Source organism: Rhipicephalus microplus, chromosome 5 (assembly GCF_043290135.1).
Source record: "Rhipicephalus microplus isolate Deutch F79 chromosome 5, USDA_Rmic, whole genome shotgun sequence".
In the NCBI taxonomy this organism is placed as follows: Eukaryota; Metazoa; Arthropoda; class Arachnida; order Ixodida; family Ixodidae; genus Rhipicephalus; species Rhipicephalus microplus.
The window spans coordinates 13,937,525-13,998,472 of NC_134704.1; the positions used below are offsets into that span (position 1 = coordinate 13,937,525).

General features: G+C 45.3%; 6 protein-coding genes across 6 annotated transcripts; 1 reads left to right on the forward strand and 5 right to left on the reverse strand.

Moving 5' to 3' along the window:
* The first annotated feature begins 2,901 nt into the window (after positions 1 to 2,901).
* On the forward strand, positions 2,902 to 6,993 carry LOC119174006 (tetraspanin-33). Its single transcript, XM_037424786.2, has 3 exons — positions 2,902 to 3,702; positions 4,426 to 4,582; positions 6,093 to 6,993. The coding sequence occupies exons 1-3, from the start codon at positions 3,363 to 3,365 to the stop codon at positions 6,430 to 6,432; spliced, it is 837 nt and encodes a 278-aa protein (XP_037280683.2). The 5' UTR covers positions 2,902 to 3,362; the 3' UTR covers positions 6,433 to 6,993.
* A 1,507-nt stretch (positions 6,994 to 8,500) lies between these two features.
* On the reverse strand, positions 8,501 to 8,974 carry LOC142817205 (protein Z-dependent protease inhibitor-like). Its single transcript, XM_075894259.1, has one exon. It carries the CDS (start codon positions 8,972 to 8,974, stop codon positions 8,501 to 8,503), a length of 474 nt encoding a protein of 157 aa, XP_075750374.1.
* Positions 8,975 to 9,908: 934 nt separating this feature from the next.
* On the reverse strand, positions 9,909 to 13,937 carry LOC142817206 (uncharacterized). The gene is made up of 2 exons (XM_075894260.1): positions 13,769 to 13,937; positions 9,909 to 11,066 (listed from the first exon to the last, which is right to left on the reverse strand). Exons 1-2 carry the CDS (start codon positions 13,796 to 13,798, stop codon positions 9,909 to 9,911), a joined length of 1,188 nt encoding a protein of 395 aa, XP_075750375.1. The 5' UTR covers positions 13,799 to 13,937.
* Positions 13,938 to 17,238: 3,301 nt separating this feature from the next.
* LOC142817670 (uncharacterized) lies at positions 17,239 to 26,091 on the reverse strand. Its single transcript, XM_075894877.1, has 6 exons — positions 25,835 to 26,091; positions 24,499 to 24,578; positions 23,062 to 23,145; positions 21,073 to 21,105; positions 19,246 to 19,287; positions 17,239 to 17,386 (listed from the first exon to the last, which is right to left on the reverse strand). The coding sequence occupies exons 1-6, from the start codon at positions 25,971 to 25,973 to the stop codon at positions 17,360 to 17,362; spliced, it is 405 nt and encodes a 134-aa protein (XP_075750992.1). The 5' UTR covers positions 25,974 to 26,091; the 3' UTR covers positions 17,239 to 17,359.
* A 3,176-nt stretch (positions 26,092 to 29,267) lies between these two features.
* On the reverse strand, positions 29,268 to 41,618 carry LOC142817671 (uncharacterized). The gene is made up of 6 exons (XM_075894878.1): positions 41,314 to 41,618; positions 39,444 to 39,523; positions 35,638 to 35,721; positions 33,485 to 33,517; positions 31,978 to 32,022; positions 29,268 to 29,357 (listed from the first exon to the last, which is right to left on the reverse strand). Exons 1-6 carry the CDS (start codon positions 41,456 to 41,458, stop codon positions 29,328 to 29,330), a joined length of 417 nt encoding a protein of 138 aa, XP_075750993.1. The 5' UTR covers positions 41,459 to 41,618; the 3' UTR covers positions 29,268 to 29,327.
* A 955-nt stretch (positions 41,619 to 42,573) lies between these two features.
* LOC142817224 (uncharacterized) lies at positions 42,574 to 44,569 on the reverse strand. The gene is made up of 2 exons (XM_075894285.1): positions 44,265 to 44,569; positions 42,574 to 43,072 (listed from the first exon to the last, which is right to left on the reverse strand). The coding sequence occupies exons 1-2, from the start codon at positions 44,516 to 44,518 to the stop codon at positions 42,814 to 42,816; spliced, it is 513 nt and encodes a 170-aa protein (XP_075750400.1). The 5' UTR covers positions 44,519 to 44,569; the 3' UTR covers positions 42,574 to 42,813.
* Between the last annotated feature and the right edge of the window lie 16,379 nt (positions 44,570 to 60,948).

Below are 60,948 nucleotides of genomic sequence, written 5' to 3' on the forward strand. Positions count from 1 at the left end.
TTCTGCTCCGTAGATAAGTACTGGCAAGAGGCAGTGGTTATATACCTTCCTCTTGAGGGTTAGTGGCAGATTATCATTCATTGTTTGAGAATCTTTGCCGAATATGATCCACCCCATCCTTATTCTCCTCGTTATTTCACTCTCACGGTTCGGCTCTGCGGTTACTATACCTGTCCTAAGTACACATATTCCTTCACAACTTCCAGCGTCTCTCCACCTATCGCAAAGGGCCGTTTTCTACCGAGATTGTTGGACATCACTTTAATTTTGTGCATATTAATTTTCAGACCTACGTTTCTGCTTTCCATCGCACAGGCGACTACCATTACAAAAATATGAACAGTAATGTCGCAAACAGCAGCGACGACAACCGCCGAGCAGTCGCCAAGTATCTTATTGGTACACATAGCTCCTGTTTTTTTTTCTACGTTTCTAATTTCTTTATTCTGTTTGTTTGCGTTGTATTTCTTCAATATATTATGATTATAAAATGCCTGTCCGTAATGTAGGCTACCTTCTATGTTGTTTGCTATGCATATCAAAGAAAAATCTTGTTCCTTTCATCTCATTATTTATGATCGTTGCTTCTCACGCTTTCCAATGATGTTCGTTCGCGTTCTTGTATAAAAATATTAAGGCGGCTTCGCGGTAGTGGTGCCAAGCATAAGAAGTGCAGAGCTGGGCAGCCTTTTTTGCTTCTTTTCGGTTTTCTCTTCCTTCCCTCCTCTCTTTCCTTCTTTTTCTATTCGCCATCTTATTTATGTATGTTTTCCTGCCTTTATTTACATTAATTTATACTTTTTTTCTTTCTATGTTTTTTATTTGCTTCCTCTTTTTCTTTCTATTTCGACACGTCGTTATGCCTGCCTTACGCCACGCCACGACAGAATACGACAACACGGATCCCTGCAGTGATCCGCACTTGATATCATCATCAAAGTGCTCTAAGACCAAGAGGAATAAGCCTACTCCTGGGTGGGAGCGAGATTGTGCTAGTTATGCCTCGAGCAGCTTATGTTACGGCAGCAAGATTAAAAAAAAACTATCCCTTCTTGAGGATTCGTTAAAGAGTGTTACACCGAGCAGAGAATTATCGCACTTGCACTTTGCATGGAATAATAAACGGTGTCCCACGCGTGAACTGGAAGTCTCCATAAGAAGGTTACGATTCCGTATATCACCGCTTAATTTCTACTTAAACAGGTATACGTTCTGGTCCCATGTCCTCTGTGCTCTATCTGTAACGAACCTGAAAATATCGACCATTTTCTACTTACATGTTGCCGTTTTAAAAATGAATAGTAAAAGTGCTTTAAAATTTTATTCAAGAAAATTGGGAATTCCACTTGGCATTCCGAATATCCTCTCCTTCAGCGCTGCTTCACTGGAATTCAGCGACAGTAACGTCTGCGGGGCACTCTGCGAATTCCTCTGTGACAAAAGGAGACTGCCTTGCCGAGTTGTTGATCACCTTTTTCAAACCAAGCCTCAATTGAGCTTTCATTAATTTGTGCTCTTTCTTTTTTTTCTCTTTGCGTCAAAGTTATAGTATTCTCTTGAGAACAAACTTTTACCCTGCATGGTCCTTAATTGGTCACTTACATTAACCGCCGGCTTCTTGGCCCACCCCCCTTGGTGGGTGAGAGCCAATACAAAGCAAGCAAGCAAGCGACCGCTCATTATGCTACCAATGGTTAAACGACACGTTTTTGCCTGCGTTACGCCAAGCGAAGACAGCACATGATGATGGCGTACAACAGCCCAGACCCCTAAAATGCTGCGCATTTAAGACTTAACAACGTGAACGCTTGGTGTATTGTCATTATCTTCAAGAGAAGAGTAACTTCATGTGGCTGAATATCGTAACGATCACCACAATCATCGATCATCATCGTTATCAACCGGCTGCTGATAGCTGAAGAAGAAAAGGAAGAGCGGCATGGCAGGACGTACTGCGACATGGGAGCGGGACGTGGAACTCGATGTCGACCCCATGGTGCGTGTCTTCAGCTGTCTCGAGCACCTGATTAAGCACGTTTACCTCGTAGATCGATGCTCAAGCAAACGGCGCTGCTGTGCACATTTGTGGACATCTTAGTTTAAGTCAAGAAGATGGACGCGTCGTAGACTTAACCATCGTTTCGGGTCAACTGCTAAAAGAGCGTCACAACTGCGGACGAGATTCAGCTACTTTAGTTAACGAGTTAACTTTTGCGTTCTTATTTGGTCTTCATACGCTGCCTTTGACTAGGACATATTAGTGGCACCGTATATTTTTGAAGTTCAGCGGGTATCTCGAAAATTCGGTCCGTTTAGATGTGTTGTAGTTATAAGGAAGAGTTAACTCTGGGGCAGCATCTAAGTTGCACAGAAACGTAGAAATCATTTTTTAGGCAGTCACTGCGCCATAATTGGCGGGGTTGTTCATTAAATTCAAAAGAATAAACTAGAATCTCGTCAACGCAGGCTTTTTTATACGCCGCAGATTTTTCTGTGAAAAAAAAATGTTAAGCACAGCTAAATATAAAGGGGTGGGAATACTTGCAAGTTTCAGACAGTGATGCAAAAATAAAAACTGATAACACGATTCAGCAAAAGTTGGTAATATGTGTCAAGCTTGTAAACTTGTGACGCATCACTGAGTAAATTCCTCAAAATTACCTAGAGACCATCGTAACATAATAAAACATTCACGTAAACTATCAAGACTCGTCAAATTTGAGTGCGAATGCAGTTCACATCACTGCGATAAATGCTCTTGGTGTTGCTCAACTATAGCTTGCGCACTTTGGGTCAAAATTATACCCTCAGCTATATTTCAACTTTATGAAATGCAATGAATTAATTCAAATTGATTGAATTGTTGTCTCAAAGTCATTTTCGTGTTTTACGTGAATTTATTTGAGTACACGTATATGGCATCGAACTGGGCCACAGCTAAACCGTTAAATGAAGCGGGATTTGATATGAAGCAATCTCTCTCGCATATCATATATGCTAATGATATTTACATTTAAAACACTAGTATTTGTAGCGCTGTGAAGTCCATCGTTGCTGTTCTTTTACAACTAGCAAGCCCTTTGAGGCGAACCATTTACCCACTGCCCGCTACGACATCATTGAATTATGATAATTTATGAAGTTTAGCGTCCCGAAACGGTCATGAAACTATACGATCATGAGAAACGTTGTATTGGAGGGCTGGTCACCTGTGGTTCTTGAACGCACACCGAAATCTAAGCGTGCCTTCTTCACTTCCATCGAAAATGCCACGGCCGGGACTCGATCTCGCGATCTCCGTGTCAGCAGTGGCGCACCACAACCACCATCGTGTCGACGTCATTGAATGAACGAATCGATCCATGAATGAACTGCAGGTGCGCTATCCCCTGTTGCTGTTCAACCTGGCGCTGTGGTCGGTGGGCGTTCTGCTCATGTCGGTGGCCACCGTGCTGCTGGTGAACTCGGAGCTGAACGCGGCCGACGCAGCGTCGCTCGCCAAGCTGGACCTGTCGCCGCTGGTCGTGTCGCGCGTCGAGATGGCCCTGTTCGTCGTCGGCCTGGCGCTCTTCATCGTCACCATCTTCGGCTGCGTCGGGGCGCTGCGCGAGAACACCGCCCTGCTCAGGATGTACTCGTTCGTGCTGGTCGTCTTCGTGGTCGCCAGCGTGTTCGGCGGCATCGTCGTCTTCTTCGTGCCCGGTCAGTCGCTGTGTGCGTGTGGCCGTGCCCTCCCTTTGCAACGCGACATTCGCCCCGGGGGAATTGAAGGCAAAAGACATCCTCATTAGATGTATTTATACCCACTCCGAAGACGTTTCTGCACAACTAGGTTTTTGCAGGGACTCCGTTATCAACCAACTTTTTTGTTTACCTATCGACGGTGTTGTCATGATATCATAATCACGCAACAACCTTCTTTCTGTGACGCGATGATGACGTCATATGGTAACGCCATCACGTGATGATTTTTGCACCATGCACTCGTGTTGACGCGCCGACGAAACCGACGGTCGTTTTTTTTTTTTTTTGCGTTTGGTGAAGCACCTAAGGCGTACACACATTTGTATGCCTTCTAAATAAGTAACTGATACCTGTGCGCGAGCGTGCCTTGATCGGGAAGACCAGCGGTTTACGTAGCTCCCTAATAAGGGTCCATTCAATCACAAGGCAAACAGTATAACACCAGCACACGCGTGGACAAGTGGGGCTTGCTGTATTGAAGAAAGAAAGGATTGTGACGGCTTAGTCGTGAGATGTATGTCCTCATCATTTGTTACCTACCATCGTGTCGGTGTACACTGGCTGCGTCCAGCTTAATTGACAGAGTGCACGGGGTCGACAGCGTGTGACAAGCTTGGAACCAAATGTAATTTGTTGAGAAACCATCCCTAGGCTATAGCATTCCAGTTGTTCTTATTGCAGGAGACGTGCGCAGGATGATCTCGAAGACGATGTCGCTGTCCCTGGTGATCGCGTACCGCGACAGCGCCGACTCCGAGCAGATCGTGGACGCGCTGCAGAGGCAGCTTCACTGCTGCGGAATGACCGACCTCAAGTTTAGGGACTGGAATACTAACATGTGCGTATTCGCTTGCGACAACATCGATGTATGTTGCGGAGACGTTAACCACACTCATCCGAAGAAAAACTTCGGACTTATCAGGGATTAAAGTCGCCGTTCCAGCAGGCGTGTACATCAAATGAGACCCGAACCTCGGAAGGCATTCCTGATGGCATATTGGCGCCGTCCAGTTGTCGCCATGACGCGCATCGCATGCTTGTCAGAGATGCCTGGAGAGCGCGAATGCTTGGCGCTGCGCGGGTTGAATTCGGTGGAGATAGTACGTATTGGTTCATCAATGCCTGTTAAACGTGTGACGTTCCCAAAGCTGCACAGATGGCGCTACAATTACCGTGCACAGAAGGTGCTTCCTTCTCGTGCTGAAGGTGTCAACAACAGCTCAGAGTAGACGAAGCAGCAAGACATGAGTATTCCGAGATGGCAGTGGTATGCGGTGTAAACAAGATGGTTCGTTAGCCACGTTGTGCGATACAGCCCTTCATTTCGAAGCAGTTGTTAAAGTAAGGGCACTCGAGTGCAGTAAAAGATTCTCTAGAATTTCTAAAAGGTTCTCTAGATCGCGGCTGCCTATAGATTTGTCTCCGACTGCTGTTTTGCTAGTCGTGTAGTAGATCGCACGAACGCTATGCCATGTACAACAGGGTGAATTGAGAAGTACTTTCACTGGTGGTCATAGCTGGCCGAGTACATCGTGCGTAGTTGGGTGGCATGCTGGAACGACGACTTGACCTGTAATCGCCCGCACAGGGCTGCTTCTTTCATGCTGAGTTTCACGTAATATCACGTTCCGCTCATTGCGTGACATAAGTTGCCAAATGGAGTGCCACCACCGGTGTCCCGAACTACCGACGCCACCCGCCAATGAAGACAAACAAGTCGTCAGCTCTGTCAGCAAAATATGTTCAAGCTGTTCTCTAATAATGATAATAGTTGTTCGAATTTTCAATCCCAGAACCGTGATACGACTTAGGGTCGCCGTAAAGAATTGCTCCGGAAATTTTGACCATCAGGCGTCCTTTAACGTTAACCACTCGAGCGCGCGTTAGAGTGTGCTAGAGTGGTTAATGTGCGTTAGAGTGCGCGTTAAACTGGGGCCTGTAGCGTTTCGCCTCCATCGAAATGCGTCTGCCGCGTCCGGAATTGAATACCTTCATGCCAGGAGTCGAGCACTATGCATGACCACCGTGGCAGGTCGCGGGTTCGAATCCCGGCGTCGGCGGCTGCATATCCGATGGAGGCGGAAATGTTGGCCCGTGTGCTCAGACTTGGGTGCACGTTAAAGAACCCCAGGTGGTCTAAATCTCCGGAGCCCTCCACTACGGCGCCTCTCATAATCGTATGGTGGTTTTGGGACGTTAAACCCCACAAATCATCATCATCATAATTACCGTGGGCGGGCGTTCTCCTCTCTGTGATTGGCTGTCGCCACTGGCACTGCGTCGTGCGAATGGTAATTCGACATATATGTGCCCATGGTTCCACGCTGCCGATCACCGCACGCCTGCAGGTACTTCAACTGCAGCGCGGGCAACCCGAGTCACGAGCGCTGCTCCGTGCCGCACTCGTGCTGCAGGCGCAACGCGAGCGGCATGCAGAGCCGCCACTGCGGCCGGGGCGTGCTGAACGAGACGGACCACCAGGCCTGGCACCGGGTCTACTTCGAGAGCTGCCCCGAGGCCGCCAAGCGGTACATCAGGGAGAACGTGGCGCTGATCGGCGGCTGCTGCCTCATCGCCGCAATCGTGTTCTCCTTCGTCGACATGATGACCGAATCGGTGATTGCCGAGATCGAGGCCATCCGGAGAATCTACGGCCGCGTGCGCGGCGCCACGTTGCAGCAAGCCTAAACGGCTGTGCGCGACAATATGTGCGGTATTGCACTGTGAACAACAAGGCCCTCAGCCGATGGTCGCCTTGATTTGAAAGTAATAACAATAAGTTTATACTTAGCTTTATACTTATCTACAGTAGTCTCCTATCACTGCCAAAGGGTCAAAAAGCCATTTTTTTTATTATACTGATGACTGTAAAGCTCTGCATACAAATTGCCTATACATTTACTTTGTGAGATATGATTGCAAAAGCTCTGCGTACATATTGCCCACACATTTACGATGTGAGATATGATTGCGAAATCGTGAACATATCAGGGAATATTGACATGAGTTGCTTGTTGTCGTGGTTGCACCATGGAAATAATCTCGATCTCGCAATAAAGACGTACACGTAGCTCGCTAGGATTCTGCAGGGCTGCCTCCGCTGACGGAGGGAACCACTACTCGAAACTGGCGACTTGATTCCGCTGATCTTAACGTGAGAGCGTGGAAAAGCTGGTTTTTGTGAAATTTCGGCGTCGACGTCATTGGTTGTAAGCAAATAAAGAACTAAAAAAACATTTCGGAACTGAACCCAAAAGCGTACTTACTGCGTATAGCAGCCAGGTGCTCTACCTCAAAGCTACGTCCGTGCTCAAAATTTCTTTTGTTACGAACACTAGTTGTCATTAGCACATATCCTAGAGCTACAAAGTGGAGTCGCACGAAGCGTCAAATCATGTCCATTGCGCTAGCTAAAGGCCGCCCAACTGCACAAAGGCGTACTTAAAGTACTCTTGTTTGCTATTATTACCAAGAACAGTATTGACAGCGTGCGTGGCGGCGCAGGTGCGCATAATTGTCTTAAAGACGTGTAGGACACCTCGCCCATTCGCAGAAGCAAGATTTATGTCGCAGTGGGCGCTTTGCAACTGTACTTTCTGTATTGGTATTATAGTATAGTTTGAAAGAACCGATTGACAGGTTCGCACACGTTTCTTTGCGGCATGATTTAGGCGTCCACGAAAAAGCGTAGCCAGCAAGCAATTCAGAAGGCGATCCGAACAGGATCAGATTACGCTATCACGTTCTATTCGTTAAGGTAAAGCTCAACCGTCCTCCAAGTTTCTGTTGGCGAGTTGAGTACTTTAATCTGCAGTGAACCGACGCGCCACTTGGACGCTGTAAGCGTAAACACACCCCGACAAGCATACCGCAACATATCACGCGAGTTTCCTCGGTGAGAATAAAAGATTTCTTAATAATTGTCAAAGGGTGTTCCGAGGCCGCCTTAATCTCTGCAGTATTTGAGTATGCTTGATCATCGCTTATGACGAATAATGAGTATTGACGTAGTGGGTCATTCAGAACTGCATTTGCAGTTGCGAAGGTGATCAGATATAAGTCACTTAATTGTAATCGCTATATCCATTTATATAGTCGTTAATAGCCATTACTACATATGCTTTGTTGTGCTGTGCACTCAATGTAAAAAAAAAAACGCTGTTACTGCGTTGGTCGAGTTTTGACTTAACACGCATGACGCACGTTAACTCTCTTTTGGAGAATGTTTTCGCCATCAACTCTTTAAAGAGAGTGCAATGATCACCGAAAGAGTGTTAATGTTTACACTGAAAGAGGGTTACATATGTCCCAAGTCAGGACTGATCAAAAGTAGCAGCTGCAGGGAATGTTTTTTTGTTATTCTTTAACTTCAAGTGTATCATAAAGGGTCAGTGCAAGGTTTTGCGATTCCCTGATTATAAGAGAATATTGAAAAAAAAATTACACAGCGAAGCTACTGCGGACTTTGACAATGATCTGCAACGATTCTCGCCCGTTTTTTTTTTTGTGAGTCTTTTTGTGCGTTGCCACGATATATGTGTCACCTCATACACGACACCATATTCGCAGATTTTTATCGCATTTAATTTTTAAAATTTATCCCGAGAAAAAGTTTCTTCTATATAGGCACCAGAAATTGTAAGTCTGAGACGAGCGAGTCGTCTCTTTTTGTCGAATCAGCGCCCTTTCGGCGGGTCTCGAGCGCAAGAAGCACAGCCGTCCAGCTGTGATGATCGACGAACCTAAAGTAGCACGCTTACTGTGAGATCACCTTGCCAGCGTACAGAACAAGGTCGGACGTTTTGTCCGTGATGACAAAGTAGAAGGGCTTGTTAACGACTACGGTCACGGGGGCGCCCGCGTACGAAGTGCGTTCAGAGCTCACAGCGGGCCAGTGCCCTTCGTCGACGGAGAAACGCCCCTCCTGCCGCAAACGAAGAAAATGAAGCCGCTCACTGTCGCAGTTGGCGCTCGCTAAGCTATTGATGACGTCAGTCATGTCAAATGACGTGGACAGCTGGAACTTGGGAAAGTGGAGGGTGACCAGTGTTTCAACGGTGCCATGAACGAAGCCTCTCACGGCGTCCGGAGTGAGCTTGAGGGAACCGGAGGACAACGACCGCTGCGCGATTAGCACCATGGACAGGGCGCCGTCGGCGTAAGGCAGACAAACGACGTCGGCGTCGAGGTCGTGGTAGTAAGAGTACGGCAGTACGCCGGTCCTACGCATCACTTGCACCGTGACCTGAAATTATAGAAATGACGGCAACGTTTTATTAGTGTAACACCTTATTATCGCCCTACGTGTCGAACTAGGTTAGAGATTTCTCGTTCACGCTTTCGTCACTTCGAGCTACGGAGCTGAAGTTCTGTTCCAAACAAGAAGACATCGAGCGCGTTGCGTACGGAGAGAAGCCCTTGAACATCGGTGATCATGGCGCACCGGGGTATTTCTACGCCAACTATAGTTTTCGTAATATTGCTTCGAGGCGGCGGTCTCGAAGCCGTATTACGAACCTGTAGTACATGTTATGCATATATTGTACACTGCTGCACACGGTGGTGGAGGGCGTCCTAACGTCCCCTGTCGTAGAGATTTCTGTAAGTGTACTTTGAGAATGTTAGGCATACCCGCTACGGTGGGCCTTGTGGAACTCGACTGCTCACCCGAACGTCGCGGGATCGAATCCCGGCCGCATTCTCGATTTAGGTGAAAATGTGTGAGGCCCGTGTGCTTAGATTTAGGTGCACGTTAAACAACTCCAGAAGGTCAAAATTTCCGCCGCCATCCACTACAGTGTCTCCTATATGCATATGGTGGTTTTGATATGTTAAACCCCAACAATTGTTATTATTAGCTTATAACCTTAAGGTGGATTTGAAATGCCAACTTATAACCATAATGTCGATTTGAAATGCCAAACACCAAAAATTTTTATATAGATAATGTTAGACACCGAACTGCAGTGCCGCATCCGACTCACACTGACTTTAAGTTCTGTACTACTTAAGTATTCGGTAATCGTTGTCCGTCAACTACATATATCTGTAACTAGCGAAAAGTAGAGCACCTCGACACCCCATCTTCTTGTTACTCGAATATCTAATTAACATAAACATTTAATTAAGAGAACCATTACTGTACTACTAGTTTCTTCTTTAGCTTAATCGGCACTTACCTGGTCCGTCCACTTATTGAAGAAACTGCCGGTATAAGTGGACCTCCTGCTGAAGGGGCACTTCCACAGGTTCTCAAAGGAGGCTGTGTTGAAGAGTACGTCATTCCAGGCTGTTTCGCTGACCGGATCATCGGCAATCAACTCTGCAGTCATGACGTGGCTCATGCCGTTGCGCATTGAATCTGTCCCACACTCGTGATAGTAAGGGTGGAGGTAGGTTTCGGTGTTCACTCTAACTTCCCCACTGGCCGCCTCCCTTCGCCTGAGTGTCGTGAGCACCTCCTTGCAGGAGCAGGCCAAGCGGCCGCCGTCCTTGGCCACTAGAGCGCCGAACTTCAACGTTTCTCTGAAGCTCGCCTTCGAGTCCGTCACATGGGCGTCGATGAGAGGAACAAGAAAGGAAAATGCGTAGATGGAGAGGCACACGTTGCGGTCTTCGGGCAGAGCGTTGAAGACGCTTAAGCCGAGGTAGTTGCTCTCGTCCGTGAGTCTCCTGCACAAGCCGTAAGAACGGCATTTCACGTTATTCTTGACGGCAATGCGTGCAATGGCAGTGCCATCGGTAACTCTTTGCATTCTGGGCGTGGCTTCGCAGTGACACTTCCCCACCTCGTCCACGCACATTCTTTCTTTCGGGGATCTGCTGCCGGAATGTGCTGGTTGGTAGACATCGTCACACGCGGGATCGCTTGCTTCGGAAAGCTCTTCGCGGCCAGATGGTCCGGAACTGCTCGCACTTCTTCTGCTGCAGTCACAGGTCGTGCAAGTTATTCGCTGCGATGCTGCAGGGTGGCCATTGCTTTTTATTTGTGGCGAATCTGGCCTCCTTTCGGGGAAACCCGTCGAGTGGGTCGATTCCGTAAAGTGAACGTTCCGTCCTGCTGGCGCCACGTCGCGCTCCTGCTCAGCGGAAGACGTCGCCGTCGACGAACAAATATCCCGAAATCTCGACCATATGGACGGCGGCTTCTGGACTATGATTGCGATGTTTGGTGGCTTCTTGACTTGCACGCTGGCCAGCTTTGGTGTTGCCTGTGCCACATTCTTTGGTGGTATGTCCACATCCACGAGCAGGTGTCTCACTTTCCGTGGAGGTGGCTGCGTGTCATCGCCGCTGCTGTCCTCGTCCTCAGAGGTATAGGCCTGCGAGATATAAAGTTTTCACTCTATAGCGGCTTCCTGGTGAGGTTCCGAAGGACCGGTAGCGACGATTTCAAAGGAACCATGATACTTGTCTGTAAACTGTTAATGGTTGAAGGACTGCAAAGAGAATGTTTATCCACATTTTTTTCCAAGAGCGACTATACTAAAAAAGAACCCTCCGCGCCATTGCTCGTCAGCCGGGCCTATACTGAAGAAGGGCACATACAGCCGGGCCTATACTGAAGTACGCGCAGCCACCGCGCCGAGTTTGTCCGCCGGGCGAGCCGAGTTCGAACGACAAGAAGCCCGCACCTCTACCGGGGTTGCAATAGCCAGCTTTGCACGTTAGTTCTGGTGCTGGAGTTTCGACATTCTTGCATAGTCCGTGACAGGCTGTGGCTCGACTCTACTTTGTCTTCGCCAAGGGAAGCGCTATAGCATCAGCCAAGAGGGATACATCCTAAAAATCAAACAGCTTGGTGTAAACGGTTTTTTGTAGTTGTTGTTGGTGTTGCTTTTCTATGCAGCTGCGGATTCAATATGGCATTATGAAACTTTAGTTCCACTTCTTTAGAAACGATTTTATCACTGCACTAATCGCAACGCGCTGGAAGCGTGGCTCTCTATACGTCATCGGGGAAACTCGCATGACGACCGAATAGTGAGCACTTGTTGAGGGAGGCTTGATGTAACCATGACTACACCGGATCACGTCGACTGTGTTTTTTTTTTTCAATTCGCTCGAATGATTTAGATAATCTTAGTGGAGTGTTGTGTCACAGAATTGAACCCCATGCCGCACAGTACTATTCGAATGTCATCTTTTACCGCGTTAATGAGAACTGAGAGACAAAATTGTTAAGCAAAGTATACGGGATATTATTCGTAGTATACACCTTTTCACAGGAAGGAAAAAAAAAAACACCGCCATGATGGGCTGTGCACGGGAGTGCAAAGGCCAATTGTCAGTGCGTTTTCGAGGGGACGCGCCAATTCGCACAGCCCAAGGAGGGCTATGGCGGCCCCCAGGGAGGCGTTTATGAAAAGGTGAATATTTACGATACAAATGTGTAGAAAGTAATGTGCAGGCTTGTTTGCTAGCGCTGAATATGTTTTCAAATTTCGTTTAGCAACACACCGAAAAAATCACAATGAAAAGAGAGCTTGCCACCGGCAAAAACCTTCCGGCGGAAATTTATATTTTGGTCCGTCTACTTTCGCCACTTGTATATCACAATGACTACAAATAAAATCCCCTATACTTTTCTTGAAATGATTGCTAGTTATATTTCTCATTAAAATTGTGTTCAACAAGGAAAAAAGCGAGCTTGTCGTTGTCTTTTTCCCGTCCGTGTTTTCTATACCGCGTATGTACTCTTAGATCATGTATGACCAACTGGCCCAATCGTCCACCTTGATTAGCCATAAAATACGCTGTCTTTCGATTTTTTACCGCATGACGTGTGTGAGGCCCACAAGCATTGACTGCTTGTTGGTTATTACCCTAAACAGTGACGAACGTGCGTGAAAAGTGTCCTCAAACAGGACGCCAGCGGAGAGAACTTAGCAGTATAGATATACATGACTATCGCAGCTATATGGGCCGCGGCCGAGCAGTGTGCACGACGCGCGACTACGACGACTGGAAAGTTACCGTCAGTGAAGACGCCAAGTACTCCAGCGTGAATGGACGCCGCCGCATGCTTTTCTGCTCAGATTCTCCTGAACGGCACTATACGCTGCGCACGACAGAGAGTATTCTAGAACTGTCGCTTGTGTTAATTGGCGCGGTTCTCATTAGGAAACTGCTGCACCGTTCGCATGATCGATGCGTGACTCATATCAGTGGCTCATATTTGGATCGTCACCAATCTGCCTTGCGCGTCAACTAACCTAATTTACCAACACTTATGCAGGGCGCACACCTTCAGTAAGATACGTGTGGTCCCAAATATAACCAAGCAGGATTCAAAAAAAAAAAAAGAGGGACTTTGTTACGCGAAGCACACCTAGTGCACATTGTTCCCACTATACTGTTTTAGTTACTGCGAATTTGTCTGAATGAGGTTACTCCAATTACTTCAAATTATGCATCTACATCGATTAGTTCTCACCTACTCATTAAAATGTCAATGAGGCATCTGTGGGGACGTTCAAGTGATATCTTGCGCTATTTTCAGCAACGTACTAATTACGTGTTCGTCTTATCCGGCTGACTGCTAAAGCACGTGAAATGTGAAAAATAATGGGACGATGCTCCCACCAAAGTGAGTGGCGTATAGTCTTGATTTGCTACATAACAGTGATGCTGTTTGGTGGCGCTGCTCCCTGATGCGCGCTTATGCGCGCTGCAGTCTAGTCACGTGTCAATTTTAAGATTACGTAACTTTTCTGTCTTTGCCAAAAAGAAAGCGAGCATGCTATTAGTACGTTGCTGAAAATAACGCAGTTGGATGTCATTTGAACATATGCCTCATTGACATTTCAATCGTTAGGCGAGTCTTTCTCGAGCAAGAAGCATGATTAGGACTAATTGATTAAACTTCAGTCATAAATGAAAGCGGCTACTATAGTTTACTGATCACAATGTTCACTAGGTGTGCTTCAAATACCGAGCCCCCCCCCCCCCTTTTTTTTTTGTTTTTATCATAGTGTGCGATATTTGGGACGTTGTACAACCGTAGTTTCCAAGGCAAACTGACCTCGTTTTCGGTGTCCTTGCTGCGTTTCATTGCCGAATGCGCGCACTTCCTGCCTCTTCGTCAGTCTGAACAAAACAAAAAAGAAAACAAAAAACAAAGCGTACTATTAAAAATGCGCGTAGTTGTCATGCGTTTTTTTTTTTTTTAGGACGACGTCCTTGCATGTAAGCTGCTCTCGTCGTCTCCTTAATTACAACCAAAATCACACAACAGGCTGGTGCATGTATGTGGATTTCTGAGCAATGAGTAGTCGTTGAGGTGGCAGTGAAAATGTCTCGAATTACCGCTCGACTTCCCTTCTCTGTTTCACATCAAGATATTTAGGGGCGATTCACTTTATGCTTGTCGGCGTGTCATGTGCATCATTAGCGGGTAGGCGTCACGAAAATTCGGTGTCCCACTACCCGCTGATTTATACTATGTATATTGTTACTGCATATGTGATTTGGGTATGAGCCGGTGGGTAGCGTGGAACAGGCAGATTAGAGAAGAGGACGTTCGGCTAGCGAGATAGGCCTCCGGTGCATGACCCCTTGAAGTCTACCAGTACGCCTCAGCGTAATAAATACATTACTAAACGTAACAATATTATGAGTAGAAAATTCGTTCTTACTGGCTAAAACATTACGGTCGGCTTAGCTGTGGTGTCAGAATCCCTCACGAAATCAGCCAACGCGCTTAAGTTTCTTATATAAAACCAGACACACAAACGTGCATCCGTAGAGTAAGGTCATGTATTTGAAACCACTACTTTAAACATATCTCCAAAGGGGTGGTACGTTAGTGGTCCAGTAAAGCAGTGCAGGGTGTAGATATTTCTAGAAGTGCTTTGCCACAATTTTTCAGCTTGCTCTTCAGAACACGGTGTTTTCTTGTAAAGAGCTGTTTGATTGATTCTGAATCAATTAACGTAATTTTAATGGTCCGTGCGGTCGCCCAACCATCTCGAATCAAATGATGTCAGCTAAGCGATCGCTAAAAACCAGGATCCGTGTTCACGGAAACGCCCGATGATACAATGCTCCCAAGTAAATATTTCAGCCAATCCTGTTGTCTCATATATTTAGCGAACACGTTTCAGCCAATGGCGAAGCGTACTTACGAATTGCAAGAGTTTTGATTTTCGTATATGATCAGTTTACTCTCGCACCCACGTCTACAGATAGCATACATAACTTTGAACCCAGTTATCAGCTGATGATATTCTCGAACGTGGGTTGTCGCTGGAGCTCCAGCGACGCGACACCCCGTCTTCAGTGACAACACATTTTCAATATTATACGTACCTCATTTACTTGAATGTGAGACATCCTTTTTTCCCCCAGATGTTCGCTACCTAAATTCGACCCTCGCGTTACAATAGAATACCAAAATCCGCTGAAATAAACTATGTTTTGTGTTTAGGTACAATAAAAAGACACTCATCGCGTTACAATGCTGGTTGCGTAGCGCTAGAATAAATACGGTGCATGTCGCCAAGCGTCCACATCCTTCTAAACTCCTCTCTTGTATGATTCACATACTGTCGCACAGCGGTTTGCAAAGTACAGTTAGATTCTATGGCTAAGAAGGTAGAACAAGCGAGGAACAAGTACACGACACGAGGCGTGGACTCTGAGAATAAAATTTAGTTCGAAGTTATCACTCGTCTGGTGCACGTGTTCCTCGCTTGTGTCGTTGTTCTTTCAGGCTACCTGCTTTGCCAGGCATTCTTACAAAATAACCTTGCTATCCGGTCTCGTAAGTATAGATAGACTATCTTATCGCAATGTAATGCAAGCAGCTGGGGAACAGGACATGCAGTGTTTCTGTTATAGTATTATGCTCTGTAGCCGCAGTAACACCTACGGAAATATGGACATAAATAATTCTGGTGCAGAAAAAGAAAAGCTATGTAAGGCCTGTGTCTTCAAAACAACCGTGAACTCTACAGTGTTTCCTGTCGCTGAAATACCAATCGATCGAATGGAATCGGAAAGGGCGAGGCCTGAATGTTTCGGTGCCCGGGCAGTACAAGCCAAGTTTGGAATCACCGGGTCAGGCCTGGGCCCGCCGACTCATGAGTCACGAGCCAGGTGCCGGCCAGAGAAAAAAAAAACGGTTCTTGCAGTTCTCTACCTCTAATTCCAGAAGATTACCCTGGAAATGTTTGCCTTACAGTAGCGTGCACTTACAATTTGGGACAACCTCTTCAGAAACTGCTTCCCTTGTCATCGTCTTCTTCTAGCAGCCGTGCTAGACAGGCTCAAACAGACTGGCCGACGTTCCGATGGGTGAACCTATCTTGGTCAGATGCACCCTGTCATCGTTGGCGTGCCTGGTTTGACCGTTTCGCGACTGTTGAGGAGCATATAAAGTCATCATGAGATTTTCTAACAAAATGATCGATGACGACTGTACTCGTCATCAACAAGAATTGGTCCCGCACGAAGATCATGATTTATTGATTTATTTATTTAATTATTTATCACTTACTTATTTATCTATTTATTTTTTTACTTATTGAAAACTGTTTTAAACCATATACAGATTAACCTGGGGAGGGGCACCATAACGAAACCAATGAAGAACATACTCTTTATACTTCTGTTTCTTGAGGCTATATGGCTGGACTTGCCCATATCAGGACATTCGTGTCTCGGATTTCATATGATTGCCATTTTTTTATTCTAGCGTCATGCGGTGAAGCTACCTTCAAAATAACTTTTTCTGCACGATTAGTGAGACAAATGAACTCCAGTCAATTGAGATAAGAGGTGTGGTTTTATTCAGAAACAAATATCTACAAAATTCAACGAGAAAACAATGTTCGGTGATTTTGGAACATTTTTCTTATTTTTTTTTTCGATCACGAGATGACTAATATGGTCAGTTGCCTGTGTCACGTCACGTGACGACCTCACATGTTCATGAAACAAAGTTGCATATTAGTATTGCATGAAGATGTGCGCTATACGTTCCCACTGCTCAGGTCAATTCGCCGCAGCGCTGCTGATGCTATCGCAATCATTGATATCGCGATGCCAAAGTCGTTGCAGATGATATTATTTCAATTTGGGCTCACCTGATATTGCCATTATGTAAATAGAGGAAGATTGGCCCCTCCCCCCTCCTTTCTTCTGAAGAATAGTATGCACACACCTATACTAGCAACATCTTTGAAAGAACCTAGAAACAACCCATAAGCAACCATATTATAGTTTTCGGAATTGTCCAGTTTTGCTGTTTCATGCATTGTGTGACTTAGTGCAAGCTTAATGGTGAAGAAAGGTAAAATGATCTATCGAACTACACATTCTAAGTGCTTTTGTGCGTTTTTTTTCTACGTTCTTGTGTGTTTTGTTTTGTTACGCTTCTTGCAAGCTTGAAAAGTGTAGCACCTTCTTTAGAAGCCTAGCTGTATGCATTTTCAAACAGAGGTCGTAGATTTCGTGATGTTTTTCTTAAAAACACAGAATCACTGAGCCGTCTTTCGTTGATGGTCGTATATCTTTATTTCATGATGATCGGGCAGGGCTGGGACCGCAGCTACAACTTCGTCGCCGGGAAACAACACTCCGCCTGCCGTGCACTCTTCGGCGTACACTAGCTTCACGACACATTATCGAGGAGGCATTTCTGCGTTGAATGATCGTAAAAACAGGTTATCATCCCGGCTGCAATTGGGGTTAATTGCAAATGCGTAAACGTGCACTCCTACCTCATGTCGCGTGGTACTACTTCTTTCTATTAGCCGAATGCTATTCAAAACGCTCACTAATGCGAGCAGGGAAAGCCACCTTAAAGGAAAACTAAAACAAAACGAGGTTTTCCTCGTATTTGTACATTACTCTTTCGTAGTGCCAAAATCGCCACGCTTGCCTCGAGAAGATCCATGGTGAGCGAGAAAACGCTACTAAAGAAAATGCGCCGGGCGCCCACCATCTTCGTATTCCCACGCCAATAACCATGACGTAATTTACTTTGACGGTGTACTCTGAGGCATACGCCATTTATAATAAGTAAAAATAAGGTGCAGTCTTGGTCAAATGTTCCCAGGTCACGCCTCAATAGAAATACGTGGGATAGTGGCCCGGTTACTTTTGACCCGCCTACTCCCTTTACGTACTCATCTGTGGGGTAAGAGATTTGACATACCAAGTTTCGGGAAGTTTCTGCGAGTCAATATGGCCGAAATTTGAAAATGTACACTTCGTAATTCATGTCGTCACGAACAAAAATTTGAAAATGGAAGTTCGACTTTGATTTTGCGCTCTATTAGTGAGCGCGTTATGGTGAAATTAACGCCATTTGAGTTTTTAGAATAGAATTTACCACTCTAAACTGATTAATTATTTCAATTTATTTTTACTTAAGGTACCTGTACACTAGCACCGAGAAGTGCTTCTGAAAGTGTGGCAGAAGATAACGTCACATTTTCCTCCTTAAAAACGGCCACAGCCCCAATGAACAGCCGAACACTTGGCTGAGACATTTCTCCTTTAGGAATGTGTACGCTTGCTTTGTGGCACTGAGAATCTAACTGAGTAACCCCAACATCGGAGAATAACGCTGGCTCATTCCGTAACCACCCTCGCCTTTCCGAATGATAAGTTCTTAAATGGATGTCTGCAGACCCCAGGAGGTCCGTGAAGCTCTTTTTGGGAGTCTTCAAAAACCGTCATCGAGCATATAAAGCGTGGTTTTTGGAGGCACTATAACCCATAACAACAATCCATTCTTATTTTTTTTTGTTTCACTGCAGCACATTAATGCAATGCGGCGAAGCTTACTTAGGTTTAGCTTTCTTTTATAAGGTGGTTGTAGAAGTTTTGTGGCATTTCTATTCTAAGTATACAAGCGAGCACTTTTCCTCGACATTAATACTTGAAGAGCAAATAGCGCTAGAAACAGGTTGAATGCGGCTGCCAATCACGCACCTCATTGACGAGCAATTGAAGTCGAACAAGCGTTGCACTTTAGTTTTACCGCTCTCTGCTAGGGTGAAATAAAACTCGCATATTTCACGCTGCGTTTTATGTTAATTTATGAACCGCAACCCCAGCCCCTCGTTTTGCTTGCTGCAAACTGTCCCAGATCAGTTCCACGGTCCATAAGGGTTTCCCCGAAACATCCATAGCCAAGGACCACTCCTGTAAGCTTTAAGCAGTTAGTGTTCGCCGTGGCGGCAAGGTTAGGCTGCTCGATGCAAAATAAAGGCGCAATTGAACTGTTTCTAAATCGCGCAACAAAGAACCTATCTGAAAAAAAATTGCAAAATCTTTCCTGAAATCCTTTCTTTCAATGCGTGATCAAGTTTTGCGACTAGGTTTGATAAGCTCTCTTAAAGGTTTATAAAATAACTTCTCTGTTATAAACCTTTCAGATGATACTCAGTACAATTTTTTTTCGTTTGTTGACTTGGCGCTCTATTATTTTTAAATATTTGTCAAACAATTGCAAATATGTACGTCACAGAAGCGGGAAATTGTACTTACCACCGCCCTCTGCACTTTTGGTTTAGAGATTCCGAAAAGATTCTGTTATGAGCGTAGAGATGGGGAAGATAAAACGACAGTGAACATGCAGAACACAAACAACGCACAAATTCAATGTCAGTACTTCACTCTACTGTGCAAGAAAAAAAAAGAGAACAACGAGAAACAACCTGTACGACATCTTATCAAGGCTCCCTGCCTCTTCAGGCTGCATTGCCCGTGCCCGGCACTCGCATAGTTCCGCTTTGTCTACCAAGGATCATAGCTCACGTTTGACAATGATTGTATTCAATATTGCGCCAGCTTCGATTTCCACTCAGGTGACTGATGGTCACCCCAGTTAGAAAAATAAACAAAAGGCCAATAGTAACTTTAGAAGCTCGTTTTTGTTTGCTAGACACAACATTAAATAGAACCGACAAGAAAACCACGGGAAGTATGGGGGAATTTATTTGTGGTAATTATCATCTGAAGCAAGTAAAGTGGAAGAAAAGAAAACTTGCCGCTAGCAGGAACCGAACCCGGGACCTTCGAATAACGCGTCCGATGCTCTACCACTGAGGCGTGCTGGCGGTCGTCCCTTCGTCCACTTCAGGGGGTATCTATGCTAATTTAAACGCTCAAGCGTCAGTCAGCCCCACGAGTAGTCATTGCAGCGAGTGGTGTGGAGCGCTTTTTTGTTTCCTGTTGGCGTTACGGGGCACGCGTGATCATATTACGAGCTGGCAGCTGACCAAGTTATATATTCATCCCCTTTTCTTTCTTCCCACTTACATTACAATTGCTTGTGGTAGCATCATCTTTACTCATTGTCTGTTATTTTTTTATTAATGTTATGTTTAACAAAGAAAGGGAGCCTTCAAGTTTGCACGAGTAGCTTGATGCGGAAAGCCTCACGAGGCATTCGCAGATCAAATAACGTCTGCACTGTCAAAATATTACGTGTAGTGAAATAAACAAATGCTCCATGTTCGAAACAGGGCTGACTCGTATGCATTTACGTGATGGCCGAATGACCGCTAAGTCAACCTTGGTTCGTTCCCGTTTGTAACGAAGGAAATCGCCAAATTGGTGGGCTTCACCAAATAAAGCCTTTTACTGGGGACAATCAAATATTGGCGAACAAGTTTTTGGGGCTCACTAGGCAGTCTATCTATCTATCTATCTATCTATCTATCTATCTATCTATCTATCTATCTATCTATCTATCTATCTATCTATCTATCTATCTATCTATCTATCTATCTATCTATCTATCTATCTATCTATCTATCTATCTATCTATCTATCTATCTATCTATCTATCTATTTATCTATCTATCTATCTATCTATCTGTCTGTCTGTCTGTCTGTCTGTCTGTCTGTCTATCTATCTATCTATCTATCTATCTATCTATCTATCTATCTATCTATCTATCTATCTATCTATCTATCTATCTATCTATCTATCTATCTATCTGCCCGCCCGCCCGCCCGCCCGCTTGCCCGCCCGTTTGTCTGTCTGTCTGGCTGTCTGTCTGCCTAACAAACATTACCAATTTTAATTAGACAGCTTATATACATCATACCACTGTATTATTTGTCATACGCTTAGTCAACAAATTTTCAAATATCTTGTTCCGCAGCACATGAATGTTATAATCATGAGTAGATTTTAAAAACATGGACTAATTCTGGAATATAGCTTTTTTCATTGTTCCTAATGTCCTTCCATGTTTTAGATTGGGAAGTCGCATCATATATCACATCGCAGACCAACCCAACGCTTCTGTACGCGCTTCGTACAAAAGACGCAGTGATATAGACAAGAAAAAGAAGCTAACTCACCGTGACATCGTCAGACAGCATGCATTGTACAGACTGAAAGGGAATGCGGCATAATTCAAGCGGGTTCAGGAGTCGAAGAACGAAAGCTTTTTGTGGACATTCTGTTTCTCAGGACGCCACTTTAACAAAAAGAAAGCAAGAAACGATAGCAGGAAATTTATGCACTGAACATCGACTGAATGAACGTAACGTTGCACATTTTTACTATTCGTCAGACATTGACTGCCGCCTCGCACAATTCAACTAGATAAGTAATGTTGCTTCCCAGTAAGCGTATTTAGAGATTTCAATAATATCACGCAAACATTTCGTTTATGCGCACTAAACGTTCCCGCTTTAACTTTCATTCACGTTGCCTGCGTAGAATGTATATCCAAAAAAGGTCTTTATGTATACATAAGACAACCGTCGTGATAGTTGAATTTGGTTATACATTATGGTCTATATACTTATTTAAAAGAGTGAGTAAAAGAGGCTCAGGAAAATATGGCCTTCATAAAGGTATTAGGTTATAAAAATTCTGCGCTGCACAAAAAAAAAAAGTCTGGGGCGAAAAGAAGTTAGACAGCAGGTCAGTTTTTTTATTAAAATTTTAAATAAAACATGGAAAGGTTGGCTACATTAGACCCGGCTACATTTTAGTAATTTGTTAGAAGTACTGAAGAAAGACACCAAGAGAAGAAATAATAGAAATAATAAGAGATAATGAAAAGAGAAAAAAATAATCAAAATAGCTTTTACATATCCTTATATCATTTGCCTATTCCTGATACCCGATGGTTTCGGGCTTTTTTTTTTTATTAATGAGTCTCTTCCAGCTTCCCGTACGGCAAACTTCGAATAGGCTCATTATGTGCACTCTAGGACAAAGCGACGGTTTCGCCGCAAGGGTGAATCAAGGAATGCAATAAAAAAATTGCAATATGCGGAACGAGTTATTCAATCCGCTAGTGTCTCATTACCGTAAATCAATAAAACGCTCGCGTAAAGAAACGCAGCCGCTGTAACGAGCGAAATGACATTCGTGCTTTCGGTTCAACACAAACCGAGCCGGTGAGGGCACTACACGTACAAGGGTATACGATCCGTCCGCTTACCTCTGCAGGACAGGGCGCGTGCGCTTTCGTCCGGCCGATGAAAGTACGCAGCTCCTACTTAACACCCTTGGCCAGCCTCTATTGGGTTTTCGCACGATGAAAAAAGTTTGAGCCTCTCCGCTTAGCCCGTGGTCGCGGGCTTTCCTCACTCATTTCCACTCGCCCACATAGTACGACGCGCAGGCTGGTATTAACGCCCTTGCACTTCTATAAACGGAACCTTAAGACGTCGGTGACGGCGAAAATGCGGGTCCGTACGACTGCCTAAGCAATAAAAATATTACCTGTTAAATTGTTTTAATGTGTCCTGTTTTGTCGCATATAAAATACTTTAAACAAAACTCACAGGGTCTCTTGTGCACTCATCGATGACGACTGGAAGGTGGAAATCATTATTTTATTTTCTGAGTCGATGTGTTATCTTCCCCCATCACTCTTAAAACTATTCGTAACGTAACGTGGCTTTCCACTGCCTTTAAGATTGGAGGCACTTCACCTGGCTTTGCACTGCCCCCATGATCGGCGCACCTTTTGACTAAGCTGCGATGCAGTGGGATCATCATGCGGTTGCGTCACGTGACGTCATGATGAAGCCGAACGATGATGCCACGACTCCATGATTTTTTTCCATCACTTGTATCGGCAACACCGACGTGGGACGGCGATTTTTTTTTTGTGTTTGTTTTCGGGAGCTTCAGGCTTATTAATGCACGTTTACTCACTGTCTAGATCATTGTACTCTCTTCGTAGAGTTGTTGGAGACACGACTCTCCAACAAAGAGTAAACGCTTCCGCGGGGAGTCAGCACTAACCAAAAGAGAGTAACGGGTGAATATTTTTTTTTTTGCGAAGCTTATGGCAGCATCTAGAATGAAACGGCAACGTGACTCACCTTCTCGTATTTACTTGCTTTCTGGCACTCCCAGCTGTAATTGGGGAAACCCTCGTCAAATGCGCCCTTCACGCACGATACACCCTGGAAGAAACCGACGAATTCAGACGTGCAGACGTAGCCAGGTATATATTCTGAGTGATAGAAAACTTTACTACGATGATTAGCCTGCAAAGACTCAATATCTTATGCATTTGCCTACGACGACTTGGAAGTGAAAGCTATATGGTATGGCCATTTTACCGTGGACTTTGTATCGACGTTAGACTTTCATTAATTATCGTTCGCGGTTAAGCATCACTAATTACTCATTGCTAATTTAACCTTAGCCGATTAGCTTTGGCGAGTTATGACCCACTCATTAACTTACTGCCCTCTCAATTTTTTCATTATCATGTATACGCACCGCCATGCTTTCGCTCACTTTATAGCTCTCTGTCTACCAGTTGTGATGTACTCTTTGTTTCACTTACGTAATTAATCCCCACAAATTAACGTCCACTAATCCACTCAGTACTCACTTTAATCACTTGGATTATAATCATATCATTAACTTTCACAAGATAACTGAGTCCTAATCTAATTACTTTATTTGTAATAACATTAATCAAAAGTAAATTCAACCAAGTAGCTTTCCTACCTACTCGCTCAATACTCGATTTACACTCATTGTGTTAAATAAATGCAGAGTCGTGGTTTCACTCGCTTTTGCGTGGCTTTTGCTCCACTCTCTTAGTCAGGCCCTGCCTAAAACAATGCAGATAACCAGTTATCCCGGTTATATGCGTTTTTTTTTTAGGGCAGACCTAACCAAGCGTGTAAATGTCACGAGGTTTTTGTATACCGTGAACTACACTGGTGGAGGCTGAGCAGTCTTGCGTGGCTTACTGGGAGCCGTGGGAGTGACGTCATAGCCGCGGAAGACGCATTCTGTTCGTGCCTCTTCTTTGTTCGCGTCGGCCGCAGTGCGACATACGTATAGCGGGGTGTTTGCAAGCGTGGTATACAGCCGTCCGGACGGAACGCCAAATTGCTGCTCAGGGGAGCAGAATAGCGGTGAAGCGTCGGCTCCCGAAGTAGTTCCCTGGCAGTTCGTGGTTGAGTGTAGGAAGAACGTACAGAATAATGCTAGACGTGCTGCAGAGAGCAAAGTGAGGAGCGTGTTGCAAGGCGGCGGTGCCAGGAAGCCTATAGTGACGTGCCAGAATATATCAGCAGCACCAACAAGGCACCGTCGATGACGTCAAGGCTCAAGATGCGTGTGTATTGGCATGGCCGAACTAAGCCACTGTTAATTTTTTTTCTTCCCTTCCCTCGCGTCCAATTTTCGTTCAAAACCACGTTCGCACGAGGTGTATGAGGTTCTATAGCCTTGATGAGTGTTAATATTGCCTTCAAGCATCGCGTCGCGAAATAAGCAACGTGCGCTAAACTTGCCTGAAATTGGTCCCAGCTTTTTTCCAGTTTCAATAGAAGAGGCATAAGAGCAAACAGATTGGGTGCACATACTCGGAACACTAAACAAAAAAAGGAAAGAATATATAAATATGCGAAACAAAGAAAGCAATGTGGAAGAGTCACTGACTTTTGCGGTATTTGTTGACAGCAGATGTTGAGTGGCCTTGTATTTGGTACCGACACCATGTATTCTACCTGTGATAGAAAACATTGGAATACCTATGCCCGGCTATCGGCTGCCCTATATATACGTATTCTAATACCTAGGGTAGGCAATAAAGCATAGGTATTCTACCTACATATTCTACATATGTATTTTCCCCATGGTATACTATATACGTAGAATACTCGTGATGTATGCTACCTATGGTAAAATACATCAGGAGGGTCACGCCTTTTTTTCCCTTTTGTTTTTTTTTTGTTTATTTTTAGCAGTCATTTCATTCACCGTTCTAGTACGGCTGAAAAAAAAAGCTTACTACATCGCTACACTCCTTGATGAGCTGCATTTGTTTTGTCCAGAAATAGATGGCGTTATTGACATGACGAAGCGGCAAGAACAAGATGAACTAACACGAGCGCTAACATGTAACATCTAATTAAAGGCACCGTTGGTTCCTCTTGCTATGTCAAACCGTCGTGAACGTGTGCCTCGAAGTGTTTTCGTGTGCATCGTTTGTTTTATATTGACGCTATAATACATGACTTAGGTATGATGTTAATTGGGCTGCCTTTCAAGTATTATTAATAACGCCGCGGTGGTCCAGTGGTTAAGGTACTCTGCTGCTGACCCACAGATCGCGGCAGCTGCATTTTCGATGGAGGCGAAAATTCTGTAGGCTCGTGTGCTGAGATTTGAGCGCACGGTGAAGAACCCCATGTGGTCGAAATTTTGGTATCCCTCCACTACGGCGTCTCTCATAATCATATGGCTTTTGGGACGTTAAACCCCACGTACCAGTCATTCAAGCAATCAAGCATAGAGTTTCAGCGTGTGTCTTGATTTTTTTTGTTTAGAAAGAAAAATGAACAGTGGTATAATAATTAGGCACTAATCGCGAGCCAATTAAGGTTAATTACATTATCGTTCACAAAACAACATATTACTTCACATTCTTTTGACGAATGTAATACCGAGTGCTTTATCAGCACGTATGAAGTTGGTGCATTTGTATGCATCGCATTATAGTTTGCGCCTCTATGGGATCGGCGTCGACTGGCAAGCGGCAGTTAAACCGTATGCGAGGCTCTGCACTCACGAAAAGTCGGCTCATTTTTCGCTTAAGGTTGTTTCACTTTCGGAGAAAAACCTTACGTGTCTTGCACGATTCCGGTAGACTTTCCTTCTTGACGGCCAGTAGCTTCTGCTTAAACACCTGAAACGTCATTTTTTGCGCCGAGCAGCTTAAAATGAAAAGCGTTGCGAAAGCGAGAAACGCCACCGACGACTTCATGCTGGGTCTCGCTGTCGAAGTTGTTTGGAGAATCGAATCGGCCGAACAGTGTCAGTGCAATAAAGGCGATTTTATAAAGCGCGATGTCTTAGCGTACGCTGGTGCTTTCTGATGTGCGAATGGTCAGATGTGCCAGCAACGAGTATACAATAAAAGCTGTCAATGCGTCATCCTAATGTCCGAGTTCATTCTTATGGGCGAGGAAAAAAAAAAAGAAAGACATACTCCGATCGCCTGAGGCGAATCAGAAAACAAAATCTGGATTGTTTAATGAAAGAACTGCGAAGAAAAAAGTCTGCAAAGCTGAATCAAAAGATTTCTTACGAAGGCAACCTGGATGAACTGTAAAATGAGGTGACTATAAACAAAATTCGCGACTTCGGAAAATGAAGAGTCGGTTTTATGGTAAGAGATCTTGACGTCTAGTGACAGCTGGCTTGGCGTTAACTATTTGTCATCTTATGAGTGTGCTTATACACTTTTTTTACTTGTTTTACTTGTCATTAAAAAACCTTTCATCTTTTTTTTTTCTTTTGTTTGCAAAGGCTGACAAGTGATTCAGGAGAAGACACGAGGGACAGTTTTGACGGTGGTCACGTTGTTTTGCGAGCGTCTTTGAACTCCAAAATAGCCTCATCAAACTTCAGACTGGCAGTTGTCTTCGACACAACGGCCTGGCACCTATTCCTAGACTTACTGAGGCATTGATCCTTCTCTTTGAACAAACCAAGACAATTTTTTAGTACGTCTCACATTCCAAGTCGCATCATGTTCATTTTTTCTTTCGTTTTTCAACTAGTGTTGTTCTCGCAAAAAGGCTGCTGAGCTCAGTATTTCATCACAGCGACACTCCATACTGCCTCATTATTATCGGCACTATAGAAGTCGATCTTAGGAAATATTTTTAATGTATTTTGTGACGTATAAATGACACTACCGATAACTGTCGATTTTCAGAGCATGTCGTATCAATAACAAATCATGACCGCAGCTAGAGCCTGCATATTTGCACATGACCTAGTTTTTTTTATTACTTTCATTGTATTCATGGACTGTGGGAGAAAAAATATTCGGAATGAAATGGCCGGATTTGAAAGTGGAGTTTTATTAACCTAGTTCTTATTATTTGGATTGACATATTGCTGAATAAGCTGAGCTGGTTGGTAATTTCAATGGGATAATGGCATGTTTGTGATAACTTCAATATGATAATCACATGTTAAATCAATTATGTAGATGGTGTAACCAGAGCTGGGGTCACTGCTGTCTAGTTTACGATAAGTTATGTAACAAGCTGTGTTACAAGCCATACGCTGAAGCACTCGCGAGAACACGATACGTGTTATCAGGAGTGCTTCAGCGTAGCTTGTAATGTGGGCTGGTCCGACATGCAGTGCAGTCGAAGATGATAAGCGGCTGGTTGCGATAGCTACTAGCAGTCACCGTAGAATACATGCAATTTTAAGCAATAAGGCAGGGGGTTGGGTGAGCTAGAATCGATGCATACTCAGAAAAATGAATGCGAACATGACGCAGAAACCAGACGAAAAGAACAAAGTACGAGTGCTGTCTGAGAACTGAAATTTAATGAAACAAAAAAAAAGAAAACACTAAACTGGTACCGTGCACGCGCATGAATTTTAAGTAACAGAAAAGAAATTGTTATAAGCGTGCGTACCAGAAGGATATGCAATATACAAACCTTTCATTTCGATTCAAACAACGCTACCGTGAGTTGTTGTTTTGGTTCCTCGAAAACTAAAAGTATAGGGGTAGCTTCTGCGGCAATTGAGAAGAAGGCTAGAGGAACGGCAGTCGTATAGGCTGCTCGTTGACGCACTGCGCTGTTGCTTCCTTCGCAGTTGGGATTGTTTACAGGATTCCCGACTCCTGCGGGGAGGTGTATACAGGCCTGTCCACTAAATGCATTATTGGCAGACTTTTTCAGCAGCGAAATTCAGCAAATTCCACGTACATACCTTGGGAATCGATGTTACGCGAAGCACGCGGATAGAAGGTGACTGTGTTGCAATTTTTCTACTGGGCGAAATGTCACGAAGTGGCGCTAAACATGTGTACAAATGCACGCACAGACATACGTTAAACCACCGGATATGTTTATATAACCTGTTGATTATAGTTGCGTAACGATCAGTAACATGGATATTAGCAACACTGTAAACGGTAAGCTGATGTGAAGCGCTAGTGGTCGCGAGGATGGCAGCCCCTGGAAGCTCCTACATAAATCAACTTCAGCGGATGGCGCCTAACTCCCGCTATAACCCAACGTGACGGCTGTATCATATAAGAGTACATATTTAATGTTTATAAAATTGAATAGCCAGCACTGCAACCGCAATGGACGATTAGGCTCTATTTCAAAAATAGTTCCGAAACCTGCCGTGGCTCTGAGGTGGAATATTTGATTGCCTGGCAGAATGCCGGGGTTCGATTCGTGCTGGGACCCTGACATTTATTCTTCGCATTCGTCGGGACAACGCTGCCGATGTCAGCTTTTCCTCAATGCTGATGCGTTAAAATTACCCATTTCTGTTTTTGCCGCTGCTGTGTAGATACAAAATATTTATCACCCACATGTCTGTTGCACATACCCGCCTGCCGCACGTCTGGCGAAAAGGGTTTAATGACGTACGCCACGGGATTGTGACATCATTCATGTCATGATCATCGAGTCATATTCGTTGATGACATTGTCGCGACGTGAAGACTGATGTACTATTTGAAGAAGCTGAAAAAACAGCAGTGGGTAGGTGGGTGGGTGGGTGGGTAGGTAGGTAGGTAGGTAGGTAGGTAGGTAGGTAGGTAGGTAGGTAGGTAGGTAGGTAGGTAGGTAGGTAGGTAGGTAGGTAGGTAGGTAGGTAGGTAGGTAGGTAGGTAGGTAGGTAGGTAGGTAGGTAGGTAGGTAGGTAGGTAGGTAGGTAGGTAGGTCTTTCATCAAAAAGAAGGGCGATGATTGCAAATATATCTGAGCATTCTGCTTATTAGATTGTGAGGTTTGCAAACTTAAATATTTCTTTCGCTCTACCTAAAATTCCTGTGCACGCACGGCGTTGGCTTTTCGCGTCGTTTTTCTTTTTCGCCTCAATAAACATAATTTGTTAGACAGCAAACTTTAGAAACGCCACAGCTTCCGTGATCCTATATTATAAACACAGTATTGTTGCCGCGCACGTAAATCCCCGGTGACGATGAGGAAATGTTACGTATACTTCTGTTGAAAATTGATTAGAACTCGTGTTGCTTCTCACTGGTCTGCGTGAGAGGTATGCTTAGTATGGTGCATCATCCTTTATTCGTCAAACCTCACTCAAGAGGACGAGCATGGTCTTGGTGTCAGTCCTTCGAATTTTCCCACACGCATTCCTGAAAACAGAAAATAGAAAGACGCCAATTCACATATAATTTGGGTAGAGTATAGTGGAACTTGCGACGCCATTTAAACGTATCTTAAAATGAAAAAGAAGAATACCCGATGCAAAGCAGAAACAGAGTTGTTATGACATAACGTTGTCTCTGGCTTTTTCACACAAATCTCGCCGAATGCCAGGTCTAGATTCCTTAGAAGGAATTGCATTGGGACAACATGTATCTGTTCTGGCTGTAACACTTGCAGTTGTTTATATTTTATCACTATAGTGCTGTAACATTTCAATTTCTATTTTTTTCATAATTGAGTAATTGTGCCTGAACAGTGCCTTTACATTTTAACAGCGAGGTTCGAGCGTCTTTATTAGAAATATCGGTCATTTAATGCATTTGGCGACTTTCAGGCCTTAGTTCTGAACTTTGCCCGAGTCCAAATGGTTGAACGATAGAAATAACTAACTTAAATACGTTGGACATAATTTGGTGGATGTGTAATTATACACCTGGCACTCTCAGCTTCATGAGGGGAATTTTAAGAATTACCCAATATTCTAAGATGTCACCTCTGTCATATCGTGTGAGCGCCCTACTTGAGTATGTTATATTTACAAATACATTACAAAACATCCTCGTCATGGTGCGCTAATTATATGCTAAATAGTTAGAGTTTATGACGCTCGGCTGCTGACCCAAAGGTCCCTGGTTCAATTGCGGCCGCGGCGGTGACATTTCGACGGAGGCGAAGAAGTGGCAGAGGTCTGCAGTGGACCGTGTGACGTCATCGCACGACGCCCTTCACTACTACGTCTCTCATAATCGTGTGGTGGTTTCAGTAACTAAACCCTTATTATTATTATTATTATTATTATTATTATTATTATTATTATTATTATTATTATTATTATTATTATTTAAAGATTAGAATAATAGAATGTACACTTAAACTACCGCTTGAACTCTCAACAACAGAGAAAAGCATGACTTAAAATTTCCTAGGCAATTCGTACCTATAAGATTGTGCTTAGTGTCACTCGTTGTAGGCTTTCTGATTATTTCTTTTATGTTCTATCTATGAAGCGTGGAAACTTGGGCAAGTTGGTAGGACATAACTGAATGTAGGAACGGCGCAACCTAGAAGTAGTTACTGCGTAACTACGGAAGCGAAAAAAAAATAACTAGGACAGAAAAGAGCACCGACTTTCAACAAAGATTTAATGTCGGAGTGGTGTACATATATAGACGAAAAAAAAAGGAGAAAATGGGCATGTGTAGAAGGGTGCAGGAACAACCACTGCAATTCAATGTCAGCAAAACTCTTGTCTCTTGTTGAATGAGCTGAAAACAAATGCAAATGTAGCTTATTAATGATCGAGGTACGCAATATCTTTTTGCAACAACGCAACCGATGCACAACTTACACAGTTATTTTCAAACTTATTTATTTGATAACCTGTGTGATTGGTGTCGTATATCTTATTCCACTATCGTGCGGAATGATGTACATAGGGCAAATCGGAAGATGCCTCAATGAGCGTTTAAGAGAGCACAATAATAATGTGCACAATGTGGTTCAAGGGCACCTCGTAATCCACTGCCGAGAATGCGGCTGCGTGCCTTTCTTTGATGCGAGGTGTTAGGCAAGCACCACTCGCAGGCCACGCGAGAGATCATTGAAGCCTATCAAATAAATACGTTTGACGGAAATTTGTAAGTTGTCCATCGGTTGCGTTGTTGCAAAAAGAGATTGCGCATCTCGATCATTTTTAAGCTACATGTGTGTTTGTTTTCAGCTCATTCAACAAGAGACCAGAGTTTTGCTGACACTGTATCTCAGTATAGTTGTTCCTGCACCATTCTATGCATGTTCATTTTCTTCGTTTTTCGTCTATATATGTACACCACTCCGATATTAAATCTTTGTTGAAAGTCATCGATCTTTTCTGTCCTTGTTTTTTTTTTGCGTCCGTAATTTCGCAGTAACTATTTCTAGGTTTTTCTTTTCCTACATTCAGTTATGTTCTATCATCGTGTTCCTAGCTTTCAATGCATTTGCGGGTATTGTTTATATATGATTAAGCAATAAGTATACATACGCCTTAATTCGCGTAACTTGAATATTCTTCCAAAGTTACTGCATATTTTACGAAGCTAAATTGTTTAATGGGCCCGGAGACATACAAGAGTTTGCTCGTTAGGCATAACTCGTTTACGGCATATCGAGACTTGTGTCGTGTGCCATTGAGTCCCTGTGACTTTCAAGGTGGCTTTCATCATGCTATGGCTTCATTCTAATCACATTGCATGAGTATCGCAGGTGGCTTTTTTCGCGTCGGTGCAACGCTGCAGTATACACGACATTGAGTTAGGTCAATATTTGTTCTACGGAACTAAAAACAATGTTCTTGTTCCAAGGTGGGGTTCGCAACATAAGGAGGGACGGGAAAATAGCAGCCGCGAAAGGAAAATGACATTATCATGTCCATATCTGCACAATGTAAGGTACAGGTATTTTTAAATAAAAAGTAATAACATTACGTGCATCCGAAGGACAAGGTTAGTGTGCTGCGAAAGAAAAAAGTTTCTCGTGCGTGCGGTATCTGTTTGTGAATGTTCTCACGAAAGCGTCGTGGACTTGTGTGCTGTTCTCCTGCCCCATGATGGCCTAGAAGAAATAGAAATAGATATAGTTTCGTAAGAATACACACAAAAAAAGAATGAGACTAACGAATATTTCAAAGAAAGCGCATGCAAATTAACTGCCGTACATTACCGGCGTGTGAATTTCCGTCCTTATCAAAAACGACTGATGGTGATATTTCGCAATGACACCATTAAAGGGCCGATTCCGGGCCATCCAGCAGGCCCGCGGAACGGCCGAAAGGCTTGACCTAGTGGTTTCGACGGGGGAGTCGCACGCTACGCATTGACGTTCGTTTTGCGGGACATTAATAAAGCTTTGCACCAACCCACCTACCATTAAAGGGGTTCTGAACCACTTTTCTAAGTTAACATCTAATGCAGCATCGCATTTCATCGTCTCAAGGACCAATTGCCGCTAAATTTTCTAGAGTCCGTCCAGAATGAGCAGCATTGCAGGAATTTGCCGGCAGTCCCATTGAGAAAACATGGAAGGAGATTGCCCGAAAAAATTGACACTTCGCGCTCCGCGTGTGGACGCTCCTTTCCCCACACTACTGCAAGATTTGGCTCAGCTGTACAGCTGCGTCCCGCATGCAGGATGTGCCTTTTCACCAAGCATGAGGGGTATGGTTTATGACCACTTTAACGTTAGTGGGCGTCGGACAGGAACAATTGCTGCGGAGGCAGTTGCGCCTTTTTGGTTCATTAATGGCTACCATATGTGTCATAGAAAACGCCGTGTTGTACGTTCAACCAACGCTTCGTAGAAACTTTGGTCCAGCTTTATAGACAACAATGCATGTATTTTCTGTATGACCACAAAACACTTCACACATTGAGGAAGCAAGAGTTTTTTTTTTAATTGAGGATATATTCAACAGCGAAAAGTTAGCGCTCTGCAACAAACATGACAGGGCGCTTGAGATACATTTTATAACCAGCAAAATGCCTGTGGGGCTGGATTGCTTCAATATACTTGCATTTTACTCGATGTTCTGCACAATTTACATCTTACATTCACGTACACGTCACATTCAACACGCAGAAGCGGAGACTTTAGATGCTGAGAAAGCCCCCCCCCTCCCCCTCCCGGTATAAGTACATAGCGTGGACCGATGTGCGCCCCTACACAAACTGTGTTCTTTTGAATGTGCATCTTGCCTTGTACGTGCTGTTTAATACTGTTATCACTAAGTAGCTTTTGTATAATTAATGTAGAGAACATATATATGATCTGGTTTAACCCAACTTAGGTACTCGCCTACTTGAACTGTGTTTTATTGATTATGTATCTACCCCCTTTTCTGCAACCACCTCAGTTCTGAGGCTAGCTGTATTTTCAAATAAATAAATAAATAAATAAATGAGTAAATAAACAAAGAAATAAATAAATTGATGTTGCACGCCGTATTTTCAAGGAGGTCTCTTTAGCCGCATTATATCCAGTGACACATTCTAACCGACAAAAACATTTTGCTTCTCACCAAGGTCTCCGGCTTTCTGAAGCATTCCAAATTCTGAAAGAGAGAGAAAACACGCGTGTAATTAGCCTGAGCCATATGCGTTTGTCATATGCACTGTAAGATTTTACGACAGCATTTGAGGAAGAGCATAATGATTTCCATCAGAGTTCCCAGTTCTGCCTATAACAATCGATGATTATTAGCTTATCTCACTGGCATTTGGCGACGCTGATAACCACTCTCTAAAGCTCTAGCACCTTTTATCGTCTGTTAACATCGCATTTAAGGGATGTCAGTGAGAAAAAGTGAACTTTCGAGTTTTGATAAACTACAATTTCACAATCCCCAAAACACCACTTTTGCTGTGAGACAAGGCCTATAGTTAAGCGAGAAAACACGCGAACAGAGAGATGCGAGTGGCGGCGCCACCTTGAGATTCTACATCAAACACCATGACGCAAGAAATGTTGAAGGTGTCTACTGGATCCTTCGTATACTATAGCTTCCACTCTATAAAAAAAATGAAGTACATAATCATTTGTGGGCGTCATACGAAGTTTCAGAAGCTTCACGAGCCAATGTCGTGAAAATACGAAAAGTAAATTTTCAAATTCGCGTTGCCACATGCGGAAATTCAGTGTTAAAATGAAACTTCAACATTGATTTCATCTATTCATGATGAACCTATGATAGCGAAACTTATGGCATTAGAGTTCTCGCAGTGCAGTTTATCAATCTAAACCAAGTCACTGTTGCTCTTCAGTGTCCATTCAAAGAGTGTTTTTGGGGGCCGTCATCATGATACCTCTGATACGACTGTTTACACATCTACTGGACATTTCTCTGAAAACTGCCCCGAAATGTTTAAAGGGACACTAAAGAGAAACAATGAATTGTTTTGTACTAATAAACTGCACTCTGAGAACTTTAATGTGATAGGTTTCACCATCACAAGTTCATTATTAGCGGAGAAAATCGAGGTTGAAGTTTCATTTTTTAATTTTGCGCTGTAATCTTCGCGCGAGGCGTAAGAAATTCCACAATGTATTTTTCGTATTTTCGTGACATTGGCTCAATGAAATTTTTCGAAACTACGTACGCTGAGCCTATGGCACCCATAGATTACAGGTACTTCAATTTTGTCGATTAGAAGCTACGAAGAACTAGTAGACGCCTTCAAAATTGGATGACGTCACAGTGTGTGGAGCGGGAACCTCAAGGTGGCTTGTTCACACACAGTTTTTTTTCGCGCGTTTTCTCGTTCACCAAGGGTCGTCTCGCGGTAAAAGCTGTGTTTTCGGGATTGTGAAGTTGTACTAATACGCGAAAAAGCGCTTTGCTCTTTAGTGTCTCTTTAAGAGCAACTGTGGAATACCGCACAATGATCGTCATTACGCTGAATTAGATGCAGAAGATATTATGAAGATAAAAAAAAATTGGCATGCATAACGTACTATTCACTACTGTACCTATGCATCCTGTGCCACAGTTTACAAATTTACAAAGCTCTGAGTTAAAGTTTCTATGCTTAGGTTTTCTTTTTCTGTGTAGGTTTGGAGGTGCTACGAGAAAATTGGGAGTTGAAGGCTCGTGTTTCATTTCACAACGTTTGTACTACAGACACCCGCAAACATCGCTTCGGCGAGTATTTCTCTGTCTTGGTTGTCACGCTCGTTTTTCGGTTCCACTTAAGGATCGCCATTGTAATAAATTATTAACTAATATAGAGTTACGCTGTACATTAGGCACGCAGATAATGATATTTCTTGTCAGCTATAGGGGCGACGACTTGTTCTTTCATTTTTGTCTCGGTGAAGAAAAACTACTCGCACAGTCAAGTTACTGGCTGACCGAGCTTCTTATCTCCGTGCGGTGACATTCGGCAACGATTTGGCCCGCCTAGGGTCTCGGCTGCTGACCCAAAAGTCGCGGGTTCGATTCCGGCCGTCGCATTTCGGCTGAGGCGACACCGTAGAGGCCCGTACTGTGCGACGCTATAGTGCACGTCTAAAGAACACCAGGTAGTCCGAATTTCCGTAGCCCTCCCATGTATATATGGCGTCTCGTTAAAATATCGTGGTTTCGGGCCGTTAAACTCCGCATATTATTATATCGCAACGACTTACTTCTATTTCCTTCCCTCGCGAGGGCATGTAACAGGTTTTGTGACTTACCTTTCCGAACTTGTTGGATCTGCTGCACTCAACCGAATAATCCGGAAATTTCTCCTGCAGCGCCTCCTTGGCGCAAGGTATTTTCTGCAAGAAACGTGCACGTGACAATTGTGCTCGAGGCCGGTGCGTCGGGGCTAGACCGTTCTGACACACCCCTTTGACCGTTGCAGTTCCATTTGTGGGATAACAGAGAATTCAGCTATTTGTTGGTATAGGTATTAAGTGTAAAACATTAAGGCAGCTTGGCACTATACTAGTGTCAAGCCTTTGAAGGAAGTGCGGAGCGGGGCACTCAGGTTCTTTCCTCCTCTCTTTCTTTCTTTTTCTCATTTTCCAAGGGACAAGAAGACGAGCGTTCGTATTTTTGTCCCCTTGTCGTCGTTCTGAGCTCGCGCTATAACTCTAGTCATGTCCTATCAACTAGCCCGAACCAACACTCTTCCAATTTACATATATTTTTATCTCTCTTTTCATCATCTTTCATCTTTATCTATTTCTTTCTCTGCCTATTTCGCGCCAAGGAGGTTCTATAACCTCCTTGTTTTGCGCTCGCTCTTTTTTTATACGTGGTTCTGCCTGCGTCACGTCAAGCGCACTAGTGTTTTTTTTTGTTTTTTGTTTTGCTGATGATGATAAGTGATCACCATCAAGGCGCTCCAAGAACAAGATGAAGAAGACTTCTGTTTGGCGCAAAGTACGTGAGACTCATGGAGCGTTACACCAAACAGCGTACTACAGCACACGACTGCTTAAGCCCGATCCCCTTAAGGGAGAGAGAGAGAAGTGAAAACACTGCAGATCGCCTGGTCTTCTCTTGCACCCGTGTTTTACACGTCCATGGCAGTCTCTCTATAGCTGGCATTCATTGGTGTTTTAAAAGCCAACTCCGGCGATTTTTCTACAGTCAATGAATCTAAATGAAGTTATCTGGGTATACGTTCCTCTGCACATTTCTGTCATTTATGCCAAATTATATGCTCGAGAGATGCGCTGATGATTATTTGCGAATGAATTTCAAAGATTGCCTCGAAAAAGCTCACATGACTTGCCGGAATTATTGGCAACACTGTCTGTGTGACGTCATGTTTGGCATGTCAACGGAAGTGACGCACCCGATGGCATCGCTAGCTTTGGCCACTACAGCATTTACTGTGCGTTTACTGTGTGTTTGCAAGGCGGCTGTGTTTAGCACGGAAAAGCTTCCTTCCTTCATCTTTGGTGTTTGGCCGGCTCGGCTCGGCGCACTCACCTCTGTCTGCTCCCAGTGCCTGCTCGTCCCGCCTTTCGCACTTTTCATATTCCGCGCCGGCGGGACAAGTCAACCAGTTCTTACCAATTAATACGTAATATGTAGACAGTTCACTTCGGTTAGGTTTTGGTTTCGGTATTGCACCCTTTCGTCTATTAAAATTTATTTTTGAGTTTGCTGAGCATTTCAGCTATCGCACTCGTGACAAAAGTGCCTCGGGAACATAGGAGCACCATTACCTTGACATGGTCGAAAAATCACCGGAGTCGGCCTTTAAATCAAGAAGGCTGGAATGTGAGTTGACGGGGGGGGGGGGGAGGGGGTAAGGGGGCGGTCAAGTGTTTTTTTTTTTTCTGGTATATTAAGTGTAATTTTTATGCACTTGCAGTATAAGCTACACAGTTTGACCGAAACTTCCCCATTCCGCATATTGGTGTGAAACGTGCTTCAGCACTGCAAGTAAATTTTTCTCGTTCATGATTGATCGTGTTGGTCGATCAAGCAAGCACCCCTTTCCTACGAATGCTCCTCTTTGTTTATTCTGTATTATACTACTCCTGTGTAGCATTCATCTTCATTTCAGCGAATGACCTTCAGGCGAAGTAGCGAGCCCCGAATAGGAAAGCACGCACATCTCGAGCTTTTTTTTTATTTTCATCCCGTTAACTCTGTATTTCTCTCTCGCTTCCTATGTCAGAATTTCAAGTTGTAAATTTTACCGCTGGAAGTTTCTATGAGGCTTGCCCGGTACCGGTGGATTGAACAATGATCCGGTGGCTAAAAGCAGAGTGGATAGAAAAAAAAATTGCCCGCAGCTTCCCTCGGGGGAACACTGAGGAGGATGCGGACCATATAATTGGTTAACGGGGTGTTAAAGTGCGACTTACTTGGGTCGATGGCTAAATTGGTTAACGTGGTTGTGAAATGGGGTGTTAAATTGCGACTTACTTGGGTCGATGGCTAAATTGGTTAACGTGGTTGTAGGAGGGGGTGTTAAATGAGTGAACACGTACACACGTATGCGAAAGGGCGGCGCTGGTCGAAGGGACGTCGATCATTGTGTTTGTGGATTCGTTGGAATTCATTTCACCGCGACCTTGGACGTCGACGCGCCGTACAAACCAACCGACGAGCGGCAACTGAGCGAGCGAGCGCCGACCTTGAGTATATATACAGCTCGACGGCGCATGCACTGTCAGCTGTTGAATGTTCTCGAAGCGCGACGCCACATGCGCGTCCACTGGAGAATCAGGAGAATTGTAGATGTCGAACGCGGTGTGTAGAGGAGGAAGGGTGCACAGATGGTGGAGGAGTGAAGCGCGCGCGGTGTGTAGAGGAGGAAGGGATGCACAGATGGTGGAAGAGTGGGCGACGGCGCGACGGCGCATGCGCGCGCGTCAGCTGTCGAATGTTCGAGAAGCGGTGCGGACGGCGCGGACGGCGCACTACAAGGCGCGAGTATAAGATGCTCCGCATCTAAAACTTGAGGCATGGTAATGTACCCTTGCGAAAGTAAACTTGAACGACCTGTGGGCTGCTGAAAAACGCGTTTAGACAATTTACAGACTGTCCATATTTTTGTAAGGGTAGTTCTTCAAATTGCAAGCTTTCATATAACAAATTAAAAACAGATCTTCTTTAACTTATAAGTCGATGGCAGGTTAACTAAGAAGTAATGTTTTCAGGCATGACATAACGAAGAAAAACCCTCAACAGTTTCGCGGGGCAAACACTGCGAAAAAAAAAAGACGATGACAAAAAAGTGCCTGGTATTCAGTGGGCGAGCGCTGTAGCAACACTCGTCCACTGTACCATGTCTTCTTGTTTTTCCACTGCTCCTCCCCGGCCAAACCGTGTACAGACTCGAACAAATCAAAGTATTGCCGAGAAGTTCGCCACGCGACGCTCTCTCGCTCCCCAACGAACGCACTAGGACTTGTACAATTGCATTGTGAAAGTTCATTTTTCTCTTTCTTTTTTTTTTCTCTTTTCGGTGTGACCATCACGTTTTTTTTATCTTGATTGGTATGACCCTCCACGATGGTATAGCGACTAATGTACTCGGCTGCCGACGCACAGGTCGCGGGTTCGAATCCCACGGCACTGGTGGCCATGCACATTTTTGATGCAGGCGAAAATGCTTGAGTTGCTTAAATTTAGGTGCACGTTAAAGAACCTCAGGTGGTCCAAATTTCTAGATCCCTCTTATATATACGGCGTCTCTCATTGTCATATGATGGTTTTGGAACGTTAAACCCCAACAATTATTAAACTTTATCAGTATTGTGCCTCCAATCTCGCTATATATATGCTTCTTTGTCTGGCTATTGTGCATTACTTTTATTCTGCACAAATAAAATGTTTTCGCTTGTTAATTGGCTCTTTTTCTTTGCTCTTGGCCACACGCCATACGTTACGTTGTGCTGCGCTCTATATATTCAAGCCACCTATTGCTGTTTTGTTTTTGTTTTTTTGGTGTCCATCTGTGAGATTGTACATACTGGAAATAAATATTTGATTATATTTGATTTCTCTGCCTTACGTCTGCACTGCTCACCTTTATGTCTTCCCAGTGCCGGCCCAGTGTGTCTAAATGGCGCAGCAGGCCCATCATTCTTACCACGCAGTTTTTCATCACTGCACATACACGAAAAAGCACGGCCATTCTAGAAAATTGCCGGGAATATCCAACACGTAAGTGCACTCTTTGACGTAATAATCAATTCATATACATGCTCACGTCCAAACGTTTGAAAAAGGCAATGTCTTGTAAACTTCTCATAATTTAGTGCTTAACAATCAACTCTATTTAAACACTTCTTAGTGTGCGAAGAGAATCCAACAGATATCTAACACTGATACGAACTTTTCTGTTGTTGTCAAGTGCCACGTAGTTGCGGTTGACTTCTTGTGACAAGAAAATGGGTATGTAAACGCAAATTACGCTATATAGTTATTTAGGCTCAGCGAGCCGCTTCTTTGTGGCCTTTACCTAACAACCTCTTCAGCGGGTGACCTAATTTTGTCATACATTTAAAGTTAGCTTTCATTAGGCCTGCTTCACGCCACACTAAATTGACCAACCACAAAATGTGACTAAAATAAGAAAATCCTTAGCTTCACTGATGAGGATTTCGAGACAAGCGCTTGCTGCGCCACCTCTTGGTGGCGGCCGCATGCCTCGCCCTGACTTGGCGGTAAACAGGCGGCAAAGAACCATATGTTGAAACTAAACAATATGTATATCGACATTGACAGTCGTTTACACATATTAAATACCCAGTGAAAGATTTTGTTAAAACTGTGCTATCGTGCGTGCCACAAAGCACGTCATTTCTGAGGGAATTCCGACGCTCTTATGGAACTAACCCAAGGTATTCAAGCGTCTTGGGAAATAAACGAATTTAGTGGTACTGTAGTGCAAGTTTACCTCAACTTTCCACAGGGTATTTAGTATGCACAAGCATGTGTCGAATTCTGTAACAACTATTGTTCAACAGGTATGATTTTTAGTTCGTCTATATTTGTCATTCAATTGAGCTGCATGGGGCTAGTGGCTGCCACCGGGAGATGCACGATGTACAGTCGTTCAAGAATTATGTGAATAATACATTTGCATCGAAAGAGCATTGGTAATTAGGCCTAATCTTTCACATGACTAAGAGTGTTTTTTTTTTTTTTTGCTCTCCATAAAATTCAAGATTCCGCACCATGCAGCATCAGAACTCACGATAATCTACTACGTTTTTTTTTAACTGTTGCGTTTGATGATCCGTACCTACCAGTGCGGCAACAATAACTGGGGCGTTCACGCGACGTAGTTTAGCCTCAAGGCTATATCTGTCTTAATTTTGTGCAACGTGTACAATACTTCCGGTATAATGCTTTTAATTTCGCGGAAACTCTGGAAGGACAGGTTCTGCTGCGGCATGGTAAAATTTGTGCTAATTGAGTTTAGCCTAGCTTCCATGACTACCAGCAACGTGTTTTACTCGCACAGCTGGAGGTCCTTGTTGCGACACTTGCAGGAGCCAACTCTGCTATAGCTGCGCATTGCTGAAGTGAATAAATGTTGCTGTAAGTAGCTCAGGTAAACATCCTTTAATATGAACACAAATACCTCAATGGTCATTTTATAATTGAACAACACTTCTCTAAATAGATAATTAGGTACACATCTGGCGATTCGAATGTCATCAATCGATAATTACTAACGAAATCTCCGTTTTACTAGGGACATTGTGTACTAAGTTGTATTCGCGCAACATAATACTTTTTTCTTATTTAAATCTTCGTGCATGACATTTGAAACATCCAGCCTGTGTAAACGACGATTCTATCAATCTCTGCGTTTTTTTTTTTGTTTTTTCACCGAGTACTTCGTTCAGGTTTCTCATGGCTCGCCGTGCATATATTTCGACACATACCTTTTCTGCACTGGACCGTCATCTTGGCAGGGTTCAGGCTGAAGATGGTCTTCCGGAATTCTGCGAAGCTCAGTTCCTCGGCATTCGAAACGAAAATGGAACAGCAGGCGAGGGTTAACAGTAGGCCTAACGTGGTGGACTTCATGGTACGGCTCTTAAGCAGGCGGTAATGTGTTCATATGTCCTTGCAACTGGTGGCCTCCGATATCTGCGGTACGATGCTTCTGAATAAAATGGCATCGAGCGATGCCGCTACATAGGCTATAGTGACAGCTGTTTGGACACGTAGACGACGGAACCCTTGTACGTGTACACACAGAAGCGTCGGGAATAAATGACCTGTATTCTTTATGTACGCAGCCTCGCGTGTGCGCTGTGAAGATGCATAGCATGACCTACGCTTCTCACTAAGAGAGCGAGAGAGTTGGCGGGAGGGCACGTGGATATGACTTATCGTCATTAGCCTACATGACGCTCGGCCGTTTCAGGTGCTGAACGTTGTAACTCTGTTCGGGCCCCGACAGTGCGCAGCTTCTAAGGAATGTTTTTTTTTTTTTGGCTGATGTTTAAAAAAGAAATAAAGAAATCGCCGTCCACAGGTGTATATGCACCGCCAGAGGTATGGCGCGGGACAACTTGCTCTTGAATTTGTTGTCACAATATAGATGACATCTTTTAGTTGTTGTTTTTTTTTGCACTCATTGTGAATTTTTTCTAAATGTCACTGTGGATTAGATTAATACTGCTTGTAAATCTCTAATTGGTACGCCCCCTAAAACAAAATCACGAGTGAGCTGCTGAAAGCTCTTCCCGGCGAATAGATGCCATACACGCGTCAAATGCAGCGCGTCAAGAACACAGATACTCAATTATACAGTCTGCAAACTATATAATAAAGAACTTTGCCTCTAAGTTTGCTGTGTACATTTACGCGCCTGATGCGAACCAAAAAATGACTATTTGGAAGCAGGCGAATGGTGACGCATGCACCGAATGTCATACTGAAAACGCCTTTCGTCTGCTTCCTGTCGTCTCTCTTCATAGCTTGTCTTATAACTATCTTTCTTGCGATTTCTTCATTTCATTATTTACGCTAAAAAGGCCTTATGTTGATCACCCCTGCTCATTCAACAGCAAGCCTTATTGTAGCAACACTTCCAGGAAAATTGTTGGAACTTTTAGAAAAGCGATATCCTGGGCTATTTTTTCTGTAAGTTATGTAAATGACAACTGCTGTTACAAATTCATGTTTATATGCCTTTGAATTGTGAAATAAGAAATACATATAGTTCGTTATGGATCAATGACACCGTTCAATCTGGTACAACTCAACATCACGAGATCGGGACTCCAACTCCGATGCTGTCGTCTATACCTCTATGGTTGGTGAAGGTTGCGTAACTCGTTGCATGAACAAGCTAAACACGGCGACGGCACATGGTGGCCGAGCCGAAATTACACGTGCACCATATGGCTGCTGCTGAATGGTCTCAACCGTTGTCAGCCACGCTCTGTGCCAGCCCTCGGATAGAAGGGCGTGGTGACGGGCGGCGGCTCCCGATTGGCCAAGGCCTCGTCGCGCCACAGGCGGGCCCACACGATCACCAGGATGAGCACCACGCTAACGAACACTATTACCGAGGTGGTGATGACGCGGTTCTTGGAAGCCATCTGATCGTGGCGCAGCTCCTCGGCGATCTCGGGAACTCCCGCCTGGAAAGCGGGACTGCCGGGGCTCATCGTGCCACTACGGGGTGACCTGCAGGCAATGGCAGCATGGGGTTTGTAATCTCAGGACGCTATATGCTGTAGCCTGTGAAAGTGTGTTGTATACGGCCGATTTCAGGGCAGTTCACTTCGCTGGCACGTCGGTAAGCGTCTCATGATAATGACGTCGCACCGACGCACCGGCGTTGAGTTTCTGGCATGGAAAATGAGTATATGAATCTAGTCTCTGAAGAAATGTTTTGTATGAACTAATCGTAGTTTTTCACCCAACTTTCTCGTGTTCTTAGCAATAGCACAACCTAAGTGAAAAGGTTATTTGTAAATTATTTTTTTCGGAAATTTAAACTTATTGCTTATGAGATAAGACGCAAATCAAATATGCATGACGATGTCTCTGCGCTTCGGTACCCTGCATTCGAGATGCCGTTAACTATGAACGGTGAGAGTCATTGCTTGGAAAGCTTTCATTTCTATCGGTACAGAAAATTACTTTAATTTGAAAAAGTCAGTAGAGAACAGGTGTGTCGCATTATTTTAGCAGAGCCCTACAACGGCTCATCATCACGCCATTGGCTGGCCCTAGAGTCATATGCGGTCATGGCGTCCGCATATGACGCCATCGTGACTTGACATAACGCCAAATTGTGTGACGTCATCATGGCACCACGTATCGTGATATTGCATGATGAATTCGTCACGTTACACCGTCACTTGGTCAAAGGTATACAGGTCGATAACGAAGGCTGCGCAGAATGAGGTGACGTGCACAAAGTTTGCAATGCTTCCAATCTATAGAAGTGGGATGGAAAGGCTTTCGGAGGGGGCGGGGTAGGATAAGATCGACTGAAGAGAAATAGAGCAAGATGGTATTTGCCCTCGAGTCGTGTTAGGCGAATGCCTGAGGAACCGGGTGAGTTTTTTGATGCCCTTGACATCACATAAGGGCATCGTAGTCGAGATTCCGTGGTGAACATTAAACGTCGATCTTATATTTTTTTCGTGGCCCACTACGCTGGTGTAATGGTTACGGTGTTCAGCTGTTGAACCAAAGGTCGCGGGCTCGATTCTGGCGGTGACCCGTGTGCTGTGCAATGTCAGCTCACGTTAAATAGTCAAAATTTCCGGAGCCCTGCACTACGGCATGGTCGTTTTGAAACATCAAACCTTAGTTTTTTTTTTTTTTTTCACTTGTTTCGTGACCATACAAGTAAGGTCTGCCTAACCGGTTTCCTTTCCTGGGTGACATGGCGGCTGGCGGCGAGTAGATGAGGTGTCCAGCCCTGATGGTGGGCGGTGGGGTGCCCACGTACGGGAAGCCCGCCTGTACCGCCGACGAAATCCCGCGGCTGTGCTCTCCGCTTCCCGGCGGCGAGAAGTGGGGCTTCCCGGTTACCGGAGAAAAAGGGGCCCTGGTCGGATCTTCCCTTGGCGGCGCCTCGCTGTAGCGGTGCTGTTTCTTGTGCTTACTCTTGCCCATTGTCGTTGCCGCAAACGTAGCTCTTTTCTGTGTTGCAAACGCAGCCGTGGCGGTTGCTCTCTTCTTCTTCTTCTTCTGTTTTTGGTTTTGTTGTTGGCCTCCTATTAACTGTGTCTCGCGCTCACTGTGGGGATTGGGCAAAAATTTAGGGATTTTATTAAATGCTATAGAATTTTAGAATAAAAGGATTTATATGTAGAAGCATTACATATTATATTAGAAATTCTGGTGCTTGATAAATTGTATTTAAAAAATGGCAGCATATCCACGGAGTGAATGATGGAGAGTGGGGCGAAGCATTCCTCCGTCCATTCGTTCTTGCTTCCGTCCATCCATGCGTCCGTCTGTGTGACCGTCCATGCGTCCATCAGCCCGTCCGTGCGTGCGTCTGTTCGTCCGTCCACCCTAGCGTTCGTCCATGCATCCGCCCCTGCGTCCGTTCATGCGTCCATCCATGCATCTGTCTGTGTGTCCGTTTGTCCATCTATTCAACACTCGAAGTACCACCATTTCGCATCTTTTCATCATATATTCCCCATATAGAAGCACCGCCATCCAGCGGACATTCCAAGGACTAAACGAGAGGTGGCAAACGCACACTTTCTTACGGCTTGCACTTCGGGTCTACTTCCCACCTCGAGTTCATGGTATATACTAGTTCACTGTATCCATGGCACTGCGGCCCAACGCTCGCTAAACCTTTCTAAAACAGGGAGGTTACGCCAAGCGAGTATAACGTAGCAACCTTTCCTTGTCAGATAGTGTTCAATGTACATGCCAATGGCTGCTAATGGGAAATGAGAGACAGGAGAATTCGGCTTTTACTTTCTTACGGCTTGCACTACGTACCTACTTCCCACATTTAACTACCTCGAGTTCATTCATGGTATATACTAGTTCATTGCATTATGGCACTGCGGCTAACGCTCGCTAAACATTTCTAAAACTGAGGAGCCAGCGAGTATGACGTAACAACCCTTTCTTGTCAGATAGTGCTCAATGTACATGCCAATGGCTGCTAATGGGGATTGCAGCGTGCGCGTTAACTAAAAGCCGAATGCTCCTGTCTCTGATTCCCCATTAGCAGTCATTGACAGGTACATTAAGCACTATTTTTATTGCTCAACAACGCACAGAAGAAATATCTCACCGGCACCACCTTGGAGATCAAAATGTTATACTTGTTACATACTACAACGGCTACGAGGGACGACAGGTGTCGCTATAAAGAGCTTCGCTTCTAAAAATCAAAGCAGTGTTATATTAGTAATGGATAATGAATAAATGAATATCTTGGCTCGTATGTATGTGTGCGTGTGTGTGCGTGCGTGCGTGTGTGTGTGCGTGCATGCGTGTGCGTGCGGGTGCGTGTGTGTGCGTGCATGTGCGTGTATGTGTTTGTGCGTGCGTGCGTGTGTGTGTGTGCGTCCGACTGTGTGTGTGTGCGTGTGTGTGTGTGTGTGAGTGTGTGCGTGCGCGTGCGCGCGCGCGCGTGTGTGTGTGTGTGTGTGTGTGTGTGTGTGTGTGTGTGTGTGTGTGTGTGTGTGTGTGTGTGTGTGTGTGTGTGTGTGTGTGTGTGTGTGTGTGTGTGTGTCTCGACACAAAGGGATCGCCAGTTAACCGATTGGTTACATTGAGGTAGTTCCGTGCAGCCAAGCATGGCTTCGCATTCAGAGGTGCAAGAAATGAGGCTGGAAACGATAAAATGACTGGTACAGATAAAACCATTCGAACATCACGTAAAGGTGTTCCTAACAGGTTTCTATAGCTCAGCAAAGAATGCGCCCAGGAAAGAAGGTGTCCGAGTAGACCAGTGTTGGCAGAAATTTAGTTTCGGTACACGACAGCACGGCCTCGGGAGGGACGCTTCCACTTTACGGGTTTCACAGAGTGATCTTCGCCAGCGATATAAAAATTAGGGGACCCTAAGGCGTTGAACCTAAGGCTGACCTTTAGAAGTTGAACGCGATAGCGACATCGTGTTCGTATGCACTAAGTGTTTGAAGTATACGGTACTTCAAACACTTGGTGCATGAAACCTTTTCTAATTTGCTATGCACCCACTACGTGGCCTTAAGAGAATAGGCACTCTATTACGTGTGTGTCTTTTGTAGTGAGGTACCAACTTTCGACCATGGAGCCATTATAATAATTACATTTTCTGACGCCTGTTGGCAATGGACGCTTGACCACCTATTATTACTGCAATATTTCGTGTTGCATTTTGACACATATATACAGAACGCGTGTGTTTGTAAAGCATGAAAGCTGCTTTCACTATATTTCCCAGCAGAGAAAGTTAGTTACCTTTATTTGCGTCGTTGTCGATTTTCGGTCATGCATAAAATGATGATTTTTCGCTCACAACCAACGACGCCGGCACCGAAATTTCTCCGAAATGAGCTCTTTAACGCTATCGCGTTAACAAGCGCCGATATTAGGTGGAGCTTGTCAGTGATTTGTCTGCGCACACTCGCATAATATCGCGCCTGTGAAAATTCCGCAGCTGTGTGTCACGTGTGAGTGGATGACGGCAGGTACGGTAAGATCGGTCCGTTTATTGACGACATAGTAAAATAATCCCAATTTCATTTAGGAACAACCATTTATGTCCAGACACGCGCATTAATCGAACTTTTAAATGCGCGGAGTACGCGAAAAGCCTCAAGTTAGCGTCAGCACCCATAGAAAATGCAACTCAGTCTGCTGATGATGCGCCTCGTGTGATTGGCACGTATACCCACTCAGGGGGATCAGCCAAGAGGCCAAGAGGCCAAGGATCGTATGTGGTCTCTTTTTTTTTTTTCATACTCGCGTATATGTTACGGTGTTAGTTAGAAAGAGGAGACGGCTCTTTCACTACCAGAGATGTTTCGGCATCTGACCATGCTGGCAAAGCGATAGAGAATAGCTAAGACGAAGAGCGACATCCTGATTCGAGTATGACAAAGAAGAAAAACTTGATATACCGTAACTGTTTCCATGCCACTTGCAATGGTCGGTATTTTAACGTACATTACTATATAAGAAAGTATATTCAGTGCTTGTCAGTGCAGCGCGGAGAAAATCGTCTTCGAAAACAACTGCAGTATCGACTCCAGGGCCGCACTTGAAGTTTGCCACTGCGTATATGCCCATGCTACTATTAGTTTGTGCTTCAGGGGAGGGGGGAGGTGCAAAGGTTAGTCGCATCGCCCCCCCCCTCCCTATCATGTCAATGTATGAAACTGACTTTGCGCCCTCTTGCACCCCCACCCCACCCCCGCATACGCACGCCAATGAGATTAAGTTCATCTCTGCTGGGTAATATAGAAGCCGGGGCACATCTACATACGTTCTGAAAGTTAATGGTGTTTCTAAATATATTTCATCTGTGTGATGTTGGTGGTGAGATTATGATGATGCTGTCGATGATAGCAGCGAACGAGATGACGGTTGCTGTCATCGTCAGTTTTATACCTGAATTTCGCGATTCCAAAATTGTATACCGCCATCCATTCTTGTTCGTGTTTCGTCAGCTTTGAACGCCCTTCGGACCAATCACTGACAGTGGCCATTCCACAACGGAATCGGCCATTATAGTTGTGGTTTGGTGGCGTTAAGGTCAACATCATTAACCTGCCATTTTGATCTAAAGGTTATGGGGCTTTGCCGCTCACCTGAAAGTCGCGTTTTGGAACGTTAAACCCCACATATCAATCAATCAACCTGAAAGTCGTGGGATCGCATTTCGGCCACGGCGGCTATATATATTTTTGGTGGCAAAAATCCTTGAGGCATGTGTACTTAAGCTGAGGCGCACGTTAAAGAGAACCCACGTGGTTCGAGGTTTGCAGCGCCCTCCTCTACGGAGTTCCTCAATAATATCGTGGTTTTGGGACGTTAAACCTTAACAACTATATTATAGGTCAACATGAATGATATTCTCAGCACGTAACGTAAAAGATGTCGGTTATAGTCATCCTGTCAACGACGTTTTGTCATCGTATTCATTGCTACGGATTCCATCTTCGCTTTCGTCGTCATCGCATTGGCAATTGAACTTCCTGGCCGCATTCCCTCTCACCACTTTGACCTCTTTGGCATCTAAATAGAGAAGTTTATTTACTCGTTCAAACGGTATCAAAGGTGTAAACGTGAAAGCGTGCGCGATGAGGAGTCCATGCAGCTCGGCCGTTCATCGCAGTCGGGTGCGGTTCCCGCCGAGCACGGCTCCGATCAGGCGCGCGTCGGCCTCGCCCACGGCTTCGACGTCCGATTCGTTTTCGGACATGGAGCGCCGACCCGGGTTGGCTGCCGACCGAGCGCGTAGAAGTGGGGGCCTGCGGCCGCCTGGCGTCTCGTCCAGCAGTAGGCGTGCCAGCACCACCAGGACGACGAAGCCGATGGACAGCGTCATGAGGACGAAGCCGACGAGCACGCGGCGGCCGTCACGCTTTTGCTCGCGTTGGAGCTGCTCCAGCACCTGCGACAATGATTGGCGCTTAAAGTTACTCTTGAATGAAGCGATGAATCGGAATAATAAATTATATTCTGGGAATTCTATAATGTCGCTAATTTTACGATCCTATAGGTTCACTACGGGACAAAAAAAAAGTCAATGTTTTTTTTTTTTAATTTTTGCGCCTGTCCCGCCGCGGTGGTCTAGTGGCTAAGGTACTCGGCTGCTGACCGCGCAGGTCGCGGGTTCAAATCCCGGCTGCGGCTGCTGCATTTCCGATGGAGGAGGAAATGTAGGCCCGTGTGCTCAGATTTGTGTGCACGTTAAAGAACCCCAGGTGGTCGAAATTTCCGGAGACCTCCACTACGGCGTCTCTCATAATCATATGGTGGTTTTGGGACGTTAAACCCCACATATGAATATGAATTTTTGCGCCGAAAACTATACGCGCGTCAGGTCACATTATTATTTCAACGCGTATTACTCGGATTTCGGTGACACTGGCTAAACAAAATTTTCTGAAACCTGGTATGTCAAGTATATGGCACCGCAGTTGACAATTTACTTCATTTTTACCGATTAGGCATTATATACGTATGACCTATCGTAGAAGCCGTCAAAATACGTTATGCCATGGTGATTGGCGCGATAAATTCAAGGCGGCGTCACCACTCGTGTATTTTTTTTTATTTTCTGCAAATTTTTTACTTACCGAGCGTCGTCTCGTGGTAAGAGCGCTGTTTTCGGTAATGTGAAATTTCAATTAACTAATACCCGAAAAATCGTTTTCCACTATTTATAGCATTAGGAAAACATATATAACTACCGCTGCCTATACTTACGCGCCATGCAACTAATTACGTCTTATAAGTTGTCTAGCTTTCCATTATATTATGCTACAATCTGCTTTGATGGGGACAGCAAGCTGGCAATGGGATCAATAACTAAAGGAGTTTACAAGGTACTACGAGCAGATGCGTAAGGTTGATGAAGCCGACGATGATGGTCAAACGTAATGTAATCGCGTCTGTTCGGGATGAAATTTCAGTAAATATTTTTCATTCTGGACGCGTCGTTACTGTGCGGTATTTCATGCAGGCGGAGTGGAAGGGTGTGAAAGAGAAAGTTAATTATTGTGATTACTTCTTCGTCGTTTCTGTTAATTATATTATTTTAGACATTGTTCGTTTATTTCATCTCGGTTGTGAGGATTTATAGCCGTTTTTAGGCCTGCATTGCGTGTTCTATTGTGAGCGTGACCATACTGCATGAGATCTATAGACAGATGACAAGCAGGGCCCCTAAAATAGCCTGATTGTCTGTTCGCAAGCATACTCGCGAGGAGGAGGCCATTTGACTCATCAAATGCGTGTAGCTTATTAGATTCGTGGTACGTTTTCAAAAAATTCCCGCGGCTCCATGTTGGCGGCTTGCGCAAAACTGAAACACCATCACCAAACACTGACCTCTGTGTGGTCAATAAGGGCCCTTTAACGTCCACAATTACCGGCTCAATTTATATCAAATGTACGAAGGTCATGAACTTTGTGCAAATAAACTTAAAATTTACTTGTCTGCAGCTGACTCTCCTGCAAACCCAGCTCTCTCCCTTAATTTTTTTAAACTAGGAATGCGTATACACCTGGGATAACAGCAGTCAAATACTGATTTGGCTTACTTGTGACACCAACACCGACTGCCTTCGCCTGTTTCGCTACGCCATGCTTTTAGGACACTGAGCCACGCTCTCTTCATGGCAGTGCACAAGTTTTCCTCACCTCCTTCAATGTACACACCTATGTACCCTCCAACACTGACGAAAGACACTTCTTTTTTACTTCGTTACATCACGCATGCCGTGCCCTGAAATGTCTGTCAAGAACGCTTATATATAGTGTTCTAAGGTATGAAACGTGCATGCATGAGACAACCATCGCGTGCAATGTACAAGGCGTACCTGTTCCAGCGAAGGACTGGCCAACGTCGAACACCGCAGCGCTCCTCTAGCACCGCTAGACCTGGTCGTAGACCCATACTGTGGGGAACTGTTGTTGGTGTCCATATCCGCTGGCGCAATCTGCTTAGAGGTCATGGTGCCTGCTTTTTCCTCTTCTTCTCCCCCAAGGACGCCTGCTTGTTATTCTCAAGCACCCATTCATCACGGCTTACATCCGATGTTGATGAATAGTTCATTTTGCAAATTGTATAATATACCATTCCCGCATTCCTGGGGGAGGGGTGTGCCACAACCACCAGAGCGCCTCAACTGCTTGTGCGACCGTCACGAAGAAGAAGAAGAAGAAGAAGAAGAAGAAGAAGAAGAAGAAGAAGAAGAAGAAGAAGAAGAAGAAGAAGAAGAAGAAGAAGAAGAAGAAGAAGAAGAAGAAGAAGAAGAAGAAGAAGAAGAAGAAGAAGAAGAAGTTTGCTTTATCCTCCTTTTATTATGATTATGTATGACTCGAAAGGCCTCAAATTTCATATCCCCGATTCTCGGCCAATCCCCCTGAGCGGGCGAGAGCCATTGGAGGCATCATCATCATCATCGTCTAGAGTGAGTGTGAGACATACATATTGTCACGTCACTCCAGGGGGTGTCGACAAGGTTTACTGACGCCTGATCAACAGGGCTCTAACCAAGCGCGTCGGTTGGGCTTGTTTTCCAGAGCGAGGGCCCACGTGCACTTCTTTCTTCTCTGTGGTGTGTGCCTTCACCTTGGCATACGACCCACTACTAGAAAGAGGTGGCAATATTCCCCCTCAATAACAAAAAAAGAGCATCGTCCCGATGCTGTAAAGTTATTGAAAAAAAAAACAAAGTAGTTTAAACAATGAAAAAGGGCACCAATAATCAAATGTTAGACGCGATAAGTTCACCAATGATGAGGCAATTGTCGGAGCACAAATAAAAAAAAAACACAGGAAAAGTGGTCTTTTAGGAACGCGCAAAATAGGGCTTCATGCGCACCACGTGAACTATGTCAGAGGTCGGTTGTTTTCGTTGTACCCATCGTGACGACGTAGCGTCCGGAACCACTTCGTAGTTTACGTCGCTCACGCGGCGTAATACTTTATACGGACCGAAGTATCTGCTGAGCAACTTTTCGGAGAGGCCACGGCGTCGAACAGGGGTCCAAATCCAAACTTGGTCTCCCGGTCTGTAAGATACGTCATTGTGACGCATATTGTAACGTCGTGCATCAACCTGTTGCTGCTGACCAATGTGTAGCCGGGCGAGCTGGCGAGTTTCTTCGGCACGCTCTGCAAATTCTTCTGCGTCAGTTGTTAATCGATCGGCGCCTTCACAAGGAAGCATCGCATCCAGCATCGTCTGAACTTCGCGGCCGTAGAGAAGGCGAAACGGTGTGAATCGGGTTGTTTCTTGAACGGCGGTGTTATAAGCGAACGTCACATAAGGCAAAATGCGATCCCATGTTTTGTGTTGGACGTCGATGTACATGGAGATCATGTCTGTGACTGTCTTATTTAGTCGCTCGGTTAAGCCGTTGCTCTGCGGATGGTAAGCAGTCGTCGTTCGATGCCTAGTGTTACTCAGTCGAAAAACTTCATCAATAAGCTGTGCAGTGAACGCTGTTCCTCTGTCGGTTATCACTGTAGATGGAGCACCGTGGCGCAGAACAATGTGGCACATGAAGAACTTTGCTACCTCAGAAGCCGTGGCTCGTGGTATCGCCTGTGTCTCAGCATAGCGGGTCAAATAGTCAGTTGCAACAATGACCCATTTGTTGCCGTCGGACGATAAAGGAAATGGGCCGAGAATGTCCATGCCGACTTGGTCAAATGGCTTGTGGGGTGGATCAATTGGCTGAAGTAATCCAGCCGGCTTGCTTGGTGGCGACTTTCGACGCTGGCATTCACGACAGCTTTTAACGTACTGCTTCACGCTTGCCGAAAGTCCGGGCCAGTAGTACGCCTCACTTACTCTGGCGAGCGTTCGCGAGTAACCTAGATGACCAGATGTGGGCTCGTCATGACACGCAGACAGGACTTCGTCCCGCATGTCCTTCGGAACGACGAGGAGGTAAGCGCGGCTCGTAGGACGGGCGTTTTTTTTTGTACAGGACATTATCTCGGAGGCAGAAAGATGTCACGACGCGAGATAGATGGCGAGGTATAACGGCGCTATGACCCTCCAGATAGTCGATGAGCGGTCGAATCTCTTCATCCTCTCGCTGGCGTCTGCTCAAGTCAGATGAGCTAAGGGCGCCCAGGAAACCGTCTTCGTCCTCTTCTTCTTGATTGACTAAAGGTATGGGTGCACGTGACAGCGTATCAGCGTCTTCATGCTTCCGTCCAGACTTATATACGATGGTAACATCAAATTCCTGTAGACGCAAGCTCCATCGGGCCAGTCGTCCAGAGGGATCACGAATGTTTACCAACCAGCAGAGGGCATGGTGGTCCGTCACCACTTTAAATGGACGACCATAGAGGTACGGGCGAAACTTGGTGATCGCCCACACTACTGCGAGACACTCTTTCTCTGTGGTCGTGTAATTCACCTCGGTACGGGACAGTGAGCGGCTGGCATAGGCTATGACTCTTTCTTTGCCGTGTTGATGCTGGACGAGCACTGCGCCGAGGCCGATGTTACTGGCGTCAGTGTGTACCTCTGTGTCAGCATCTTCGTCAAAATGCGCAAGAACAGGGGCTGATTGCATCCGCTGTCGTAGCTCGGCAAAAGCAGCCTGTTGTTCGGTAGCCCATACAAACGGTGTGTCGTCGCGTGTAAGGCGAGTCAAGGGTTCCGCTATCTTCGAAAACCCTCTAATAAATCGTCGATAGTAGGCGCACAAGCCCAGAAAGCGCCGAACAGTCTTTTTGTCTGTAGGATGCGGAAACGCGGCTACAGCGGCAAGTTTGTCGGGGTCGGGTCGTACTCCATTCGCATTGACTACATGGCCAAGGAATTTGAGCTCTTCATAACCAAAGTGACACTTCTGCGGTTTGAGTGTAAGATCTGCTGATTGAATAGCCTGTAGAACACTCCTGAGGCGGTGAAGGTGTTGCTGGAAGGTTTCAGAAAAAACGACAACATCATCAAGGTATACGAGACAAGTTTGCCACTTCAGACCAGTAAGCACAGTGTCCATCATTCGCTGGAAGGTTGCGGGCGCTGAGCACAAACCAAAAGGAAGGACTCGAAATTCATACAGGCCATCAGGGGTCACAAATGCCGTTTTCTCGCGGTCTCGCTCGTCAACCTCAATCTGCCAGTACCCGCTTTTTAAATCCAAAGAGGAAAAATAGTGGGCGTGGCGTAATCTGTCTAACGAGTCGTCGATGCGTGGCAGCGGGTACACGTCCTTTTTAGTCACGCTGTTCAGCTTCCGGTAATCGACGCAAAAACGTAGCGTTCCGTCTTTCTTCTTGACTAGGACGACCGGAGAGGACCACGCACTGTTGGAAGGCTCGATGATGCCATCGTCAAGCATTTCTCGAACTTGCGTACGAATGGCTTCTCGTTCCTTCGCTGACACACGGTAAGGCTGTTGGTGTACTGGGCGGGCGTCGTCATAAGTGATGATTCTGTGCCTAGTGATCGAAGTCTGGCGCACCTTAGAGGAAGCAGCGAAGCATGACTTGAATTCAAGCAAGAGTTTTCGCAGTGCTGTCTGGTTTTCTGGTGTGAGGTTAGAATTAATATCGATATTGTTTAGAGACGTATCGGCGGCCTCCACTGCTTCCGACGAGAAGCAGATGGGAATGGTTCCTAATTCATCTGCAAACGCTAACGAAGTGCCACGGAAAAGGTGTCGGTGTTCGTTGCTGAAATTTGTAACGAGCAGTTGAGATCGGCCATCACGTAGCTGTATGATACTCCTAGCCACACAAACACCTTGAGTCAGCAGGTGTTCAAAATTACTTTCTGCAATCGCTTCACCATTTCGCAATCCACAGCATGTGACGTCGACAATAACACTGGCTCTTGGAGGAAGCGTTATACTTTCAGCAGAAACACGAAGAACGTCGGTACGTTGTTGGTCGTCCTGCTTGTCGATTGCTCGGTCGGCTGAGAAGGTGATGCGATTCTCTTGAAGATCAATGACAGCTCCATATTCGTGCAGGAAGTCAACACCAAGAATAACGTCGCGTGAACATTCACGGAGCACAAGGAAACTTCCTACAAAAGTATAACCGCAGACCCGAACTCTACTCGTGCAGGTTCCAAGCGGAGAGACGGTGTGGCCACCAGCCGTTCGAATCACGGAGCCATGCCAGGGCGTGATTACCTTCTTTAGTAGTCTGGTCATTTTCCCGCTTAGTATCGAATAGTCAGCCCCGGTATCAACTAAAGCACCTACTGCATAGCCGTCTATCAGCACCGGTATATCCAGAGAAAACCGCACATATCGCTCAGTCGAATCTACACCCTTTACTGTTAGCGTCGATCGGAGGTCTTCAGCACGTCGACTGCCAGCGACCTCGCCTCCAAGGGTCGCTTGCGTTAGTTTTCCCGGCGGGGACTGGAGGACCGTGCGCCAGCATGGCGCTGTGGCGAAGATGAAAAGCGCCTCGGCGACGGTGAGCGTGACTGCCGTCCAGAAGGCGGTGGCATGCGCTGTTGAGCCAGGTAGTCCTCAATGTCCCGGGGTCGCTGGCCATACCGAGGAGGCGCTGAATATACTGAAAATCCGCGCAGCCCGAGGCGCCGGTATGGACACTGGCGGTACAAATGGTCCGCTTCACCGCAGTGGAAGCACAAAGGTCGGCGATCAGGAGTGCGCCAAACATCAGATTTCCGAGGCGAAGCACGTCTGTCGTCAAGGTAGTGTGCTGGTTGTTCTGCAAGATGCACAGGGCTGGCGTAAACGAGGGGTGGCGGTGTGCGCGTGTTCTCGTAGTACCGTAGAGGCCGTAGAGGCTGCGTCGACTGAAGTGAAACCGTAGGAGGTGCCTGAACAAACAGCGGGGAAGAGGAAGATGGGCGCTTCAAGGCTTCTGCATAGGTCGGACGGTGGTAGTCAGCCGGGGCGGGTGTGGCGTTATTCAGACTCACAGGGTCACGAAGGACATGATGCAGCTCGTCCTTGACGATGCTTGCAATGGAACTCACCGTAGGTAGTGGTGGTGTGGCAGCCTTTTGCAGCTCCTCGCGTACTATGGAGCGGATAAGGTCGCGCAGACACTCGGTGTTGCTCCCAATATTCGTTAGAACTTGAGCAGTGGACGTGTTCACTTGCCGCTCATACAGGGTGGATCGATGCTGAAGCATCTTTTCCATCGTGACAGCTTCAGACAAAAACTCGGCGACCGTGTTCGGAGGGCTCCGTACAAGGCCAGCGAAAAGCTGCTCCTTAACTCCCCGCATCAGGTGACGCACCTTCTTTTCTTCTGTCATACTCTGATCGGCTCGTCGGAACAGGCGCGTCATATCTTCCACATAGGTCATGACAGTTTCATTGGGCATCTGGATGCGGGCCTGGATCGCTCGTTCCGCTCGTTCGTGGCGATCAGCACTTCTGTAAGTATCCAACAGCCGGCGGCTGAATTCGGGCCACGATGTCATCTGTTCCTCGTGATTCATGTACCAGGTACGTGCTACATCCTCCAAATAGAAGTACACACGTCGTAGTTTGGCCGTGTCGTTCCAGTCGTTCAAAGCAGCCACGCGCTCGAAGTCGACCAACCAGTCCTCGACGTCTTCGAGCTCGGTGCCATGAAACGGTGTCGGAACCTGTGGACTTTCGAGGGTGTACCGAGTCACCGGGGGGTTTTCCGTACCTGTTAGAGTGGTTTGGACGGACGTACTCATCATACTGGTGTGAACTGTAGGGTCAGCTTCGGGAGGCAATCCCCTAATCCTGCGGCTTGTCCGATGAACGGGAGTGTTGACTCGCACTGGGCTTGTGGTGCCGCTTCCAGGAGGGGTCTGAAACATCCGTGAGGGGCCTACCCCGCACCTCCACCAATTTTCACGTCACTCCAGGGGGCGTCGACAAGGTTTACTGACGTCTGATCAACAGGGCTCTAACCAAGCGCGTCGGTTGGGCTTGTTTTCCAGAGCGAGGGCCCACGTGCACTTCTTTCTTCTCTGTGGTGTGTGCCTTCACCTTGGCATACGACCCACTACTAGAAAGAGGTGGCAATATATGCCATCATAATCATCATCGTCATCATCAGAGCCCTCTCGCGAACTGCATGATTCATTTCCTGTGAAGCATAAATTTTGCCTTGCCTGTTTTACTGCACTTTCAATACAGAAGCTGCCACTAGCGGTTTCCGAAGCTGTGCATAACGCCTATAAAGATGCTACTGCTTTCGCGTGAATGAATCAACATGCTCGCTTCCCACTAGTGGTGTCATTCATTTCATTTATAGCCTGCCCAGTACAGTTGTTGGTGGTAGCAGCTAGTGGTTAATTGAGGAAACATACGCAAAATATAGGCAGAAAAAGGAACTTCTGTATCAATCTCCATGCTGTAACTGTCTAGGTGAAGAGCTTACACATCAATGGATGCCAGTGCCAGTGGATGAGGAAGTTGAAATATTGGGATTGTAGGGAAGTTGGAACAGGACACTTTCTGACCCCTTTTCGAATATTTACCGCATTAGGAATGCGATACCTTGAAACATCATCACGCATAAATGAATTAGATATAACTCAGTGGTGTAGCCAGGCGATAAAGGTCAGTGCATCCCCCACCCTGTAATTTTTTTCATTTTGCATGTGCATACATGCACATGCATAGATAGTGGTCAATGCTCCCTTTGCTTCTCCGACAAAAAAAAAACATACACACACAAAAGGCCCTCTATGCATTCTCCTAAAACGAGTCGAAGGTGAAAGCCATGTCCACTGCTTTCTCTTCACAGTCGTTGTATTGGTCCACCCCCTTCTGAAAGCTATCTGCATCTAATGTGGCTTTGCATTGCCTCCAATATTGGAGGCCTTGCAAGCTTTTTGCGCTTCACCTCGTTTCACTGCATGCATCCGCAATCAACCCACTTCTAACGGAGTGACGATGTCCTGAGATGACGTCATGTAGAGATGTCATGATGAAGTTACATATTTTGGCAATCGGTGGCGTCATATGGTGACGTCACCACGAGATTGTAATTCTTGCACCACTCGTCTTAACGCCACCGACGTTCAATTTTAGCATTTGATGAGGAATCTAAGTTTTTCAGCTGCCTGCACCAATTCGTGCGCACTATACGGGGCCAGTGTTGCCGTTGGTAGCTACATTGCGCCAAAATGGCCACCTTACTACCGCGTCTGGCGGCGAAAATTTCAGGTTGGCGCCTTCACTTTTTTTGGCTATACGTTTAGCTTCTGTTTTGGCGCATTATAAGTAGCCATTTTTCTAATCATTCGCAAATCAAACAGACTGTTTTCACAGCTGTGTTCAGTCATGTCAACCGGTAAGTCATGGTGCGCGTTGAGACACACCAACAAAACTCATGGTGCGCCCGCAAATTCGATGTGCCGAAGTTAGATGCATGTTGGCAACCGTGTAACTAGCACGCTGCTGTCCCATGCTGTCCTGAACTCGTCAACTGTGCTACGCGAAAGTTTCCAATTCTGATGTGTAGCGCGTGTTCTCGTGTGAGCTGGACAAAAGCAATGATCTGTGACAAAATGATGTTGTGCTGCCTATCTTAACCAGATATGACTGCCTGAAGCTGCACTGGCATTATGTAAGCTTCGCTAACAAATTCAAGAAAAAACTGAGTCAGCCGTTGGCGTTCTCACCGACTTGTTAATGTTAAATTACTCTGTACCTGGCAAGAACTCTGTCTATACTACATAAATAGTACGTGCATGGCACAGTGAATTAATCACGCTATATTAGTACATAGTGTGATTATTTGAATATACTGATTTATTTGATATACTGATATATTTGAATATATTGATTATTGGAGTATATAGTGTGATTATTTGAAGTGTATATTGTGAATATACTTTGGTATATTATTTGCAACTTATTTCTGTCTTGAAGACCAAACAAGAGGGGGAAACTTCTTATTTCTATGGGCTTTCATATTTGTAATTTTAATATTTGTTCAACACTAATTATTCTGCTCATAATACCACTCCTGTTTCATTCGGCTACAAATTTGGCTATAAATTTAATGACATGGCTACTTTGGCTACTTTAGCTTGAGTTTCAGCTACTTTTCAAACCCACTCAACGGGATTCTTTCTACGGACCGTTTGACGTATAGAAGCCGGGCCACTGGTAACTCCGCTTTCAGAGAGCATTGCTGAGTGCGTGAGTGGAATGGTCCTTTTTAAATAGAGGAAAGATTACTAATGTTATGCCCTTTATATTTAGTATATTCTTTTTTACCCGATCCGATTTCTGGCCAATCCTCCAAGGTAGGTTGAGCATTTTTTCCAAACTGCCTAAGGATCGACATCATTCATCACGAATCAAATATATGTGTAGTACATATCTATATAGTTCCCCTCCACTATGAAGATGTGTAAGCCGTCATAATAGAGGGGCACTATTTACATATGTACACAGCAGGACGCAATCCGTCAGAGAGAGAGAGAGAGAGAGAGAGAGAGAGAGAGAGAGAGAGTAAACATTGATGAATCAAAGCCGCGGGAGAATGCCTCGCAGTTCGACTGTGGAGACAGTTTTAAGACCGGTCATACACACCGAACTTTTCTTCGCCGTTATTTCGATTGAGATAATGAGGAAAACAACGGTTACAATACTGAATTTGCGTGTCATTATGATGAGGAGGAGAGAGAGAGAGATAAATGGAGAGAAAGTCAAGGAGATTAACCAAGCTTGGCTCGGTTGGCTACCCTACACTTGGGGTGGGGGAAAAGGAAAATAATAGAACGGAAAGAGATAGAAAAGAAGAGGAGCAAGAAAGAGAAGCATGAATAGTCAGCTCGAGACTACACAGCACGGTCTCGCACAGTTCTTTCACAAACGGTCGTGAAGTCTGGTGGTCCTTAAAAAGTACAAGAGGGCTTTCGTGGCTTTGCGCGTATGGGAAGCCGTCGGCCAAGGTCTCAGGATCTTCTCTTCTGTAAGCGGCCGTGAATCCAGCTGACAGAGCTTGGCTTCCATAATACGTCGTTCGGTCTGGTATGCTGGGCAATGACATGGAATGTGCTCAAGCGTTTCCTCGCAGGCGCAGATGTTGCATGCCGAAGTGCTCGCCATTCCAAGGAGACGAGAGTACGAATTCGTAGACGTTGTAATCTAGGAGGAGGGAGGGACGAAATGAAAGGCAGGGAGGCCAATCAGACGCACGTCCGGTTTGCTACCCTGCACTGCGGGAAGGGGTGAGGGGATTAAAGGAGAAGAGAGAGAGAAGTGAAGGGCAACGTGTGTGTAAATGTTACCTTGTCCATTGCACGCTTATAAGCGGTCGCGTAGTCCGGTCGTCTTTAGAAAACTTAGCAAAGCTCGCGTTGCTTTGCTGGCCTACGACGCGTAGAGCCATCAACCAAGGATCTTCTCTTCGGAAAATGTCTACTTTCTAGTGTCTCTAACGTTTCGCGTAGCAAGTTGTCATCTTCACTGACGAGCTCTATGACGTGGCGATATAGCTGCAGTATATCCGCGTGTGCTGTATCCGGTATTGTTGGTATAATGCCGTGGTCTGAAGGGTGCTTATAGCTTTTGAGCACCAGCGGAGCCTCGCGGAGCAGTCCACCGGAGTCCCAAAATATAGCCGGATCCACCGACTCCTTTTTCGCACTAATTGCAGCGTGCCATTTAATGTTCTACTCATTCATTCTACATCGAGAAAGCTCAGGAGGCTTGCCCCCTCTGCAGGACGTCATCGGTGAAGCCCACACTTGACATTACACCCGGATGGAAAACACGCTTCAAAGTCGTCGCCTTCTGGCCTGCGATTGTCAGTGACACGATGATGCATCCCTTCCTAATCAGTCCTTACCCCCATGGGAAACTCCGATAGCCACAATGATCATCATCATCATCATCATCATCAGCCTGACTACTTCCACTGCAGGACAAAGGCCTCTCCCATG

Bases quoted from the DNA above. Each gene is read 5' to 3' on its own strand.
- LOC119174006 (XM_037424786.2), top strand. From the start codon at position 3,363: ATGAATGAACTGCAGGTGCGCTATCCCCTGTTGCTGTTCAACCTGGCG. The intron at 3,703-4,425 runs GTCAGTCGCTGT...TTCTTATTGCAG, and splicing joins CGTCGTCTTCTTCGTGCCCG to GAGACGTGCGCAGGATGATC. The intron at 4,583-6,092 runs GTGCGTATTCGC...GCACGCCTGCAG, and splicing joins AGGGACTGGAATACTAACAT to GTACTTCAACTGCAGCGCGG.
- LOC142817205 (XM_075894259.1), bottom strand. From the start codon at position 8,974: ATGCGTAGGACCGGCGTACTGCCGTACTCTTACTACCACGACCTCGAC.
- LOC142817206 (XM_075894260.1), bottom strand. From the start codon at position 13,798: ATGAAACGCAGCAAGGACACCGAAAACGAG. The intron at 11,067-13,768 runs GTCAGTTTGCCT...TATATCTCGCAG, and splicing joins GCAAGGACACCGAAAACGAG to GCCTATACCTCTGAGGACGA.
- LOC142817670 (XM_075894877.1), bottom strand. From the start codon at position 25,973: ATGAAGTCGTCGGTGGCGTTTCTCGCTTTCGCAACGCTTTTCATTTTA. The intron at 23,146-24,498 runs GCAAGTTTAGCG...GGTTTCTTCCAG, and splicing joins AAAGCTGGGACCAATTTCAG to GGTGTATCGTGCGTGAAGGG. The intron at 19,288-21,072 runs GTGAGTTAGCTT...CGCTCATAACAG, and splicing joins TGCTGTCTGACGATGTCACG to AATCTTTTCGGAATCTCTAA.
- LOC142817671 (XM_075894878.1), bottom strand. From the start codon at position 41,458: ATGAAGTCCACCACGTTAGGCCTACTGTTAACCCTCGCCTGCTGTTCC. The intron at 39,524-41,313 runs GTATGTGTCGAA...GTGTATGTGCAG, and splicing joins GACGGTCCAGTGCAGAAAAG to TGATGAAAAACTGCGTGGTA. The intron at 32,023-33,484 runs GTGAGAAGCAAA...TATTTCTTCTAG, and splicing joins TCAGAAAGCCGGAGACCTTG to GCCATCATGGGGCAGGAGAA.
- LOC142817224 (XM_075894285.1), bottom strand. From the start codon at position 44,518: ATGGGCAAGAGTAAGCACAAGAAACAGCACCGCTACAGCGAGGCGCCG. The intron at 43,073-44,264 runs GTTAGGCAGACC...CATTGCCTGCAG, and splicing joins TCACCCAGGAAAGGAAACCG to GTCACCCCGTAGTGGCACGA.